We start from the raw sequence: 67937 nt of genomic DNA, 5'->3' as shown, positions 1-67937 counted from the left end.
TCCCACAGTTTCAGTAACTATTCGATAAATAAAAGTGAAGAGTTAGAACAAACTTTAGTTGTCTTATCATTTTACTACACTTAAAATGTATCAAACACAAGTGATCAAAATAAATACGACTAGGTCAATAAATAGCCTCATATGAGATGGCCACTGACGCTAACATATTTCAATATTGTTCGGTGTCTTCCCTAATTTTTAAAGAAACTTATTTATTTTAACCAGTTTCGACAATATATGAATTAAATGCACAACCGATTTTACTTAACACCCATGTTCCTTGTGTTCACTTCTCTTAAACTTTCACACGCAAATTGTCAACACAAATATGACAATGTCTAGCTTAAGCTGATCACGCTGAAATATTTTTTAAGTGTTTCATTCTTATTAATTTATTTCTCTGTAATTATTGAACACTTCACTGACAATAGTTTACGATATACAGTGCAACATAAAAGGTCTGTATTAAGCCACGCGGTCCACACCTGTCAAAATGCAAACCTCACACTCCAACGTTCAAAAGAAATTAACATAAGATTGAAAAATGTTCTCCAAGAGCAGCTGGACAAAATTTCAGTCAGTCACGAGTTGAGGCATGAAGAACCATGCTTAGCCCTCGGAGAGCACCCCCCAACCAGCTGCCCCTCCCGCCCTACCCTGTAACTATGGCACTGGGCACAGGTGAAGTATATACATCATTAATAAGTTAAATAAAATACATAGACCAATAAATACTGTAAATAACAATACTAGAACTAGTTTAATTGATAACGAAATAATAGTCTTGGCTTAAAATTGCCGGCAAACCAAACAGAGTTACAGCAAGTTGGAGAGGTGCTCACCTCCCTTACCTTGATATTCAGTGACTTGCAGTTACCCATTCAAACCTGACTCGTGATGGGAGTGTGTGGAAAAATGTCGTGACCAAGATTCAGTATCTCTACGGCAGGTAATCGAACCCGGGACCTCTGACATCCAAAGTCTTTTATTTATCAACACAGTCAGGATTTTCTCTTTAAGAACTCATAAGAACATAAGAACATAAGAAAATGAGGAGTCTGCAATAGGCCGGTTGGCCTGTGTATGGCAGCTCCTGTCGAGAGTTACTACCACTCTCTATCATCCATGAATCTATTTAGCCTCCTTTTGAAACTTTCCAGAGTTCCAGCACTTACTACAAAGTTGCTAAGCTTGTTCCACTCGTCCACCCCCCTATTTGTGAATCAGTTTCTTCCTATCTCCGGCTAAACCTAAACTTATCCAACTTAAATCCGTTGCTCACATGACATTAAATTTATCATTAACAGAGAACATGCATAAATTTACGGACTCTTTAATATACAATTTTAAGACCCCTTAAAATGCATCATAGAAACGGATATTGTGAACTTGTCTATTCTTATCATAGTGAATTCTTGAATCCCTAAATATGAACAATTTCTTAAGAGCTTTAACAAGAAAACACAAATTGTCTTTAAACTATTTGAATTAAAGTGACAGAAAAGGTTAAAGTTCTCTAACGCTAAGTGTTTGCGAGTTAAGATGTTAATTATGTTGTTTGTGAGTCTCACGGAGTACAGAAGATGATAATTAATGAGACTTTAATGATTGAGGTTTGACGGTAACTGATAGCCGGAGCGGGGCATAATGAAGGCAGCAGAGTGATGGATTAGGAATTTGCGTGCTGCCTTCCTTCCTACACTGATAAGGTCTTATAGTACACGTCCAGGAGACAAGTCTTATTTACAAGGTTACGTATGACATGGCTAGGTTATATTGAATAGTTTCACAACCGTGTATATTATAGGGTGTTGTGATGGTGGTAAGGGGGAGGGAGTGGAGTGGTTGAATCAGGAGGGAGAGTGTGTGTGTGTGTTTTAGTGTATACACTTGTTGTTTGTGTTTGTAAGTATGCGTGTGAGTTTGTGTATAAATTTGTGCTTGAATCCATTTGCTCACTCTCCTCTACTGTATATATAAGCCTTGTTATGTATTTCTCCTTAGTCTGTACTTACCCCTGAAGATATGAATTACACGAAAGCGCTTGGGAAGAAGTACATAACAAGGTATTTATATACAGAGGAGGGTGAGATCAAGTCCACAATGGTCAGGTATTAGGTAATGACCCTACTAATCTTCAAAAAGCACCGCAGCAGTCGGTAGTCAGGTCAGAGGGTAAGATGACAGAACCTTCTCACCTGGTTACAAATCTTCTTAATTACGAAATTATCCAGTTTGTACATACCATTACTCAAATTCATGTTGACGGATGAGGTATGTTTAATAAGACTGGATTCTATAATGTTCCTACTGTCAATTGAATTACAAGGTAATATTGAGGAGGCATTATCCCAGTCAATAAAATGCAATTCTTTTCCTTGTGGTTATCAGCATATACCTGGATCACGCGCACCGACAGTGATTTACTTGCACGCACACACACACACATATATATATATATATATATATATATATATATATATATATATATATATATATATATATATATATATATATATATATATATATATATATATATATATATATATATATATATATATATATATATATTTTTTTTTTTTTTTTTTTTGCAGAAGTGAGAAGAAATTACACGCGCACACACACACCTACATAGACACCTACCCATGCTCCACCGACCCAAGGATAAAATACTGTTTATAGTCCTTGCACACACACACACACTCACACACACTCACACGATAAACTGACAAACAGCTAAGGCAGATGGACAGTTAACTAGATTATCAAGGTCGTTCACACACTCGACACACCTTGACTTATCAGGTGACGACGTCGATGGCACCAGTTTTAATGACCTCTTTAACATATGCCATTATCCCGGGACCATCAGGCGGCTGTGAAAGAGCGCCAATGTCAACAATAAGAGCGAACAACCATCAGGCGCTACTTAGCATATTACTGGCGAAAGTATAAATAATGATTACTTGACCTGGTACTGATTTTTAGGACACAGGTATTGATGTTAACCTTTTAAAGCTGATTGTATATTCAGTAGACAAGAAAATAAAATTGTCTAACAAATTGGAGTTTCCAGTTGCATGTGAATTGTTCGTATTGATTTAAAGCCGTGACGCCCGGGTGCTTCACTCCCAGACAACACACCGACCAAATGCCGAGTTAATCCAAACTCTACGTGACGTAAATCGGTAGAAGCTTTTCGACTTCTTCTTATATGAATATGAACAAAGAACAAAACTGAGGGAGGGGGGTGAAAAGGGGGAGAGAGGAAGGGAGGAGGAAGGAGGAGAAAGAAGGGGGGAAAGGGAGGAGGAAGGACGGGAGGGAAGAGTAGGTGGAAGGAAAAGGAAGGGGTAAGGAGGAGGGAGGAGCAGTGTTGCCAAATGAAATTTTCAAATAGCGCGCAAGATTCATTCATAAAACACCGACAAGGGCGCTAAACCTAAATAAGAAAAAATGAAAACGACGCTAAAATATCAGGTTTTACGGTTTACTACTGTACATACAAATTATTATTTTAATATATTGTTAATACTCACCAATATAATGATTATTCTAGACCTGCTCAGTTCCCAGTCAAAACGCGCTTTGCAAATTTCACTCAAATGATCCACAGCTTTTACTGCACAATGTTCCGCTTTGTAAGATGAAACACCTTCCTCTGTTTCTCTAACGTCATCATCTTGGTTTTTCAAACTGCAATTTGCTTTGTCGTTGACAGCTGAATGTCTCTTCAGCTTTTTTGTATTTATCTGTAGGTCTATTTCTGTGCCGTTCTGTCACTCAATTTGGCCGCCAGTGAACACTTACAATGTTTCAGGACCTGGGTGACCCGCCGCACCGGTCGGATCTCATCTTGTCATGAACAGGTCCAATACGGGTAACTAGACCGTTTACTCTCCCGTATAGATCCTGTCCACTAGTCGAAATTATGAAGGCGGGAATCATTGTTTGTCACAATTTTATTAGTTTTCTTATCTTTTATTCCATAAATATGCTTATTCAGTTTAAATAAGTTAAATAGTTAAAACAGTTTTCGGTGACTAAAATCACCAAATTTGCTGCTAAATAATCTTGTTGATTTGACTTTGATCTTTGATCGATTTAAACCAAAATTTATTGAGGCCTAACTGTTAACTAGCCCGACCAGCTGAGGAAATTTCATAAAAAAAGAAAATATGGACACTACAGTGCCAGAGGACAGATGACTCGTTACTCTTGTTTACATTTTCAGTGACCTTCACCTGTGATCAATACCATAACCACAGTGTCCCTGTACCCAGCTGTCACTTAACATGATCAGCTACGAATGTTACGTGAATATCGGTTCATAAATGTGGGAACTAGGAAAGTAAGAACGAAACAAACAAATAAACAAATTCACTTTAACGGAGCCGAGTGATACATTTGGGTAAAACCTGCACATAATAATATGGTAACCTTGGCAAAACGTAAAGACCTCACATGAAACTTCCTTGTAACACAAATTCTCTCTTCTATTAACATTCTGTCCTATGATTGATAGATTGATTTTATTTTTTTTCAGTGAGATAAATGTTCATACGTGTCCGATAACTCAACATGAAGCCATCATACGTCACAACGTGTTATCACAGATCAACACATATTAGGCCCCGTTCATAGTGCATAATACCTCAGTATATCACAGCCTCGATGAAAGACCTCAATATGCCGGTGGGTCAACAATATATAATTTTTATGACCTGCTCTCGATCAAGAATAGGACCATTTATATTTTCGGGGACATGATAAAGTATGTCCATTTCTAAAGCCTTCTATATTTACCAAAGTTTGAGATAATTTGATGAATATTCAAGTTGGGAGCTGTTGTGGGGGACATAAAAGGGGATATTATACTTAACAAAATGACTTGCTTGCTCACTATCAATGGCTGGGTATTGATGTCTATGAAAAGTGTTTGTGGGGTGCTGCCGCGTGCGTGAGACATGTCTATATTCTCAACTCCCAGGCAGTGAGTTTACGCCCAGGGTTATAACAGCGCGGGGCAGACCAAGGAGGTCGGGGCCTCATGGATATTTAAAATAAGGAGGTCGCTAGTATACAGTGTGGGTTAGGTGTTGATAGCTTAGCGATCGTTGTTGACACTGACACCATAACCACCACGACTACTTCCTAACGTCCATGTTGTCACTGACACCACCATCGACAAGAGGATCAATATTGCGATGGTCACAGTGAAATTATGTTAATCAGTTACTGCCAACAGCGAGGAGCATCGCTGCCATTTCTGTCACCAAAGACAAGTTTCATCTTGTTTCCGCTACAACCACCACCACTTGTCGTATGTTGAGGTCACAACCACCACCACTTATCATGTTGGAGTTACAACCACCACCACTTATCATGTTGAAGTCACAACCACCACCACTTATCATGTTGCAGTCACAACCACCACCACTTATCATGTTGCAGTCACAACCACCACCACTTATCATGTTGGAGTCACAACCACCACCATTTATCAGATGTTGACATCACAACCACCACCACTATGATATATTGTTAATTATAATCAGACAAGACATTTAGACAATATGCTTCGTATGGATATGTTGATATTAGTTTCTAAATATATTCTCGATTCTCCCTCAACTCTCCACCAGCTTGGCATCGTGTGCACTATATCGATCATGTCCATAAAGACTTAAATTTCAAAATAATTATACACTTTTACCGTCAAACGAGCGGCGGACAGAAATAGCTGGGTAGGCAATATACTCCATTCGTGCTAAGATTAGACATTGTTCACTGATTGTTTCGTTAGTTTCGCCGAATTGCTGAAGGCGCGAAGACGTAATGCCAACTTACAGTCTCTTGAGAGGTGTTTGAAGTCTTTTTTTTTACGCTCCCGCAATAGATTTATTTTTTTTGCACCAAATCAAATGTTTTCAGGAAAATATTGAAGAAAATAAACTATTATTATTATTAAGCTCGCGATCCTTTAATACACTATTTCATTACTAATACAACTTGTGGATTTCTTCCGCTTCCTTTCAGACAAAACCGAATGCAAAATTCTGAAGGTTTCATCACGTCAGCACACATCTGCCAGGCATTGTGAAACCCAAGTTGTTTATCGTTATTATTATTAATCAACCAAAAAACACCTTTAATTCACTTACTCCAAGATGGCGTGGATGTCCTTCATTCCTCCAACTGGACTTCCTGGATCTAGGTAAGATGGCCTTCGTAAGTTAAGAATATCGGTGATGAGAACTGCCGACTTTTCACCACACACCCAGCAGCAACACTCGGGACGTCTCCATGTTTCCATTCACCACAAGAAGCAGGCGAGTTCGGAGGTGCACAAAACAGGTCACTGATGCACAGAACACTCCTTCCAGTCCACTGAATGTTAAAGGAGATGTCCGTAAAGTCTGTTCCGACCAGCGGTAACGAGGTAACTGAAATCATAACCGAGTTCTCACACTGAAGCTTGTTCGAGCGGGTTCGAAACTTTGATCTACGAACATCTCAGACGCCGAGAACTGGCAAATAGTTAGCAGTCGAGCATTTCGTGAGTGGAAAATATTAAATGATAGGACAAAAATTTTAAACTCTTATTCGTAGCCATTAAATATTTGGGTTTTGCGTATTAACATATTAATACAACAAATAAACACAATGGAAGAAAGTTTGATTAGGATATCTCGTTTAAAGACGACCAAAGTTTGTCCCCTGCGGTGATACTGAGTCACAGGAATGAGTTTCCGAACTTGCTGACCCCGACTGTCGTCTAGTGCGGGTGTGCTGTTTTATCTCATTTGGGGTCGATACTGATTCAGTTTTGGAGTCCTAGAGATGGTACGAACTTTTGTTCGCAACTGTACATTATGTTGTACAGTCAGGGTCAAAAGTTCGTGTGAATTAGTGAAAATGTGTCACGGGAATGAGTCTTCAAACTTACATACCCTGACTCTCGTCCGGTGTGGATGCACTCATTTGGGGTCAAACTGCTTCATATGAACTTTTGACCCTAACTGTACCAGGTGCTTCAGGAGGAAAGACCAAACAGGTGTGTGTGTGTGTGTATGTGTGACATGCTGGAGGTGTCAGGACATTTTGTTATAATATCCTGTAAGTGTTGCCTCACAGAGAAACTTTGCAAATAATTAGGAGATGCGATCCGGGTAAAAAATAATCTTTATTCTATACTTTCCTCACTCGTATTATTGCAATATGTAACAATAGGCTTAAACATTATTGATACAGTATTGATATATATAGTTATCAGCAGCATTTTGGCCAGGCACATACTAGGTAAAACCATATTACAAACGACACTAAAATATAAAGAATAGTGTAACCCATTATCAAAAGTTTACTCATTGTTGACAGTCATTTGTTTAAACACCTGACAAAATTAGTGACGAAGCAGAATGAAGTTCCAGTTACATAGAGTTTTGTAAGATGAAATATGGGGGTGAGGCAGTGCATGATGAATCGGTGGCTATAAGGATATGTAAGATGCTTATTAACACAAACTTGGACACTAAATATGCAGCTATGGACCTGAATATACACAAATAGATGATTTTTGTATAAATCCGTATATACTAAAACACACACACACACACACACACACACACACACACACACACATAAAAAAAAGAAATATTGAAATACAGTGTTCACAAACGAAACTCATTAAACTTGGTATATGTCCAATGTTATTCCGAAGAACATTATAATGGGTAATATGAATAATATCGACTATATATCATGAATGATAATAGTCACTAACAAGGTTATAATAATGATAATGGAGGAAGAGACGGTGTTAGCAGCAGGTGACGGTGTTAGCAGTAGGTGACGGTGTTAGCAGCAGGTGACGGTGTTAGCAGTAGGTGACGGTGTTAGCAGCAGGTGACGGTGTTAGCAGCAGGTGACGGTGTTAGCAGCAGGTGACGGTGTTAGCAGCAGGTGACGGTGTTAGCAGTAGGTGACGGTGTTAGCAGCAGGTGACAGCAGGTGACGGTGTAGCAGCAGTGACGGTGTTAGGTGTTAGCAGCGAGCAGGCGGTGTTAGCGGTGACGGTGTTAGCAGCAGGTGACGGTGTTAGCAGTGTGCGTGACGGTGTTAGCAGCAGCAGTGACGGTGTAGCAGGTGACGGTGTTAGCAGTGACGGTGTTAGCAGCAGGTGACGGTGTTAGCAGCAGGTGTTAGCAGCAGGTGACGGTGTTAGCAGCAGGTGACGGTGTTAGCAGGTGACGGTGTTAGCAGCAGGTGACAGTGTGCAGCAGGTGACGGTGTAGCAGCAGGTGACGGTGTTGCAGTGACGGTGTTAGCAGTGGTTAGCAGCAGGTGACAGGTGACGGTGTTAGCAGCAGGTGACGGTGTTAGCAGTAGAGTGTGTTAGCAGCAGGTGACGTGTTAGCAGCAGGTGACGGTGTTAGCAGCAGGTGACGGTGTTAGCAGTAGGTGACGGTGTTAGCAGCAGCACGGTGTGATGGGTAGCAGCAGCAGCACGGTGTTAGCAGCAGGTGACGGTGTTAGCAGCAGCAGTGTTGTAGGTAGCAGCGGTGTTAGCAGTCCGACTGTTAGCAGCAGGTGAGCAGGGGTGTTGTTAGTAGGTGTGTGACAGTGTGTAACGGTGTTAGCAGGTGTTAGCGGCAAGCAGCAGGTGACGGTGTTAGCAGTGGGTGACGTGTGCAGCAGGTGACGGTGTTAGCAGGGTGTGACGGTAAATGGTACCAGGTTAGCAGGGTGACAGTGTTAGCAGTAGGTGACGGTGTTAGCAGTGGTTGTTAGCAGGTGACGGTGACGTGTGACAGCGGGTGACGGTGTTAGCAGCAGGTGACGGTGTTAGATAGGTGACGGTGTTAGCAGTGGTGCAGTGTTAGCAGCAGGTGACGGTGTTGTGTAGCAGTGACGGTGTTAGCAGCAGGTGACGGTGTTAGGTGTTGACAGTAGGTGACGGTGTTAGCAGGTGACGGTGTTAGCAGCAGGTGACGGTGTTAAGCAGCAGTGACGGTGTTAGCAGTGGGTGACAGTGTTAGCGTAGGTGACGGTGTTAGCGTGGGTTAGCAGCAGGTGACAGTGTTAGCAGCAGGTGACAGAGCAGTTAGAGGTGAGGTGTTAGCGTGACGGTGTAGCAGCAGGTGACGGTGTTAGCAGCAGGGTGACGGTGTTAGCATGAGTGACGTGACAGCAGGTGACGGTGTAGCAGCAGGTGACGGTGTTAGTGACGTGTAGCAACAACACGGTGTTTAGAGCAGGTGACGTGTTAGCAGGTGACGTGTTAGCAGCAGGTGAGCAGGTGACAGGTAGCAGCAGGTGACAGCAGTGTGACGGTGTTAGCAGCAGGCGACGGTTAGCAGCAGGTGACGGTGTTAGCAGCAGGTGACGGTAGCGATGCGTGTTAGCAGCAGACAGTGTTAGCAGGCAGGTGACGGTGTTAGCAGCAGGTGATGACGGTGTGTAGCAGCAGGTGACGGTGACGGTGTTAGCAGAGTAGGTGACAGGTGTTAGCAGCAGGTGACGGTGATACAGTAAAGTGACGGTGTTAGCAGCAGGTGACGGCAGCGCAGTAGCGGAAGCAATCAGGTGACAGGCGGAGCAGTAGTGACGATAGCAGCAGCAAGTGACGATGGCAGCAGTATGTGACGGCGGCAGCAGTAGGACGGCATCAGCAGTAGGTGACGGCAGCATCAGGTAGCCATCAGGTACGGTGTTAGCAGCAGGTGACGGTGGCAGCAGTAGACTGCAGCAGCAGGTGACGGTAGCAGCAGCAACAGCAGGTGACGGTGGCAGCAGTGGGTGACAGCAACGGCATCAGGTGACGGTGTTAGCAGCAGGTGACGGTGTTAGCAGAGTGACGGTGTTAGCAGCAGGTGACGGCAGCAGCAACGGCAGGTGACGGTAGCAGCAACAGCAGGTGACAGGTGGCAGCAGTAGGTGACGGCGGCAGCAGCGGTGACGATGGCAGCAGCAGGTGACGGTGGCAGCAGTAGGAGACGATGGCAGCAGCAGGTGACAATGGCAGCAGCAGGTGACGGTGGCAGCAGTAGGAGGACGATGGCAGCAGCAGGTGACACTGGCAGCAGTGGTGACGGCGTCAGCAATGGGTGACGGCAGCAGCAGTAGGACACGGTAGCAGCAGTGAGTGACGGCAGCAGCAGGACACAGTAGCAGCGCAGCACGGTAGCAGCGCAGACAGTGGGGTGACAGCAGTGGTGAGACGGTACGCAGCAGCGCAAGTGGACGGCGGCAGCAGCAGGTGACGGTGGCAGTCGTAGGAGACGGTAGCAGCAGCAGCAGGAGGAGGGGGAGACGGTAGCAGTGGCAGGAGGAGGAGGAGGAGAAGACGGTGGCAGCAGAAGGATGATACGATGACAGCAGGAGGAGACAGCAGCAGCAGGAGACGGTGGCAGCAGGAGGAGGAGGCGTGGCAGCAGCAGGAGACGGCAGCAGCAGGAGACAGTAGCAGCAGGAAAGGGAGACGGTGGCAGCAGCAGCAGCAGGAGACAATGACAGCAGCAGCAGCAGGAGACAATGGCAGCAGCAGGAGCAGGAGGCCATGGCAGCAGGAAGAGAAGACAGTGACAGGAGGAGACAGCACTTAGTGTTTGAAGGTCATAAATAATCTTACCCAATCTTGTGTTATGTGAGTTACAGCACACATATATCACACTGACAGAGGCAGGTTGTCTATATATATATATATAATACCTGTGTCATAGTGTTGCAGCATGAAGTGGTTGACACAGTGGAGTCAGAGCCAGGTGGCGGGCAGCTGTAGTCGTTGAGGCCAGGTAGAGGTGCAGCGATGGGCGCGACCCATAGGTAGATACCAACAGTGTGGTAGTAGTACTGACACTCTGCAATATTATTAATTTTATTATTATTATTATTATTATTATTATTATTGTTATTATTATTATTATGTAGTCCTAGTGGTAGGTCTTGATAGTGGGCAGCGTTAGTAGTTGTACTATTAGTAGTAGAAGTAGCAGACATTGGCAGTAGTAGTAGTTGTAGACTGTAGGCAGTGGTAGTAGTATTGTGGTCTTGACATGGGTAGAGACAGCAACAAGACAAGACGAGTGGGGGCGGTAAGACAAGACGCGGGCCGCAGGAGGACCAGGCCAGGCGGTGAGCTGTTTATCTGCAATAATGAGGGCGGCGCCGAGGGCTAGTGCGGCCCCTCCATCACTCACGGGCCGTTACCGACGCCGCCCCACGCCCCCGGGCCGCCCCGCCGGACCAGGACCACCCGGACCACAACCCACCCTAATTTGACACCCGAGTGGCCCGCCCTGTTAGAATATCTCCATTAACCACGTCACTTCACTCCCTGATTGAGCTATTCATGGTCCCCTTTGATATGCCGGTCTCTCCTCCCCATTGGCGAATTGATAATTCCTGGCCCATTCACCAGGGTGGGCCCTGTGTGACTCCTCCTCCTGCTAATATGTTGACGAATGGCACGGCAGTAAGGGCGGGGTCTCTCTGAGTCCCGCCCAATCACGTGTGTCGCTCGCCGTGTGTGGCTGGCGGGCGGCGCCTGTAGTCACTGGCGGGCGGCAAACATCAAAGGCGGCCATTAGGCGTGTGAAGGCGCTGCTCTATCATTAACCAGTCGACCAGTTGGCACATCTTCATCGGCCGCGCTGGACTCGAGTGATTACTCTCCGCCTGATGCGATCAGCATCAGTCTGTCGGTGACCAGCGCATAGACAGGAGGCAGTGCTCTCTGTGAGAAACTTTGTGGCGAACCTTGTTGTGAGCGGACCGCTGCCTAGCGTGGTCCTGGAGACGGTGAGCGTGTTCAGTGAGAGGCCGGAGTGATGGAGATCCGGGTGGAGTGTGTGGCCAGGATGGAGGACAGTGACTCGCCCGCGTCTCCCCGGGAGGAGCGGCCGCCCAGCCCATGTGACAGTGAGATCAGTGTCGGGTGTGAGGGCGAGGCGCGTCAGGACCAGCCCTCGCCCATGGACATGACCACCCACGCCGACACTTCCACGGAGGACGAGGAGACAGAGCCACAGTCGCCCTCCACGTCGCGAGGGGCGCCGTCCCCGACACTATCCTCAGGCTCCCTACAGACAGAGTCATTTACCTACCTCTCAGACGATGATTATTTTAGACCACTGAAGAGATTAGCCATGTCGAGCACGTCACCGCCACCTCTCCAGCAGCAGCAGGAGCCCCTCTCCCCACAGCAGGACCCAGAACCCAAGCCCTCCCCGCCCTCACCTGACCCACAGTTGGAAGAGCCACAAGAGCCAGCGCCACTGTTGGGCAGAGGGGAGATGGCAGGAATGGACCAGAAGCAAGCTGCGGGTCTGAGGTCCTTCTCCATCCTCGACATCCTCTCCTACAAACCCTCCCGGCGGAAGTCCTCGGTACCTGTGAAGATCGTGCGGCCCTGGGACACGCGGGAGGAGGGGGCCACCGACCCCCCCGCTAAGTCTGCCGGCCAGAGCGACAAGAAGAGCGGCAGCAACGACAAAGGGAGTGCTCTTGACGCCCTCTTCAAGATGACCAACAAGACACTCGACAACCTCAATAAAGACGAAAAGACTGGTGAGTGACTTACTTTAGCCCAGTACAATACATTGGTTATTATCATTGAGGATAATGTTATTGTTTATGTTGTAGCCGTCAATAAATAGTTGTTTTTAATTTTTAATCATACAAAGTTGTTTACAAAAGGTCTGCAGACCACATACAACGCATACACTACTGCAGGCGCTACTGAAGAACAACACGGATAGACACGTTTGTTAGTATTAGACAAATATCACGCCTTCACCACCCCTTGGTAAACACTACAGTTAGCACAGTTAAGAAAACGAAACCCGTGTTTACATGAGTGAGTCAAATGCAACTAAGAAATACAAGTTTGTTTACATGTCAGGGATGATCACTGAGTATCCACACGACACCATCATGTTTAGAGAAATCTGGTGAGAGTTTATTTACCTTGGAGTGGCATGATATAGAGACAATGTTAGTGTCGCCTCTGGAAGCTCTGACCTCACTGATATTGGGTATTTTGTCAACTCCTTAAAGATCATCCTTAATTATAACTCTGGTGTTTATTATATAATATTACTCGAGATCTTAGTAGATATTTTCTTTTGTTGAGAAACGTATATTGCGTTTAACATTATTATTAGTGGGCCATGAGTGCTCATTTAGGGTTTAATGCTATATTATATTAATAAATATCGAGTGACAACATCTGTCGAATTACTGATATATTATTTCTAGAATTAAATAGGGTGCTGTGTATATATATAATCACCTCGAGAGTTGTTAATGCCACTTCTCCTTCCTGAATCACATATTACAGGAGGAACACTACACTGTTTCGTGTGCCATTATATACTAGCGTGTGAGCCAGCGATAAAAGTCAGCAGCGTCTGCCTACAAGCATAAATACATATAAATCCATTGTATCTGATGATAAAGTGAGGTTGATACTAACATTACTGTGGTAATAAACTGATATTATTTAACACAATAATGGAGGTGTTTATATATACTTCTGCTCCTCGAGAACTTATAAGTGAATTACATTTCCGTATTTTTTTATATTACCATTATTAGTGCGATGTATATTATGACGTCAGTATTTTAGCATCATTATGAATGTCGCTGTTGATAATATTATTTATTATTATAATAATTATAATTTTTAACAGTAGGAATAGCAGTGCTATTAATATTATTATCATTGTTGTTACTAGAAGAATATTACTATTCATAAAAGTGGTAACAAGAGCAATAATATGACTCGAAAAACAGTTATAAGAACATACAAACTACGTTATAAAATAATGAAAATACAATAGTGTAAAATACATGTCAGTATTACCACACGCCGTCGCCCGCAGTAAGGGCTGAGGAAGACCGCGCCAGTACCCGGGTCCTCCTTACTGCCGGTACTTCCCCTTCCTGTGAGTTTATTTCACCTACAGTACACCAACCAACTCACTTGATATAATTATCGAGGTTACTATTGCTGATATTAATATCTATAAATCTATATTATCATTTTCTTTCCAGGTGATAATAATATGTTTTTAATGGGCTAATAACGCGTGTTATTGTTTCTAGTCAAAATTGTTTTTTATTTCTGGTGCTTTTTTTGGGGGGGAGGGGGGGGGGAAGATATTCATCATATCTGTTGAATGTATCTCAATTACTCTTAATTTTGATGGTATTACTGATACTCTGAGGTGCAAGGATTACAAAGATTTACTATCATATAAATGTAATTACTGTAATGATGATAATAGCAGCGAGACTGAGGAGGATATATACATAATAGTAACAATGATCGGTACTGTTGTTATTCCTATTGAAATAGTAACGTTTAATATTTTTACTGCTGCTATGAATATTTATTATTAATACCACTCGTATTATCATTATTATTATTATTACTCTTATTATTATTATTACTCTTATTATTATTATTACTCTTATTATTATTTTAATTATTATTATTATTATTATTATTATTATTATTATTATTATTTTGATTATTATTATTATTATTATTATTATTATTGTTTATTATTTTTATTGCTATTATTTTTTATTATTATTATAATTATCATGATTATTATATTTATTTTAATTGTAAATTATTATAATTATTATTATTTTTTTATTTTGCACACAATAATAATATTTTATAAGCATATACACAAATAAGATACTATATGCTTAACATACAATGCGTCTGTCAACAATTTAAATACACTAACGAGAAATTTCACAGCGAAAGAATACAGCAAAAGACTTCATCCAACTATCTGACTTATGTCCGTCTGTCTGTCTGTACGTGATACCTTTTTGTCGGCGTAAAAACTTAAAAACAAATATAATTGGACTTGAACTGGTGAGATAGGCAGCACATTACCACCAAGACTTACCGTGTGTTTGTATCTCAGCGAATTAAGAAGTATAGAGTGAGTTTGGTCACTGTATACTGTATACATTTCTTACGATAACCGGGATGTACTGTTTCATTATTTATTTATTTTTTGATCTCACACGATAAATTGAGAATGGTAATAGTTATAATATTAATGAAAATACTCTCACTACATATAATAATAATAATAATAATAATAATAATAATAATAATAATAATAATAATATTGACAATAATAATAATAGTAATAATAATAATGATACAAATAATAATAAGAATAATAATAATAATAATAATAATACAAATAATTATAATAATAATAATAATAATAATAATAATAATAATAATAATAATAATAATAAATGTATCAAGAAAGTACAAATAATAAAACTCATCACACCTACACAGTAAATATTTTATAATTTACATCTAGTAACAAACAAAACTTATTGTACTGTATTTTTACTCCTTCAAGACGGGTTCTCATTTGACCGTCATCCTCTCCAGATTCCAGAACCGCTACACCACCAGGCCGTCACGGCACCTTTGACTATGTTAAACTGTGACCCGTCAACTTATTCGTAAATTCCATTAAGTAAATCATCTCACTGAGTCATTGTGTATAATTTGACGCCCTTTTAATTATTCCACTTCATAGAAACTTAAGAAGACGAAGGAATGGTGTTAATGGAGAACAGGGAAAGACAATAATTACTTCTATGTTTCTACCGTGAGGCTCGAACTCGTGAACTCAAGCTTTGAGATGAATTATTCTACCACTAGGGCAAATATACATATATTATTGGCAATTAATTATTTGATACAATTTTCTAAAAAAAAAAAAATAGAATCCAGGATATTTTTTTCCTCTCGGATTAAGGAGCTTATCTCTGGACGTCTTAATTTAACTTGTTTATGATAAAGACAATGTTATACAGACCAACGACCTGCAGGAGTCATTGGTTTTCATCTCCAATTATTTTGACGTCCTACGAATCCTTCTGGTCCAGACGACTGTTCCAAGAAGGCCTTTTTCTCCCTCTACTTCTTCTCTTTTTTAATCACTTTCTTCCTTCTCTCTTCTTATCATTTCTTTATCTCTCCCCTCTCTCCACATCATTCCCTGTCTCTTCTTATCGTTTCCTTTCCTTTCCCCTTGCATCACTTCCTCTTCATTATTATTTCCTTCTCCTCTTTTATCACTTCCTTCCCTCTTAATATTTCCTCCCCTCTCATTACTCCATTCCCTCTCCCCTCTCATCACTTCCACTCCTCTTCCCTCCCTAATTACTTCCATCCCTCTCTCCTCTCATCACTTCCTCTCCTCTCCCCCTCCCATCATTTCCTCCTCTTTCCCCTTTCATTGCTCCCTCCCCTTCCTTCTCTCTCTCTCTCTTTCCATTTTACGTTTTTCTTATAAATTTCCTCTTTTTCCTATTATTTCTTCCATCATTGTTCTGGCTTGTCTTCTCTCTCTCTCTCTCTCTCTCTCTCTCTCTCTCTCTCTCTCTCTCTCTCTCTCTCTCCTTATCTCTACCGTCTGTGCCTTCTACTCTCTCACTTTTCCTCTCTCTATTCTCTCCCTCTCCTCTGTTCTATACCCCATCTCTCTTTCCTTTCCATTCCCCCACTCCCCTCCTCCCCATCACCTCCTCCCCATCACACATCCCTTCACCACATCTTCCCCATACTCCTTCCCTATTGTCACAACTCATCCCATCACCATACCTCCTTCCCATCACTCCCTCCCCATCTCCCCACCTCCCAATCACCACACCTCTCCATCACCCTCCTCCCCATCACACATCCCCTTCACCACATCTTCCCCATCACCACAACTCCTTCCTATTGCCACAACTCCATCCCATCACCATACCTCCTTCCCATCACTCCTCCCCATCACCACACCTCCTCCTCCTCATCACCACACCTCCTCCTCATCACCTCACCCCTTCCTCATTATTTATTCCCCTTCATTCATTATTTACATACATTACACATCTTCCATTACATCTCATCACATTCCCATCACACCATATCACAATAAAAATCCACAATACTTAACCATTATTTCAACATTCCATTTTCCATCATCACACCGTCATTATGTTTTCCTTAAGCGTCACTACTACACACTCCAGTACTTCCTCATTATCATTCTCCCCATTCTCCTATCATTCCTTAAGCACACAAACCACCATTGCGTCCCCATCACCAGCAGGCTCTCCCAACACAACCCATTATTTTCCCCATCATTCCACCACACTAGCAGGTCGCCCCCATTGCCTCCTCATTACTGCTTCCCATCACGCCCCATCAGCAGGTCATCTCGGGGAGGCCTAAGAGGATATGTATCATGTCAGCTGCTGCTGCTAGAGGTGTAGGCTGCTTTAGATGTAGGCTATTGTCGATGTAGGCTGCTGCAGGTGTAGGCTACTGTTCTGTAGGTGTATAGGCTACTGTAGATGTAAACTAATAGAGGTGCAGTCTATAGCAGATATAGTCTGTTGTTGGTGGAGGCTACAATCATTATACTCTATAGAAAATAGCCTTAACTTATGAAGATCCATAAATAGTTTATTTTCGAAATTTTAACCTAACCGAACATTGTCTTGCCATGGAGTCAGTTTGTAAACAATATCTTAACTGAATAGTAAATTTGACCATAGATGAACTAATTGCCATTTAGTTATAACAATAAAAACAAAATGTTATCCACATATAACAAAAACATCGCTTATGTTTGAAGGATTAAATGGGCGAGTGTTTATATAACCAACATCGTCTAGTACAGTATATCATTAGCTATGGCCTCTCTCTCTCTCTCTCTCTCTCTCTCTCTCTCTCTCTCTCTCTCTCTCTCTCTCTCTCTCTCTCTCTCTCTCTCTCTCTCTCTATTTGACTCAATGATTTGTAATATAAGATTGGTATAAGATTACAGCAATCAACATCCAGTAACCTTAATACAACGATAATTAAGCGTATAAGCAGAGAATAATTGACTACCTCTTGTCTATGGAAGAAGCTACTGTTTGTTGATAAAGAAAATAAGAAACAGATAACGCAGTAGGATATGACAGAGGCAAAATACGAACTACTTTATAAATAGACTTAATATATACAGTACCAGTACCTCAGTTGTCGGAGCGAGAAGTCGGGGGTCTCTCGATTCCTATCCAAAGTGGAGGGTTGGGTTTCCTCTTTGTAAACTAACTCTCGTACTCTCAGTGATAAATAAATACAGTCAGATGTGCTTGTCGATGGTAGAGCAACACATAGGCCACTCTGGACTATAGCAGGAAAAGACTTGTTAGTTTATTATATATCATAATTATTTTCCTCATCAACTAAGTAAAGACACAAAAAGTTCTCTCTCTCATAATTTTTATTTGTTGATGGTCTGGTGTGATCACTAGTCTCTGACGAGCTTATAAGGACATCTTCCTTTAAATTAACCTACGCCTATGTACAGTATACAGTATATATTTAGATTCTCCTCGAATAAAGTTTCACGTATTGGGCACTTTTGGTTTTTCAAGATTTCATTTAATTTTTATATAATGGTGTATATATCTCGGGGATTTTAGACTCTCAGTAGAGACTTATTTTCATTTTTACGTCAGTTCAGTTTCCTCTTGTTAAATCAGAAGCAAGTGGCGTTGTTGTCTTCATGTGTGCTTCAGGTCATAATTCGGTTTATATGAAGGTAACAAGATACTTTACATATATATATATATATATAAGATACAGGGAGAAATACATGCTTAGTACAAACAAAGTCATTATAAACACAATTTGGGGAGCGAATTAAATTTACCTTCATATATATAGAGATGGTATTCATGTCTTGTCTGGACGAGTGTCAGGCCTGTGTGTGTGTGTGTGTGTGTGTGTGTGTGCGTGTGTGCGTGTGTGTGTGTGTGTGTGTGTGTGTGTATGATATGATGAAGTTGAAGCTTTGAAGCCAAAGTGTTCCTACTTCCTGCCAGGCTACTTGGTATAAATAAATATCCCTTGAGTTTGTGTCCTACATAACTTTGTTGGCAAATTATACCTCCGAGTTATCAGTAATTGCTGACTGATAAGATAATCTTGGGAAGGTTTCTGCACGAGGATGTACTTGCAGGTCAGTTTATTTCATGAAGTGTCAAGACTAGGGGAGGGGCGGCGTCCAACTGAATTTTTAAAGAATGCTTAAGTCTGACCTAAAAATAATACTTATATTCACTGCAGAAAGAAAGATATAAGTGAGACGTGAAGTGGGGAGCTAAGCAGTACTTTTTTCAACCTGTTTATGATCAGTTGACATGTCACTTTAATTCACATTGTCATATATTATTTAAGCGATGATCGTTATATCCACATCTTCATGACTAACTTAAATAGCGTCTTAAGTAAAACACAGAACAGGACACTTATAATTTGTCAACTTACGTGGAAGTACATACAAGAAAATCATGACGCCTCAACCAATCAGCAACCGATCTGACATCACGTTAAAAATTTATTCGTTGATGACAAAATGGACAGATTTACAGGTAAATTGTACAAAGTGACTCTTATCATTCAATCCCGCTTGTCGAGAACTATAAGTGAATAAAAAAAATAATACCTCGGTGACATGCAAGGACGGTGTAGCTCTGCCCTTTTGGAGATCTTTTTCGGCTAAAATTAATACTATGGAATATTACCGACGCTGTGCCGATTTCCTGAGTTATCTGTACCTTGGCAATTTATATCATCAGACAAGAAACAAACGAATAACGGCATAGAAGATTTACTCAGTCTCTTTGATGCGTCCAGATAAAATTTTAATCAAAATTTATCGTTAAAAAATAAGGTTCTAGCGACATCAATGTGAAGAAGATAATCACTGGGAAATATTATAGGCGTAAATCATTTGGACGTTAGATTATGTTTTTATGGAATTTCTAAAGTAAACATCAGCCTCTGGTGTGTGAAGATATACAGTACAGTACGTCATCTCAAGCCACAATAACTCGCTAGAAACTACCTCCCCATCTACAATATTCCAGGAACAAAAGCAATGCGAAGCAAATATAATTCTCGCGGAAATATCACCCAGCAAAAACAATTTCCCTGGAAATAAAAGTGACATAAAGCGTAGCTAATATCTGGCTATCGTGCAGAATTAGTCGTGACAATGACAGACTCTACTAAACCTCGTAACTAAAGTTCTCTGTAATTTGTAAACTTGTAAATCACATTTCCAGGTAGTGATGTCGTAAACAGGTGTTCCAGGTAGCGGAGGACGGTAGTGCCTCGCTTTATGGAAATGTTCTTGTAAATTGACAATGTTTACACCTGGTCACACGGTGTTGCTATTGAACAGCTCGATATACTGGCTCCTGCACTCTCATTACTCCGTATACCTCGTCTTGGTGTTACTCTTACGGCGCGCGACGTGTAGCCTGGGTGTTATTGCTGCGTCCATTTTCTTCTAGGAACACCGCACATCAACTGTTACAGATTCAGCGCTCCATATTTTTGGTAAAGAACAAGTAATATATATATATATATATATATATATATATATATATATATATATATATATATATATATATATATATATATATATATATATATATATATATACACCTGTGTGTGTGCATGTGTTATTGTGCTTGTTATTGAGTTTTATAATGATCATATTAATTATTTTCGAGTGTTTAGCGGTGTTCTACTTCGCTATATAACTAACTAAAATAGAAACTAATTTCAAAACAATACAATACGATCAAATAAATTGAGGCACAAAATACTACAAAAAACTCCTCATAACGTTAGTGAAGACAATACAGAACACGTCACTGAAGACTGGACGTGTGGCTACTACACGTCGACCTGTGGGGCTCCTGTTGATGATTCCAGTCTACGACACCATACACTCACACGTCTCTCGCTTACTCTCTCTCTTCTTCTGTTCTCCTCTCCCTATTCACTTTATTCAATTTTGTTTGCGCCTTCTCCTCCCCCTCTCCGTCTGGCCTCTCTTTCTCTTCCCTTCTCTTCCTCCTGTATTTATCCTTTATCTTTTCCTCTCCCCTTGATCTCTCACCTCCCCTATGCTCTCCCCTCTTCCTTTCCCCTCCGCGGAGCAGCCCTCCCTCGGCCACCACCCCATCTTTGACGATCACTATAACTTTTAAGTTCTCTCCCCCTGGGACTATCACCTTTCTCCCCTTGTACTTTCACCTCCTTCTCCTCCCTGACCATGATACTTTCCCATCTACCCTTCCACCAATTGCCGTCACCCCCTCCTCCTCCTCCTGTATGACAACGATGCTTTCCCACCTTCCCTTCCACGAATAAACATCACTACCTCATTCCTCCTTAATGCTTTCCCGCCTTCAGTTCCACATATATCTGTCACCCCTTCCTCTTTTTTCACTTCTCTGCCGACGATGTTTTCCTTTCCACAGTTAGCCGCCCCCTTTCCCTCCCGTCTGGACGACCACCAACAAACCAAATCCCCACTACCAGCCATACCATTCCCCCCACACCACCGCCTCTCCCCCACCACCCTTCTCAATCGCCTCTGACCACCCTGCCAGAAAGCTGATCCGTCGACGCCATGAGTGTGATAGTTAAGTCGTTAAAGCGTAGCGGCAATTAGCATAGGTAACCACCCAGGAGTCTCACATGCTTCGGCCCGGCGGACATGCGAAGTGCGGAGGCCGCATTTCCCTTGACTGTGTCCCCCTGTGCGTGTCCAGTGTGTGTCCGGTGGTGGTCTGGGGGACACAGAAATATGTCATCAGCGCAGAACAATCTATCATGTAGTTCGGGCAGTGTGTACAAGAAGCTTATGACAACACGTAAGGAGCTTTTAGATGTGGCACAAAGGGAAGGGAGGGCGACGGAGGTCCTCAGGGGCGTGGAGATTTTTTTATATCGTCTCTTTCGTGATCTGTTGATTGATTCTTTTTTCTCTCTCTCCCTCAACGCTGTGATCGAGTCTGATAACGGGCCTGGCGGAGGTTCCAAGTGATTTTCAATTTTCGACAGGTCAATCACTGAGATCAGAAAATGTAAACTAGAAAAGATTGATACATCTGGACGATCCCACATAGATTACCAGGATATATTACGTAGTGACCGCTATAATATATCGCTATATTATACGTTGGCAGCGTTATTGTGACGGATTCCTTCTGAGAAGGTGGTCGTAGAGCGGCTGATAATGGCAGAAACAACAAGGTGCAGCGACCTTCATCATGCCGGCCACCATACCTACGAGTACGTCTATGAGGGAAGAAAGCCGTCATATATTTGTCCCATGAAGAATGGCTCCCGCCTCTAAGATCAATGACTCGTAATCTTGACAACTTTTAACTCTTTTTACAATTTGTAATACTTGTGATTTGTAATGTCATATAAGATGAAAAACTGCGACTAAGTAGGTGAAAAAATATTAGGTGTAAGTGAAGAAAGAGATAAAACTTAAGGAATTGTCTTGATCTATAGATGATATAATCCAACTGGTTATTTGTTTGCTGACCTGTAATTCAAACATGGAAAAAATATGTAAAAAATTCGAAGTCTCTTTTGCATAACCTATCGTTGTAGAGGCAAGGATAAATATATTATGTATGAGTCTTAAATACTAATGATATAATAGAAATATTAATGATATTAATAGAAATAATGATAATATGATATAAATAATAGAGCAGTAATTCTAGTATTAACGAGAGCACCTCCTCACTATTGAACAATAAACAGCCGTCTTCTGGTCCCACTGACTCGACCATAAAACTTAAGTAACCACAAATGTTCCTGGTGTTGGAAAACAGACGACCTACTACTATAGCGATAATAATAATAATAATGATAATGATGATAATAATAATAATAATAATAATAATAATAATAATAATAATAATAATAATAATAAAAAAAATAATAATAATGATAATAATAATAATAATAATAATAATAATGATAATCTTACAGTGAGACCAATTATCAGTCACATTACTCACCTTAATAGGAGTAGAACTTAATACACGTAGTTATTAGTACAAGAGAGAGTATAATTAATGACTACCGCATTACTTACCTTGTTACCTTGGTCACAGCCATATGTCACTCAACAATTCGAATAGAAACTTATACAAAGTAACTTCACTGAGATAAATTGATTTCACGGTTGATCTTCACATTTTTCACAGACATTCACAAAAATCAAATTCAGTTCTGGCACATGATTTCTACTCACGAATTTCCAGTTAACTAACAAGGTAGAGATTTACTGCCAGTATAAGGTAAATATAACAGTCATCAGCGTCGGATATCATTGTAAAATCTACCAGTTTCCGGTCCTCGTAGTCCACCTCTATAATTCGGCGCTGGCTGTATAATCTAATAAAATTACCTGCCGTGTACTGTACCTGCCTGACGGAACAAACTATTGTGGTGGTTGACACACTTTTGTGATACTGTGCCGCTCTTGTATGGCCACTTTTGTGCAATTTTCGGTATTTATATATATATATATATATATATATATATATATATATATATATATATATATATATATATATATATATATATATTGCTTGGTTATATCAATATATGTTGTGGTTCGCACGACAATATTATATACAAACCGTACAGATAAATAAATAAATATACATGAAAACAATTTGCAGAAGGTAGATGAGAGAGACGTGGCTGTACCAAGAATAAGTCACTTGGGCGTCACCAAAAACAAGTCGTTCTCTATGAGCAATATATTACGTGTGACAGCTGCAAACACGATAATCCTTTTCGGACAATTTAGCAAAGTTAAAGTCAGTTAGACCCCTTTCTCTTTATAGGTTTTCTCTGAAAGCATCTTAGAATGTCACCAAACCTAAGGCGTTTAGTGAGTTTTACTGAGATGGATCAAGATATATAGTGAGTTAGACGGCTAAACGCTACAGGTGAGTCATCGCGGCAGGTGAGGCAGGGCGCAGCTGAGGTAGGCTATACCCCTTCAGCTATCACTGTTCTTAATCTACGACCACTATTCTTTTCTCCAATATTTCCTCTTCTTAATCAACTGATGTCCGTTGTCTTCTGTTCTCACTTAATATCATCTTCTTTGATCTGGACTAATGAACAACACCTTTCCACTCTCAGGTGAATAAATAAATCCTTTCCTGACTTTTCATGTTATCAAAGGACATAATTATTTCATTACCTCGTGCTCTCAGATAACAGTTCTCCGTTGCCCTATCTTCATAAGCAACCTTTACCTATGTTCTTCGTCCATATCTGACTGTTTTCCGTTATGTCAGTACAAGAGATCACTTCGTTTAGTCCTTTATGTTAATTATATATCGGCCACCTGGAGTAAACAATACAACATTACTACATAAACAAAATTAATGATTATATTTAAAATTCTCAAACACCATAAAAGTTACAGATATAAAAAAAAAATAATAATAATTACACTTGACAAACCACAATATGATCAAGTTTCATTGATCGTATGACAGGTTTTAATAATCTGACGTGTGGGAGGATATACTGTAACTTTGGTGATATGTTTTGCCACAGTAACCATGGGGATAACTTCTGAATTTAGGTAGTTGTTTCTCGTGCGATTTAATAATGGGCTGGAGTGTGTGTCAGATATGACATTTAAAGCGTTTGATCTTTTACTAATAAGTCTATTAGTATCACAGAGCGAAGGCCCCCCTCTCTCTCTCTTTCTCTCATGGCGACTATACAAGGGGTCGGGTGTTTGGTTATACGTAGCGGTACCAAGAGGATAAGGCATTGTAGGATCTTATGACTACCTTCACGTTGGCTAGATTACGTCGGCTACTTACAGGGAGTCTATGACGCTAAGGTAAATGGAAGCGACAGATCGTCAACGCTGTGATTCATTTCGAGTTATGTACAAGGAATTCTGCTAACCCAAGCGAGAATTAATCCTATTGAGTGTGCCTATAACAGAGACTAGTCATTTTACTTTGCCTATGAGGGTGTAATAGACAGTGCACTGGTATAGGGGAATATGAACGTTAGTGGGTGTGGCAGTTAATAATGTACAGGTGTGTTGGGCTTAGCTATAGTTCTTTCTGTCTCTTTGATTGACGACCACTGAGGCTTCTTGAGTGAGTGTGTGTGTGTGTGTTTTGTAAGGAAAGGCGTGATGTGGAAAGAACCAAGTGGTTATGGTATGGATAGTGTAAAATGGACAAGGTGTGGATAGAGGTTAGGGGTAGGAAGGCTAACATGTGGGTGGCGGTGAGCTTTTATGTGGTGGTTGGTAGTGTGGGCGTGGCGTAGGTAGGGGGCGGAGTAGGCGTGGCATGCGTGTGAAGAACGGACGGGCGAATAGACTGTCCCCACGGGCGTGTCATTGACTCACATGCAATTCGGCAGTTAGGGCAATGACAAGCTGGGATAATTACACGTCCAGGCTGCGCCACCCACCCCAATGGCGCCCACAACATTACGTGACCCGGCGACCATTCTCCTCCCCACCTTCTATATCGCTTTTCATTCACCCCGTGATAGAAATCCCATTTACGGAACAACAATATATTAATGAGTTTTATGAAGGCATAAGTTTTTTATCAGGTAATGAATATAATAGTTGCTGTATATGTATGTGTGTGTGTGTGTGTGTGTGTGTGTTTACTATATATGTATTATTTACCTTTCTCGGAGAAGGAATGGGGTAGGGAAGGGAGTAAGGAGGGGGGTAGGAAACGGGGTAGGGAGGGAGGGAGGGTAAAGAGGATTGTGTCACGAAAACAAACATGGTTGAGACCTGACATGACAGCTGGGCATAACGAGGTGACGAAAGAGTTATGGACGTCCGGTTTGTCACTTCGCTCTCTGAAGTGTCAAGTCATCACCGGGATATCATGTCACAGGGGAAAGTCTCATGTCATGTCACCGGTGGATTTTCATGTCAAGGCTGGTCAGGATTTTCACGCTGCGGCCGGATTATCATGTCACAGCAGGATTTTTATGTCGGGGTGTCATGTCATTGTTACCCCGAGTTTTCATGTTACAGTCCGACACTCACGCTCGCACCAAGCCATCTTTGGTCTGTCATGTCACCATTAAACTCATATCATCTCTACCATGACGTGTTCTCGTTCAACCAAGAGAGACAACATGTCTTTGATATTTTAGAATTAAGTAGCTAGTTATTGGATGGGTTCAGCGAATTTCAAGAAGGAGTTATTGTCGTCACTACCATCACCACCGTCACTCATATCACCACCGTTACCGATGTCACCACCGTCACCCATGTCACCACCGTCACCTATGTCACCACCGTCACTTATGTCACCACCGTCACTTATGTCACCACCGTCACCCATTTCACCACCGTCACCCATGTCACCACCGTTACCGATGTCACCACCGTCACTCATTTCACCACCATCACCCATGTCACCACCGTCACCCATGTCACCACCATCACCCATGTCACCACCGTTACCTAAGTCACCACAATCACCCATATCACCACTTTCACAATCTGGTAACACCTTCACCACTATCAAGCTGCATAGAGAGAGAGAGAGAGAGAGAGATCCATCTCTTTAATATTACCATAGTGTGTTTCGTGTCACCCTCAGGTCAGGAAAAACTTAGAGGGTAGCGATATTTTGAAGCGTCGGTATAGTGTGGTGATGCAAAGTCAGGTAGGGAGGTGCGGCGTCGGTGGTAGGGAGGTGCGGCGTCGGTGTTACGGCGTCGGTGGTAGGGAGGTACGGCGTCGGTGGTAGGGAGGTACGGCGTCGGTGGTAGGGAGGTACGGCGTCGGTGGTAGGGAGGTACGGCGTCGGTGGTAGGGAGGTGCGGCGTCGGTGGTAGGGAGGTGCGGCGTCCCTTTCACCGTTTCATTACCAGTTTTGCCAGACGAATTTCATTTAATTTTCTTTTCCATGTCATATTTGTTTTCCTATCTCTAATTTTAGTTCGTTTATCTCTCTTTTCTTTCGTATTTATTTTATCTAATTGATTTTATTTTTCTGTTTTTTACTCTTTTATTCATTTACCTCAGTCACTCTTTTTTTATTTTTTTTCTATTTCTTTATCTATTTTTTTAATATTTCTTTCATTATCTTTTTTATTGTCTTTCCGTCATTTATTGCCTCTTTTATTACAATCCACCAACACGAGAAAATTACCACCAATGAAAATGAACTTCACAATCACCTCCCCCATATACGGACCCACAATCACCTCCCCCATATACGGACCCACAATCACCTGCCCCATATACGGACCCACAATCACCTTCCCCATATACGGACCCACACTCTCCTCCCCTCCCTCCTATACGAACCACCTCATCCCACACACACACACACACACACACACACACACACACACACACACAGAAATACTTTGTTCTGTTACATATATTTTCTTTATGAGTTACAATAATTTTGTTTCTTTGTCGTCGTCTCGGTTATGTTATCATCTATCTTTCTTAATCTGTTTATTCTTTTCTGACGTTATATTTCATGTTGTTTCTGTTCTCTCTCTCTCTCTCTCTCTCTCTCTCTCTCTCTCTCTCTCTCTCTCTCTCTCTCTCTCCTATTACAGTCTACTTAATTATCTCATCAATTATCTTTCCTAACCTCTATAACCCTCTCATTTTCATCGCAATTCTTCTCCTTTTCTCTTCTCCTCCCTTATCAACCTGCCACCTTCCTAATTACTCTTCGGAGGGAGAGGGAGGGAGGGAGAGAGGGAGGGAGGGAGAGAGGGAGGATAAATGCCAAGAATCAATAAGACTTCTTGTATGCGACAATGCATAATTAATAATGATAGTCGGAGGGAGGGAGGCAGGGAGAGAGAGAGAGAAGGAGGGAGGGACTGGACAGCGGGGAAAGGGAGTGTGAAAGACGGGAGGAAGGGAGAGTAGGTAGGTAAGAGTTTGGAGGAACGGGAATCTTTGAGTGGAAAGAAAAATCCGGAAGTGCGGGAAAGGAAGGAGGAGAAATTGGAATTGAAAGGTAGGGAAGAGTAGAAGAGTTAACTTTAGAGGGACTGTGTGAGAGAGAGAGGGAGGAAAGGGCGTCTGAAGGGAAGGCAGGAGAGAGAGAGAGAGAGGAGGAACGGAAGGGAAGGGAAGGGAAGGGAAGGGCGTCCATCCATCCATCGGCTACAGAAACGTCAATAAACACTTACGTTTATAATCATACTTTTCGGACAAGTTTCAATTAGTATCGACGGAGTTTGTGTCTGATCGCCGCTAATGGGCACCCACGGCTGATTTAATGACCACATTTATTATAATTACCCAGAAGCCATTACACTTAGTTATTCAATAAATTTTTATGATACATTTGGCTACAGCGTATAAAGACTGCAAACCTATTACCCAGATGTGTACACAGATGGCAATAATACCCAGAATGATGATAAGAATGATAAATAATAATGCTGTTATTTTTATTATTATTATTATTATTATTATTATTATTATTATTATTATCATTATCATTATCATTATTATTATTTGTAGTAGTAGTAGTAGCAGTAGTATCATTATTAACATATTACCGTAACATAATAAGAGTAGCAACAATATTAATGGTACCGTAAATAACAGGTAAACAAATTAATGACTGTAGCCATTTTTTACCCGGGTGTGTTTGACAGACAGACGCTACATGACATCGTAATCCCAGCGTCCGACACTTCATGGATGACAATCACAATCCTGGTGACTGACACTTTGAGACTGAGGCATCCTAGTCCCGGCGTTTGACACTTCGAGACTGACACATCATAGTCCTGGCGTTTGACACTACATGACAACACAACCCCAGCGTCTGACAAATTATGACCAACACAACAACCTGGAAACTACCAAATTCTTAAGTGAAGAATACCTCAGACAGTAATACACAGGTGGGTATCGCTCGTTTAAACTACAGTAATCTGACACCGAGGAAGTGTGTCACGGAAGGGCGGGCGGATAAAACATTAACTTCCGTATATTCGGTCACCCTGGTGATAAGGACGCATAGCAGTCGAGTTTGGAACACATTTTTGTGAGACATTTCAGTGTATGATATTATATTCCTCTAACTTGACAATAATTTAAGTTTATTCGCTGATACAACCTTACGACACTTCAAGACAGTTTATCACCAAATGGTACCGGCACACGTGACTCAAGCGGTGGTGTGAGCTGACTACATAACACACCACTTCATTACAGTATCATCACGATGTATTATATTACGATTCACTCAGTGCTTTAGGCTTATAACACAACAGCTCACAGTTCTGTAATCTTGTGGTGCATGAACTTGCTTCACTACTCTGTGCTTAAGATGCTGTACACGATATCAGTGACATGGCCTCATGATCGAACCAGCCACACTGACGCTGATGAATGACAGCACATCATTCCTCTGCTCTACTGAACGTGCTGTATGATATAACGTTTCTACGTTCTACAATTCCTCACGATAATGGTGTAAAGAAGCAACATAACATATACGTAATACAAGAAGTATATATGATGTTGAAATAAGGATATATGTTTATATATACAGCATATATATTTTTTTAATCACAACTAAAGACTGTAGAGGGGAGGTGTAAGGAAGTCCTCTCGTCGATAGATTGTAGTTTAATATAGGCATAAGAACCTTTCATTGTCGTAACACCTCAGCGCTGGTTGTACAGAATATACGAATGTTTAGCATCATCCCACAACATCAAAATGTACATCAAACTTTGTCTTGTGACTCTTGTTGTTAAGACACGGTACAAGGATATCAACAACAAAAAACTCTTCGGCGATGTGGTCGGCTTACGAAGTTTTTATCATGTGTCAAACATCATCGTTACCAAAGCATTAATTTCCACACACACAAAAAAAAATAGAGTTGGGGGGCGGGATAAGACTTGAACTGGCACCAGTCACATGGTATAAAAACCTGACTGTATTTTCTCTTGTGGCTTTTAATCAGAATTATCTTGGTACAGGTGGCTGGTGAAGAAGAGTCAGCAATACTATTACTTTGTCGTAGCTTAACTCCCATTCTATTAACTTTCTATACAGCCAATATTTTCTTTTCTCCAACAGATGCCGTCAACCTCTTCAACAGTCGACAGCCGCCCAAGAAGAAGCGGAAGAGCAGGACGGCCTTCACCAACCACCAGATCTTCGAGTTAGAGAAGCGCTTCCTCTACCAGAAGTACCTCTCCCCCGCCGACAGAGACGAACTTGCACAGACGTTAGGCCTCAGTAACGCGCAGGTGAGTGTTGTGTGCAACTTTTGAGTGTTGGAAAAAAATGGTGACGCTTCTGTAGAGTATGTAGGAAAACTTCTGAAGTGAAATAATTTTGGGGTAAATTTGCGCTTTGTAGATAGCTTACAGATTCCGCGTGACTATTAGATTCATTATAGGGAGTGATTATGAAAGATTAATATGTTAGAAATGAAAGTAAGATTATGAGTGCCTAGTAGGGTTGCTAGTGTCTACAGGAGAACAAAAGGAAATATTTATACCGTGAATATAGTTGTGAGATATTTGACGTCTTGTGTGTATTAACAGCCACTGACAGGACCAAATGTAATCTACAGCACAAATATTTCCTTAATTTCGGGAATGTGAGGCTTGCAGCTATCTCTTTCAGGAGTCTCCAACCAGACACTAATACTCGAGCGGCATTTTCTGCACGTGTGCCTAGAGATTGAGTAGAATATTTTCTTGTAAATCTTTCAATACTTTCGATACCAAGAAGCACGGGTTCAGCACGGGTGGTAGGTAATATTATGATGGGCTGAAACAAACTCGAGGCATAATAAACTAATACTTATTTTGTTTAAAAACATTCTGGTCTTTAATAGTATGATCCCTGGTCTCTTTTTCAATGATCAGAAGTTTTCCAAGAAATATTTTATTGGTATCGACTGAAACCAACTGATTTTGAAATTCCATTTAAATATATTTCTCACAAATATGATGAAGACAATAAACAAATTCACTAAACATTCTTAATTTTTCTCAAGTCTTCGGACACCCAATATTCAACACACTCTTCTCAACTGATCATCTCTTCCCGCAGGTGATTACGTGGTTCCAGAACCGACGAGCGAAGCTGAAGCGGGACATGGAGGAGCTGAAGAGGGACGTGGAATGCACCAAGGTGATCGCTACCAATAAAACGCTGCTGGAGGCCTCCGTCAACGTGGCAGCGCTCCTGAAGGTGAAGGAACTGCCCAGGATACCCATGACCTCGCTCTCCCAGCACTAGTGTCACGCCTTCACCTGCTTATGGCCCTTACACAGGTGAAGGAATGTTGGCAGCAACGCCTGCCTGCCTGCCTCTTACGACACGCTGAGATGAAAAGTTGATACGATCATCTGCATGTCGTGTCCTGTCCGAGGAATGTCAGATGAGAGGCTGCAGAGGAAGTTTGCCTCTCATTTCCTGTCCGAGGAAGATCAGATAGGAGGTTGATAGAGGCGTCTGCCTGTAGTGTCTTATTTTAAGACACTGTAAGGGAGGTCTGAGATATTAATATTCAGACCATATGATATTGAAGGGACGATTGCTTACCAAGTCCCTTCCTTAAAAACGAATATGAGAAACTTTGTGAGGGTAGCACTCATTATCTCCCGTCCAGTGACAGTGAGGTCTCGAGACCAGTGAACAGTGAGGGGGGATAAAGGAAGTGTAACGATCATCAGTGTGAATTTCGTCCCTGTTTATAAAGTTTTCAAAGTGGCTCAAATGCCCGCTTAAATTATAGTACTTATTCTCTTATCACCCCTGACCCATCATTCTCATTTTCAAAAAAACTTTGATCATCTGATGATCATCATCATAACTACTATCATCAGTCAAGAACTCATCGTCACTATCAACATCACCATCATCACCATCATCAGCGCCCAACACCAGGGACAGCAGCTGCTCCACCGTGTGTTTCCTCCAGGCACAAAAAACATGACGCCGAGAGCAGTAAATAGTGTGGAACAATGACAGTGAAGCAGCAGCTTGAAAATACTCAGTAGTGAAGGTGTATTTATCTCCTCTCAGTTGTGCTCTGTTACATAAGAGACTCAGTCGGAGGAGGAGTTAAATCAGCGTAATAATCGTCTTCACAGTTATTGTTATTAACATAAGCTTCAGATGACGAGAAAAAAAACACGGGAAAAATCACAGCACCGCTAACAGTAAAACCGCTAAGATAATGAAGGACTAATAGTTGTTATTGGATGTAGACGATACAAGATGGCGACGGAGACTGTAAACATTGACGTGATTTATCATTGCATTATAATCGCTTAAAATGGTTCTATGATTTTGGTTGCAGTATAACTTTGCCTTGTAATGATTCAACTGTTCTATAGTCCAGAAATTCCTTTGTAATAAAATTAATAACTTTTTCTGATAAATTTTGGTATGTTGTCCACAGTGAATCATTCATATTTTCTTTAGTAGTTGTAAACAACGTAAATCTTCGATAGACATAACTTCAGCTCAGTGTATTAAACTCTTATGTAAATCGACAACTGTGACAACATAGACGATATCGTAAGCCGGCTTATATAACCAGTATTGTTTCTTACTTAACTAACGTTAAAACCAAACACAGTGCAACATGATCCTAACAAGTAGTAATGATCACCAAAAATGTTACTTTCAAATTTTTTAGAACAAATAAACATTTATGTTTAATGTCTTTAAGAAATAAGAGAAATAAAATAAAAAGAAAACTCGAACTATAGGTGATTTTAACAGTGAAATGGAAAATATTTGTAGAGAAGAAGAAAAAGAAAACAATGACGGAGATATCTTCTGCCGGCACTTGGTGAGAGACAGGACAAGCAATAGGCAGACTCAATACAAATTCTAATGCCAACATAATTTAGTCTGACGAAATCCACGGGCAGCAGTCCTCTCGCAGGTTAGAAATCTAGGGAGCAGCTGCCACCAGTCATCCTTCTTTGGGCAGCTCTTCAAGGCATCATTCACGGTGTTCCTGCGTCGGTACTTTCGACTCAGTAGTATTTCCTCTGCGGGAGTGTTCCGTTTGTGCAACACATTACTTTTGTATCAGTATTCTTTCTGCAGCGAAACTTCTCCTGCCGCAGTGCTCCTTCTGCTTTAGTAGTGCCGCTCCCTGCAGTGGTATCACCTTCTGCAGCTGTACTTATTGCGCAACAGAACATCTTCTACAGTATCGTATCATATCATCTTCATCAGTACCACTTCTGCAATAGTACAGTATTTCTCAGCGGGAGTACTCTCGTGTAGCAGTACCTCACCCCATCATCACAGTAACTCTGCAGGAGACTCCCCCCCTCCCTTCTCCCCCCCAAACATATGTTTATAATTCATCCTGTTCTGTACATAGTGACCTACCAGGAGTCCGGTGTTTATATTCGTGCAGTGATATCTCTGTGTAACTTTATATAATGACTGTGTAATATACATTATACATATATATACATTAGTTTAGACTTCTGAATATTGAAAAACAGGAAAAAATGTTATTTAATGGATTGTGTCCCAGTCGTTAGATTATTAAAGAAAGCTCGAACGCTTCAGTTACAGTGATTGTTATTGTCTCTGTGAGGCAGGCTATTGGTTTCGTTCTTTGTGACGTCACACTGTATCTGAACGCTGATTGGCTACTGAAGTATTATTTCAGGGAATATGCAAACATTTCAGGCAAAAATAATTCATGAAAATGATGTAATGGAATTTATAAAATAGATATACAAAAATTAATGAACTCGTTTTGAAATACAGTCACTTACCATGACCACTCGTGTGTTTGAGTGACTAAAGGAGTAAGTTATTCTTTATATCATAATTATGTCAGTCTTTCAGGCCTCAGATGCCGTGCTGTTCAATACATCATTTATACAAGATTATTAAACCTACTTAAATCGCATGGTATAGCCTATAAATCTCTGTTATAGGCGGCCATGTATGGATCTCAGATTTTTCTTAAAGTGTTTTAAGTGTTGGCTTTAATGTACAAATTGTAAAGGTGTTTTTTAAAGCACAAATTGTTGTAAATATTGTATGTTATGTGAATATGTGTAATTTAATGTAGAAAATAAAATCTCTAGACCCGACTAAATGTTTCACTAATTATATTTAAATATTACATGACAAAGAAATATACAGTATAATTATACATACGGAATTTTCTATCAACAGTCCTCAGTACTCGACCACAAGGGAGGAATCATATGGTTGAAACTTTCGTGAGAAATTACTTTAAATATTTATTATTCATCTCAACAACATGAGCAAGACAAAAAGAATCAACACACACACAGACACAGACACACACACTGCTTGGATAATTATGACATATGCACATCTACTGTACTTCTTTTCATGAGTTACAATAGTTACGTCACCGTGTTTCCGTCACTCTCCGGCGTGAGTGGCTTTGTGTTCCTCCACTGGAACTCCACCGACCTATACTGTCAGTTTGGTTACTGATTCAACCTATATTTCTGGAACTATTTTACTCTTCTCCTCTAGCCTTACCTAACACTCATATACCATTACTTACCTGTCTTATATCCCGGGTCACACCTGTCCAAACCGTCACATAAGACTGACAAAGGGACCTCCTCACAAATTAACTAAAGTATCAAAATATCAAACATGGATAAAGTATATAATTGTATAGTTTAAGGTTCAGCCAAGATCACCGAGAGTATAAAATTATGTAAGTTAGTGAACTGCATACTGAAGTTGATGTCAACGGCTCGACTCATTGTTTCACGTGCTGAGATTATACCGTGCTCAAAATATTCTGGCGTGCGCAATTCGATCAAAATCTTAACCAAATCTAACTAGACCTAACCGAAATTGACCAAACCAAACCTACTTTTTTTAATCCGATTTTTTTGTTTTTTTTTATTCCGAGGAGTAATCTTCAAGCTCGGTACAATCTCAGCACGCCAAACCCGTACCGATGACCTATAATATAACCTAAATTTACATAACTTAATATGACTAAACGAATTTTTGTTTTCTTTATTTTCATTCTCAATATCTCACGAGAAATCAAGTCTGTATCCCCGCCCACGAGCGCTGCGAGCATCAGAGGAGCCTTGACGCGGCTCCTCCACCAGCGGCCGACGCCCTCATTAGGAAATTATACCGTATACTGTACTGGTTTATTTCGTTAATGAGATGATGATGTCTGTTAATTGATCTAGTTTATCGTAATATATACTTTAATTTAATTGTTAAAATATCCTCAGAGATTAAGAACAAGTAAAGATTTTAATACAATTTCATCTTTTCTCCCCTCACCATCTATAGATACGGGTCATCGTCAATAGCCACTACCTGCCGTAAAGAAGTACAGATACATCTTTTTATTTTAAGAATATTTGTTAACACTCCGAAAAAAATGGACAGTCGAATAGTTAGAAAGATTAATGAGATGTATAAGATGTTTGAAGTTCCGCCTCAGTGGACTTTACAGCAATAAATAAGAGTAAATGATCGAAATCCATGGAGTTGAGACATGAGCGAGTTTCTTTTGTTATTTTTGTTATACACGGTTTCGTTACGTTTTTCAGATATGATCAAGTACTGTACTATGCAGGGGACAGACTTGGCTATAAAGACGCTTAGAAATGACAATGGATTCCTGTATTACTTGAGACTGGTGGAAATAGTGAAGGATGAGTATCACGGCTATTGACTAGTTGGAGTAATTCACTTTATTTATTAAAGGACTGGACCTCAATGTTTGGATGACTCAATCACATTCAAAAGCAACATACACATTTTTCTTTCAAGGGTATTATGTAACTAATACAAGCTACCAGTGTTGCCTTCTAGAAGTAAAAATAAAAAGTGTCTATATGGAAAATATGGTTCAGAATTCTCTAACTGGCCCAATAAATAAGGAGAAGTGCATGATAGGAGTAACACCTACGGAGAGCAAAATAAATGAATGCTTGATTCTTAAATAAAGAACAAGACGCAAGAGTGAAGGCAAATGGACTGAAATATAAGTAGGTAAGTTAAGTTAGAAGATAAAAGATCATTAAAGTAAGGAAATTTAAGACTGAATTCCACAACCGAACAAGAGAACAAATAAGACAAGAGTTGACGAAACGAGGAACCTTGGAGGCGGTAAGCGAGCTGATGGGAAAAACGCGGTGTTAGTCTAGCAGTGCACTGATATACAGTAGACTAATTTAATGAAAAATATTATAAACTAGAGAGATGTATCTCTTGCATCTTAGATGATGATGAGTACTGTATTTGCTAACCCAGAACGCGCTTAAAGACCTTAATTGTTAAAGTAGAACATCTTCAATTGGGACATGAATTACCCCAACTATTGACCTTCTGCGCCTACAGCTATATTCTATGGTCAATATTATAAAACTTATTAAACTGTACACAGATAACCCAAGAGTTCACTTAAACACAATCAGTTATTTAATTATCCTACGACTTGAGAGGTGTCAGGGTACCACTACCGCGGGACACCTCCAACACGGGTCCTTCAATGCGAGACTAAACAACAAACTCAGAAAGACTCACAGCATAACTGTTTTTTTTTTTTCGTATTGAAGTATTCATCTTTGCATCACTGTTGGCGTTTTTACAAGACTCTTCTCCTTTCCTTATATCAGTGGCCTCATACAGCTACATTGGACGTTGCTGTTATTATTATTATCATTATTATTATTTTTATCATTATTATTATTGTCATTATTATTATTATAGTTATTGATATTATTATTGTTGTTGATGAGGATGGTGGTAGTCAGATAAGAGTATTAGTTCCATCATATTATTAACGATGATGCTAATTATCAATATATATGATCTCTACAAGACTATATTCACGATAAGAATTGTTTTAGTTCTTTATATTATTAATGTCGTTATTAAGGATGTTAAAATATTAATTATTAATAATAATATTACTTATGCCATCACTTTCCCTTTCTTCAATATTAATAAATTATTATCATTATTATTAATTGATAAATTGTACGAGATTTTCCCGTCCTTGCCCCAACACCTTTTCTGTAATTAACACATCGCTGGGACGGAACAGCTGCGACTATTTAAACAAAGAATATATTATGGGCACTAATTACAAGTTTACGGCCCTGTACGGTCTCATGTAAGCTGTAGTAACGACATGGTAAGACAGATGTTTCCTGGGACATGAGAACACCTGCTTCGGTACATCTGTGAAGGTCCTGGTGTTGATAGTGGTGAACAGGACACGTGTATGGAAAGACCCCTCCCCCTCCCCCTCCCCCTCCCCCAACCTCCCTCTCTCCACCCATCACCATCAGTACAGGGTGTCTGAGAGGCCGTGTAGCAGGCCCCCAAATATGAATGAATATTAAATTTACTCTTTCCTGTTGTCTAATGTGTATTTGTATGCCATCTTTCTTGATTTATTTCAAATCCTTCACCTAAAAAAAAATGTATATATTAATATTCCTATGATGTGCAACTTATGTAGTATATAGTGATGGGTTAACTGCTGCTCTGTTATTTACGTTCCGATAATAATAATAATAATAATAATAATAATAATAATAATAATAATAATAATAATAATAATAATAGTATTAATAATAATAATAATAATAAGCCGTGAACTCTCGGTTACTTCCACCATATAGGTACACAAACTTGTTTTAAAGAGTTCCCCAGTTAGTACTGTATATTGTCGAGTCTCCGAGGTATTCACTAAAGGTGTTGGTGAAGGGGCGATACACCCTCGCCCACTAGTTGTACAGGTAGTATATGTAGGGCACTTACCGTTTAAGTAATTAAATGATTGTGTTTGTACATAGTACTGTCCTGCATCCAACGGTTCTTTAACAGCATATATATATTTTTCTTATTTCCTATTTCATTTTTTTTAACTATTTGAGTTATTATTATTATTATTAAACTGTAAATAATACAGAAGTGGTCATGCAAGATGACTCCCCATCATCTAGCATGAGGCAGTCCGTGCACTAGGCCCTTTAACTCTCTCTTTTCCCATCGCCGAGACCTCATCAGATAGTATGTGACAAACTGCTGCACCACCGCAACCTTCTACCACCCGAGGTTCCTCCCCTGAGAATTGCTGTTCTAATCCACAACTGCATTAAACCCACACGACACCCAGACCACGACACCCAAACCACGACACCCAGACCGCGACTCCCAGACCGCGACACCCAGACCGCGACACCCAAACCACGACACCCAAACCACGACACCCAAACCACGACACCCAGACCGCGACTCCCAGACCGCGACACCCAGACCACGACACCCAGACCGCGACACCCAGACCGACAAAACCACGACACAGACCCGACCACGACACCCACGACACCCCACCGACACCCAGACCGCGACACCCAAACCACGACACCCCAGACCCGCCCGACACCCAGACCGCGACACCCAAACCACGACACCCAGACCACGACACCCAAACCACGACACCCAGACCACGACACCCAAACCGACACCCAAACCACGACACCCAGACCGCGACACCCAAACCACGACACCCAGACCGCGACACCCAAACCACGACACCCAGACCGCGACACCCAAACCCGACACCCAGACCGCGACTCCCAGACCGCGACACCCAGACCGCGACACCCAAACCACGACACCCAAACCACGACACCCAAACCACGACACCCAGACCGCGACACCCAAACCACGACACCCAGACCACGACTCCCAGACCGCGACACCCAAACCACGACACCCAGACCACGACACCCAGACCGCGACACCCAGACCGTGACACCCAGACCAAGACAAAAACAGCCACTCTCCAACCACTGTGAAATTCATCAGTGATTCATAAATGTCTTGTATTATTCAACTGTTTTTCTGTTTATATTAAATTTGCACTAAAAGCCTATATCAACCCTTCTCCTTATTCCGCTGTGTGTTATATACAGGTAGGCCTACGTATCAACTTTGTTCTTTGTCTTATTTTCAGCTTTTTGTTGCTTCATTTGTAAGACTCCATTATTATTATTATTATTATTATTATTATTATTATTATTATTATTATTTATATTATTATTATCATTATTATTATCACTATTATTATCATTATTGTTATCATTATTATTATTATTATTATTATTATTAATATTATTATTATTATTACTATTATTATTATTATTATCACTATTATTATCATTATTGTTATTATTATTATTATTATTATTATTATTATTATCATTATCATTATTATCATTATTATCATTATTTATATTATTATTATCATTATTATTATCACTATTATTATCATTATTGTTATCATTATTATTATTATTATTATTATTAATATTATTATTATTATTAATATTATTATTATTATTATCACTATTATTATCATTATTGTTATTATTATTATTATCATTATTGTTATCATTATTATTATTATTATTATTATTATTAATATTATTATCATTATTATTATTATCATTATTATTATCACTATTATTATCATTATTGCTATCATTATTATTATTATTATTATTATTATTATTATTATTATTATTATTATCATTATTATTATTATTATTATCAATTAACATTATCATTATCATTAATAATAATAATAATAATAATAATAATAATAATAATAATAATATTATTATTATTATTATTATCATTATTATTATCAATATTATTATTATTATTATTATTATTTTTATTATTATTATTACTATTACTATTATCATCATCATCATCATCATCATCATTATTATTATTATTATTATTATTATTATTATTATTATTACTATTACCATTATCATGATTATTATCATTATCATTTTTATTATTATTATCATCATTATTATTATAATTATTACAACAACCATAACCTGAAGATATGCAAAAGACTTAAGAGGTAAATATATCCCCATGAAGGGAGGGTCATTTAACAAGAAATTTCATTATAGTTACAGTATAAAAGAGAAACTGGCAAGGAGTGAACACAGGTTATATACGAGGTGTTGATGATTTTAACAGTGGCGGGAATGGGGCTGTTCTTAAAGCAGTTGTACCTGTGTGTGTGTGTGTGTGTGTGTGTGAATCTTTGCATGTTCTTCCTTGCAAAGGACGATCATGGAATTTAATGTAAAGTTTAAGAAACAAGTATCGTCGCATCTCGATCCAATGAACATTGAAACCTGGAGGATTATACTGAAACCGTAACCGTGACTACATCTAGATAGAAGCTTCGAGTTGTTGAACGAATGATGGTTCGAACAGTGGACTTACTGTATGCTTGTGGAATAAGGACATATTTACTGATTATTGCACTAAATAGGGACAATCAACTAATATTGTATTGTTAATAATCTTCTGATTGGCTCTAGGCGGCCGTGTTGTTCATCATATTGGGTATAAGTGAATAGTTTCATAGAGAGCCCAAATAACTTAACCTAACTTTAATGATTTTTACTTAACTCTTATTAATTTATATTTTTTCGTTTTAAACACAGGATGATCATCATGGGTGATATATTTTGATATATTCTAAATAAAATGTAAATGTCAACATAAGTTTTGGAGAAAATCATATAAAATCTAAACTTATTTAAAACCAAATAACAAAGAATAAGAAAACAACCAAAGAAAATGGAAATACAATACATATGTTACGCTAAATAAGGATAACTGCCGATTAGCGATAACATCTATGCATTTTTTCGTTTTAGCAAACTCTTGACACTATACCCGTTCATACAGATAATAGAAATACATATAAAGAATAGTTGCATACAAAACCAAACCTAACCTAACCTAACCTAACCTAACCTAACCTTACTTAATCTAACCTAACATAAGCAAACTTATCTAATCTACTTTAAATATAAGTTTGGTATCTTAAGTATATAAACGACACCTTAAGTAAAACAGATTAAATATTACTGTATATAAATTAATTTTCACTGAGTTACAGCTATAGAAATAAAAGTTATATCTAAGCGGTAGAAACTTCAGTCATTTTTAAGGCTTAATCGGCGAAGAAGTAAAGTAAGAAGGACAGGTTTATACAGCATTAGTGGTAAAGATTTTTACTTCATATATTCAGGTGGTGAGAAGCTTGAGAGAGGTGTTGGTGTTCTTGTAAACCAGAAGTTAAGGGATATTGGGCAGTGTCATAGATTCGTTAGTCAAGTTTAATGCTAAACCCACGGACTTGGTAATTATACAGGTTTATGCACCAATAAATTATAGTGAAGATTTAAGATTTCAAGAAAGTAAAAGAGATATTAGAATTCTAAAAAAACCCAGAAATCTTTACTGGCAACAGGAGGCTGAAGTGTTAATAAATAATGAACTTACAAATTGGTTCACGGTTAGACAGGGAGTAAGACAAGGCTGTGTTCTATCTCCAACGTCGTATAATATACAGTATATTCAGAATTATTAATGAAATAAATTATAAGTGACGATGCAGGAGTAAAAGTTAATAGTAAAATCATATAAAATATACGCTTTGGTGACGGCACTGCTCCTATCACGGATGGTGAAGTGGCGTTACTAAAACTGGTTAACAGATTAAATAAAAAATGAAGAATATGGGTTAAGAGTTAATGCTGTAAAGACGAAAATAATAGTTTTTTCAAATTGGAATCAAATATTAAAATATAAACTATGGAAGGCAACAGGGAACTTAAACACGTGGATATTTTTGTGTATTTGGGAAGTAACATTAGCTGTGATGGCAGATGTGTGAAAGAAGTCTAAACAAGAATAAATCAATCAAAAACGGCATTTAATAATCAAAAAGAACTAATGAAAAGAGACATTAACTTCAATTTGAGAAGAAGGCTGCTGAAAGGCTTTATATGGCAAGGACTGTTGGATGGGTCAGAAGCGTGGACACTTTCAATGGTATTATGGTCGAATGTTAAGAATAAGGATAAAAAATGATGAAGTACTAACACCAGCTAAAACTTCAAGAGAAATACTTGAAATGTACAGAAAAAGAAAAATGAGATACTTTGGTCATATAATTAGGAACGAGGGGATAATGACAGACATATTAATGGCCAAAGTTGAGGGAAGGAAGGCCAGGGGACGGTAGAGACCAGGGTGGAGGAATGAAATTAAAAATTGGGTCCCCAGAGAGATAACAAAACCTTGGGATTGGTAAAAACAGCCCGAGATTGTTTAGAGTGGAGGGCTGTGGTCGCCAACCCTCAGATATGAGGAGGGTACTTTAATTGACTGAGTGATATATAGATATACACTAAATAGGAATAATTGCCTAATGTCGATAAATTCTATGTACTTTTTTTTTTACTTGTGACTGGCTGTGATATTATGTATACATGCGTAGAAAACCTAAACTACAACTTCTTCACCTAACCTTAACTAATATTAGGCTCCCTAACTCTTATTAAATATGTTTTGTTTGTGTTATAATTACAGGTTGATCATCATGGGTAATATGATATTATGATAGAATCTGAAAAATGAAAAAGTCAACATTAGTTTGGGAGAACACCAATTGAATCTCAAGCTACTCAACACCAACATTAAAGGGTTAAACTATACAGATGAGATGAAAACAAGTAATAGTATATTGTTACTGCAGTATATATTAATAACTTATATTTAATTAAACACCTATAACAAATTTATTATATAGAATAATTACCGGAGAAGCTGCGACACTAAGTAATTATGCTAGTCAATGGTGTAACTGGCTACCCTCACACAGACGAGTGTCGGATGGCTCAACATTTCCGCAGTGTTCATCAAAACTTGGTAACATTGTTGTTTCTTAGACAGTACAACGCCTGGCAACAATTATACCTGTACTTATCATAACCAAAACCCGACAAATTTCAATTGATTGTTTGATAAAATTACTATAATATACTCAATGAATACCTGGCAGTATTAACTTCTAAGTGGTCACACGTGAGAGTGACAGGAAAGGCGATAAAGATTCATCTTATAGACGCTGGCAGCTTTATACATTCCCCATATAAAAGTGATGCAGATTATACACGCACAAGAGAGAGGGGAGGAGGGAGTGTAATCAACAAGATACACTGGAGGGAGGGAGAAAGAGAGGAGAGTGACATTCATCTGTCAGGAGTTTGAATAATGTCTTAATGATATCCGCCATACCTGGAGCTCTGCGGGACCTGACAGATAACCCTCCCTGCCGTGAAGAAGAACCTGCTGTAGTACTCCTTCAGACAAGACTATATGAAGCAGGTAAAGACCGGAGAGTCCTATCGTGTCGTAACCTAACCTAACCTAACCTACAGTAACCTAACCTAACCTAACCTAACCTAAAATAGCCCAAAAATTGTTGTGTTGGTATTTACTGTCAGGAAGAGAGCGATTAAGGAAAAGGTTTAGATGTAAGGAAGAATAGAGGTCAAGAACATTCTGAAAGGTGAAGGTAAAGTTGTTTTCTTACCTATAACTTCACCATTTTTTTCACCATCACCATATCACTACCACCGACCGCACTATCACCAATCTAGCTATCACCACAGCAAGAATACCGTATTACCATTACCAGCATCACGATCACCATAATAACTTTCACCATCATCATCATCATTATCCTCACCATCATTAGTATCATCACTACCATCATTATCACCATCATCAGTATCACCATCCCCTACCATCATTATCACCAAGGCCATCACCATCATCAACAACATCACCCTCATCACCAACACCACCATCATCACCCTCACCATCATCACCATCAACACCAACAACATCATCATCACTATCACCATCTCTTACGTATCTTCCCTCACCCTCTATGCTTACGTCACCCAGCACACCAGTACATCTCCCTCAAGTTGTTCCTTCATACCCCCAACACCACTCGTCCATACCACTTCCCTTTCCTATTTCGCCATCAATTCCCTTCCCCTCCATTTCCTCCCCGCGGCTAAGGAACATCAGCTGGAGGCTCCACAACAAACCTCATTTGCCTCATCAGTGAGTGTGAAAAGTTGAGGAAATTTATGGCGAATATAAATCACACGACACCGGCCAGTGATGCTATACACACACACGCACACACACACACGCACACACGCATGCACGCAAACACGCACGCACGCACGCACGCACGCAAACACGCACAACAAAATTCCCCGGCTTTAGTTTTCCTCCTCCTTCATTCTCTCCCTTCACCTCTCACCCTCTCTCTCTCCTTTTATCCTCCATCTCTCTTTTCTCCTTCCCTCTCTCTCCACTCACCCTCCCTCTCTCCCTCGCCTCCCCCCTCTCTCCACCCACCCTCCCTCTCTCCCTCGCCTTCCCCCTCTCCCTTCACCCTCACTCTCCCTCACCCTCCTTCTCTCCCTTACTCTCCCCCTTTCCCTCACCACCCCCCTCACCCTCCCTCTCTCCTTCATCCAGGAGTCGTATGACACACGGTGAAGCTACTACGCCCGGGACGACGTTCCGCGGGACGTGGATGACCTGCCGACGGACTGCAGGTATTATCCTATTACTGCGTTACTTCCGGTCACCTCAGTCATTACCCGCACACCTAGGAGGGGGGTGAGTATTGTGATCGTGCTCTGTGTGTGTGTGTGTGTGTGTGTGTTTGCATTCCTTACTCTGTCAAGGATAGTTTCGTGGGAGACTTCTCTATTTTAACACAAGTCCTCTTAATGGGATAGGAACTGCATTGGACTTTATTAAGTTAACAGGAGGATTACTAGGAGAGGAAACCTTGGGGTATTTTTGTCGCTTCTTCAGACTGTCACTGTTGGGAAGAAGAGAGACAGACAGCTCATTCTAGGGAAATAATATTCGGGTGCTTATGGAGATTGAAGGGAAACAATAAGACCAACTTAGAGATATATTTCAGTATAGTGTGTGAGGGAAAGTGTATTTTAAGACACAGATCTCAGTTTAGGTTGTGCGGTGGGACGAAATCTAAATTAGAGAGTGTTGGAGGGGGTTTCCGTTGACGGATTACTTAATACAGCTTAGTTAGAGGGAGGGAGACAGCTCGTTCACGGATCATGAGTGTGTTGGTTGAAGGTCAGAGCGTAGAGCGTGTGCGTGTCACTCACAGTCCACTGAACTGAAAAATTAAATGAATAATTTGATGGGAAAATATGACAGGTGAGAGTATAGCTCTCTCTCTCTCTCTCTCTCTCTCTCTCTCTCTCTCTCTCTCGGTACAGTTAATGATTTTGTCTGATTTTTGTTCTGTCGACGTCTGCCAGTTTGTTTATTACCTACATAAGTATCTGTCTGCCTGCCTCCCTAGCAATTAATTTATCTATATATCTCTACATTTACATAATTGTTAATAAAGCTGGATATTTGTCCATAGCTTGTTCATAAAAGATCTGAACGACTTGATTCTATAATATTTTCCATATTAATTAAGCTAAACTTATGTGTAAGCAATAGAGCAACTATTAAAAATTTTCATACATGTTTAATACACTTCAACATGTGCGTCACTGGTCGCCCGTACAACACCCAGTCGATATTCAATTTCTCGTCATGTGCGTTCGAGCAGACCAGCATCAACCATCGTCATCGCATCCCTGACCCTGATCCGTAGTTCATAGATGTTGGTAACCTTGGTCTTGTACACAACATTTCTAACAAAACCCCAGAGGAAGAACTCCAATGGCGTAATGTCCGGTTATCTTGAAGGCCAAGGGATAGGACCATCACAACCACTCCAGTGATTCGGAAAATTTTCATTGAAGGTCCTCACGCACAACCAGAGCCCACTGTGGGAGGTGAAAACCGAATAAAAATAAACTTTCATAGTTGCTCAATCGTTGACACATGGTTCTCGCTTTATATCCTAATTAGTATGGGAAACATTAAATTATCAATTCTTTCAGATCCTTTATGAATACCATCTATTTGAAGGACATTCAAGGACATCCTGCCTCGTGATGCAGTCAAAGTCCATAACTATCATTGTCATGTGAGGTGATATACGTGTTGTAATAACCATGTGGCCAGGCCGTGAGTAATATGTTTGTGAGCGAAAGGTACAGTACCTGCACTGTTCCGTTAACTAAGTCCACTGTGTTTGCCTTTCTCCTCGGCTGCTAGTCTTATCACCTCAGGCCAACGTTAATAATTTACTGTATATATGATAACAATACTACGCTCAACTTGTTCATTGACGAAAATTTGGTATAACTTACTTATATAATCACAGCTGTTGCACCTGAGAGAATCCCAAACAAGAATATGTGATCTTATTCCAACAATTAAAAAGCTGGGAAAGAAAATAAATTAGATGGCAAAAAAATAAGATTTAACAGGCTCATACACTCCCAGTAAGAGCAAGAGAACTAGCTGTGGACTTCACGATATAGCAAGACTCTGTTTCTGTGACCAATATCCTCAATACGGCTCCAGGGATGGAGGAAAAAAATAATAAATGACAAAATTAACCTTTATTTTAAAACAAAATAAGTCACGGAAAATATTCCTTTGTGACAGTTGGTGTAGTTTCGCGAAAAAGTACTCAAGCAAAATTTAGAGAAATTATAAGGACTGGGGTATCTTTAGAAATCTAAATCAATATATAACGCACTAAAACAAAAGGAATATGACTTTTACCCAAATGGAGAAGTATTTGACCAATATATGTTAACAGTGTTGACTCATTATGATTGGTACTAAAACAGCAGTGTGTAGACCATCTTGTAAGGCAAGCAAATCAGCAGTTATAGCTCAGAGGTAAGACTGTGTGAAAGATCAGCCGCGGAAGGATAAATAATATAAGGCCTTCATTCAGAAGTGTCCAGTACGTATGTCGATATGTACGTATGGATGGGAGATGGACGATGTTTATATACGACACTTTTATTCAGTCATCAATTTTGGACACAGTTCCCTGTCGTCCGCACTGAAAATAATTCTGTTATGCTTAAATGTATTTCCTCGCGGCCTGACTCCTATTGATGGAACATTTCCAAACATTGAGACAGTTTACCATAAACAGGCAGCCATAAATTTTCAACTTACGCCTTTTCAAGGTATTTCCTAAAGACAAGATTAAGAACCTAATGTTCCGCCTCATATTTTGGTTGGCAAATATCACCAACGCTTAAATATTATAATGATGTCCTCACAAATCACCCGAGGGGTTGTATAATGCTAAATGATTAGATGAAATTATAGCTCAATACACACTAACACTGCTACTGCTGCTGAATAACCATAATGCTTCAGTGTTGGGGCGTAGATAATGATATTCATTACTTATGTTACATTCACCGGAGATGTCTTATGTTATTTAGTGTGTATGTTTGTGTTGCCTTGACAATATTCTAAAGGGGGGTGAAAGCTATGAAGGATCTTAGTGAGACAGGATTACATTCATGTTTTATGGTGATGCTGGTAATGTTTGTGTTCCTTAAGACACTGCATCTGTCGCTAAACTCTTCTGTACTTTACGAATATTATCTGAAGATCACGAAAACAAGAGAAACAACTAAACATGATAAAAGTGTCCGGAACAAATGAGAAAGTTTAAGAATATATTGTGTCCATAAAGGAGTTGTCTCTTTACAAAGCAGTTTTTCATCCACCAAATACATCGACCAGAGTAAACATCTTATCACTTGTGACGAGCTAAGGTGAGGATCAGGTTATTCTGAATATATCTAATACTGACAAAGACAAAAACTGTATACAACAAATATACATAAAAATAATGTATTCAATGTTGTGGGTCTTTGTTCTCCGAATGAGAGTGCTTAATGTGACACAATACGACACCTCCTAAGGCTAACTCTTTCTCTACAATATGCAACATACTTCATATCCACGAGAGGAACAATGACATTTTGAACATATTTATTACTAGTAAGAGAGAACAGTCTATGTGTTTTACCATACTATGAGATATTCGACTTAATAGAGTAGTTTGTCGTGTCTTTTAGTGTTTAATTGAACTGTTTCTCACTATTCTCTACTGTCATTCTTTTACCGTTAAGGAATATTTTTTTTTTTACCAAACACGTTGGCAAGGTTACTTTTCAGGTATGTCACGCACCTTCCTCAATACTAATCGTGACCCACTGACTCGCTAACTGACCAAGTTCCTGAGAGAACTTTTTAACCAGGCCATGCTGATGCAACTTAATACATGTGTTGCTCAAGAGTGTTACCATTCACAGGTACGACGTCTAGGAGCGTTGGTAACAGGAGTATACGTGTTATTGTACAAATTGGTTTATTTTTAGTGAGACTTTAGAGAAGGATAACAATATTAATCCCAGGTATTAGGAATCTTCCATTAAGGGACAGATTACGAAAAAAGGTTTTACCATTTTGTTCAGAGACGTTGAGTGAGGGGCGATACGATCCAAGTGTACAAATGGAAGATGGGGTTAATTATAGGTGATATAAATAATGTCGTGAAGAAGAAACTCGTAACATTAGATTTATGAAGGAAATAAGCAGACAAACATTAGTTCGGAAACAGTTGTAGACGAGTAGAACAAGTTACCAAATAACTTCACTGACGCAATCAAGTTCGGAAGCTTCAAATACAGACTAAAAAATTACACGAATGATAATAATAGGGTTTAAATAGATACTCGCATGAACCATTAGACATAGTATAATTTCCTTTATGTTTGTGTTCTTATGTTCTAGCCAGAAAAACTTGTCCCCTAAACCATCATCTCGGACACAGGTTACCCAGGCTAGTCACCACCTCCTTTGGCTACACTTTCGTATCGAAGAGATTTTTAAACCATTACAACAGTACATAGTAAGAAACGATTATTCCTTGAGGATATTAATGATGCTATAGGTGACATTTTAACACCAGAGGGGATAAATATAATCTATTTTGTTATGATATCAATGGTTCCGTCGACCATAAGTATCATCCCATGTTGATCTCAGCCCATGATAACTCCAACTGCCTTTCTAACCTTCCCTCCTTCTCTTCTTCCTTCGTTCCTTCCCCTCTTTCGTATCTCTCTCTTCCTTCTTTCACCCCACTTCTTTTCTCTTTTTCCATCTTCTTTCTATCATATCTTCCCCCTCCTTCACTCTCCCTGCCATACTCCTCCCTCCCCTTCCCTTATCTTCTTCACTACCTCTCTCCCAACTCTTCCTCCTACATCCTCACGTTCTCTTCCCCCAATTTCTTTGTCATCTTTTTTCTCGTCACCCTATACTTCCTCTACTCTCTTCTAGTTCCTCCTCTCCCCACCATCGTCTTCCATCCCTCCCTACCGTCTCCTCTTTTACCACCTGTTCCTCCTCCCCATCACCCCACTACATCTCCCCTACTCTCCCTCCCTCCCCTCCTCTCGCCTCACAGGTTCCAGCTCACACGACACAGGCAAATTGTGTTCACGGGTACAACAGGGCGGGGGAGCTCCACCTGGCTCTAACCGTGTACACCGACCGACGGCGCGGAGCACACTAGCGAGGAAGAGCCTTATTTGCTGAGTGAATTAGAGATCATCAGCGTCACAACACGAGCGAGCAGCGGAGGGTCCTGGTGGATGGCTCCTCGCTCGGACCCGATTCTGTAAAGCCCAGGTTTTTGTTGGGTTTTCTCCGAGGCAAGGTCTGTGTGTGTGTCCTGCCACGTCGTTATATTACGTGAGAGGTTTGTTGTCGCGTTTGTATGAGTGTGTGCGTCTGCCCACTGCTTAATTATGTGAAGAAAAAAAATATTGACTTTTCTGGTGAAATTAAAGACCAAATTTTATTACTGTACAAAAAAGAAAATTCCGATTGAATTTGTTCGTTGTTTTTGTTAAGAATTGAGAAGTAAATTCTGGCCAAATTTGTAATAATACTTTTTGTTATTAGTGACCTTCTCTGGTTAACAATGTGAGTAATTTTCATCGTTTTCTAAACAATCAGAGGAGGTTGATCTTGAGGACACTTTTTGCAGCTACTAAAAAAAAATCGTTCACTATCTTTAATTGACTTTACGAACAAATTTTTTGTTGGGGTTGTGTGTGTGTGATTATTACAGATTACGAACGAGAGAGAGAGAGAGAGAGAGAGAGAGAGAGAGAGAGAGAGAGAGAGAGAGAGCATTACATTCATTCTACTGTATATAACTCCATACATGCATACCTTGCTCAGTACTTTTAGTTTCTGTTATCCAAAGTCTCGTTAATGAGGATAAGGGGAAAGCAATTTTCTCTGTGAAGGCGAATCATTAGAAAGTGATTAGTGAGCAAACATTGACGCTCCTCATAGTAGTTATAGAGCGAATGAGACCCTAATCTACCTGTCACACGAGCGGCCCTGGTCTTTACAAAGATAATCATTGGCTGCTCTAAGTCAGCCATAAATTTCATCAATTGGGGATCTAAGGCAGCAATCATAGCGTATGAGCTTTTAACTATGAATATTATGATGCATGGCGCTGTGTTTATAAGTAATCAAGAGGATGATTTAGCGTGTGGAGTGAAAACAAACGGCAGCATATACGTGTCCGTTCACTAATGGTAGAGGATGAATAAAGGATGACCCAGGGTGAATCTGCTTAAAATTTATGACATGAATACCAGCTCCTCATGATGCCTCGTGAATTAAGTTGTACACAAGACACTAGACGGGAACCATTACTTGAGACATAAAGAATTCACCCTTGCTATTAGTCTAAGTTATACTAGTGATCTTTGAGGGGCTTATGTGAGGGAGTAAAGTATTCTTAACTCCTTATTAGTGGAGAGGAAGTTTTAGTCTCTACTGTGTGTTCCTCGACTGGATGAAATAGTCAACAAGGAGGACTTAAAGAATGAAGGTTATCTGTGGTTAAGTGAGAATGAAAAGCTTAAACAACTAAAAAACATACATTTAGATTATTTACTTTTACAGTGACGTCAGCATGTAGCCAGAGTTTATATGCAACTTCCGTGAGTGAAAACGAATGACGGACGGTAAGCGGTGAGTTGAAGGCTATACGATTCTGGCTACCTAGGCCTGGGAGAAAGAGAGAGTCGGGGCGGTAGGTGTGGTGAGAGCCTGTCACTGGCATAGGCATTATGGACGACTGGATGCTTGAATTGAAGTCGAAATAACGCAATAAGAAAATTCTGCCTGACCTAGAGTACCCCGACCCTTGTATATCCAGAAACCTGGATGGTTATGTCTTCTTTACCTCTGTGGCATGTCTCGAAGTTGATGTTACCGAGTGTGAACGAATGACAACTCTCATTATTCTCAATATCCCACATATTAAAAGCTGAATGCAGCATGTAGGTGGTAATATGAGAGAGAGAGAGAGAGAGAGAGAGAGAGAGAGAGAGAGAGAGAGAGAGAGAGAGAGAGAGACTCACACGACAAGTTTTTACTCAAGTTTTTCGTCACCTGCAGACGTGGGGGTGACAAGGAAAACTGGTGGCATATAATCAGTGTGTGTTGGATCGTCGCTGTCAAATGAAACAAATAAAAAAAGCTTATTGTATCTTAAGCAGCGGTTATGAGTTTAACGAGGACACTCACAGGTACTCGTCTGCCCAAACGGCTTCACAAAGATTCGTGCGTCTTCAAAACACCAAGTATTATGACGTCACCTACGAAGAGAAACACACGACGTCGAATTTCTGGTACAACCTCACACAAGAAACTAAATCTTATGCACAATAAAACCACGACTTTTCACCCCCCAAAATAAAGTGTTCGCTACAACACCCAAGAATGCTCCTCCTGGATCAAAATCTTGTTTGCCTGTATGTTTGTCGCCACTAGCTAACTGTTTTGACGGTCTAGGTGTTGTGATTTTCGATGAGTACCACCAGGAGTACAGTACCCCAGTTGGCAGTGTACCCCAGCTGACGGTGTATCTAAGCCGATTGTGTACCCCAGTTGACAGTGCACCCCAGTCAACTGTGTATCTCAGCTGGCGGTGCACCCCAGTCGACGGTTTACCCCAGCCGACGGAATACCTCAGAAACGGGTTCGTCTAGCACTTGGGGAGGTAACATCTGAATCTTGAGATGTAATGTCATGAACTCAATGACCGAATACCTGTAGGTTACTTGAGGCAGGAAATACTTGAGTAAGGGAGAGTTGTGCCGCCTCACTGTGCCAGGAATACTCGTAGATGATTAGAAAGGTGGTGGGTGTCGGTGAGAGGCACTGGTAATGTCGGAACTTGATAAGGTAGAAATAGTACAAGGCTAGATATCTAATTGAGGGGTTAAGGAAGGAAATGTAATATTTGGATCATTGTTTGGGTATGGTGCTCCCGAGATAAGGGCGAAACGAAGGATATAGATGAAGGAACGGCTTTACCAAGGAGAAATCATTACTTTTCTTTGGTGGGTGGGAGCGTAGAAGCTACCATTGGTCCGTGCTAACAGAAGTTTCAGTCTCTATCTATGTGCTCGCCGATGACATACCGTTCAAATATTGAATACACTGTGTTATAACTGAATTGGGGTTTCATGACTATAAGTACTGTATATAAATCACCCTTGTCAGGCTGTGTGAAAACTTTATTGAATATTTAAACTTGCCAAATAAAAGTGGAAAATTGTTGATGATTTTACTTCCATCGATCAGAGAACCTCATGATCTAGCTCATGTTGTTACTCTAAGGTTCTTTTTCGTGTGGACAAGGAGACAGGGTGAGTAAGTCATGTCGCTGGGATGCCAGGTGACAACATCTAGTGTGTAGTGGTGACAACATCTAGTGTCTTATGGTGACAACATCCAGTGTCTTGTGGTGACAACATTTACTGTGTTGCGGTAATAACATCTAGTGTGTAGTGGTGACAACAACTAGTGTGTACATAGTGTTATAGTGTACATGTAGTACTTGTGTTGTAGTGAACATGATGTCCTAGTTTTGTAGAGAGGAGTTACTTCTCTGGTGTAATGAATATGTAGTACTACCGTTTTAATGAACATGTAATAGTAAAACTAATACTTGTTCACTAAAACACACTGCTTGTGTGTGTGTATAGGCTGGTGACTTGTGTACAGTATATAACATGTACAGGTATGTCTATGACTGGAGGTGTGCTGGGGCGTCCTGCAGTAGAGCTTTCTGATTAAAAAAATAAAGACAACCAAACAATTTTTGGTGGTGGCAACGCATTTAAATAATTTGCTTCCGCCTCCACCCCTCCCCCCCACAAAAAACACCCACCCTCACAGAGTAATTGAAAAAATCAAGGATTACTACCCACCCTGGGCTCATCTCTACTACCCCCCAACAGTAGCAGGGATGAGGGAGGGAGGGGGAGAAATTCAGTGTGAAAGGATGCTCATCATCAGTGAAGTACATCAGCGTCTACGGGTTGAAGGAGGAGTTTTCTCGACGAATCAGATGGGAGTGTCAAGCACGACTCTGCCTACAGTCGGCGAGGGACGGGTAAAGATTCAGTAAAATTCAACCACGGAACTTTATACTGAGTTTTATGTAGGGGGGTAGAGCAAAAAAGAGAGAATATTTCATTATATAGTGTTTTCGTCCTAAATTCTTATATTTCGAGTTGTTTTGACTTTTCGATTTCACTTAAGAAAATATTGTACACATTTGTTTTCACGAAGTGGGCAAGGACTTTAAAATAAAGTATAGGGAAATTGTGGGGTAAAAACACATAAAACCTAACCTACACTAATCTATCCTTACCTTTGTCTTGGCGATACTGGCAGTCTGCACCACACTTTGGACACTATATAAGTTTGCAGAACAACATACTCCTCGAAAATATCAATATCAGCCGCGTTATTTACGAAAGCACGCTTAATGGTTTGCAATTCTGAGAAAGAGCTTCCTTCACACAGAGAAGTCATCCTGCGACTGGCAAATTCCAACTCAAAATATGGGGCATGAATGGGTGTATAATGTGACAATGAGGCTTCTGTTGATTGGCTGGACATAATGACGTGAATAAGAAGTTAACAAAGTATCTCACGAATTTGTTAGCGCGAACTTAAAATCCTCCACATTGTATTTTAAGTGAAATAGAAAAAAAATATAAAAATAACTGGTAAATATAAATGTGTAAGAAAAACGCGATAGAGTAAAGTATTCTCATTAATTTTGTTTGCTCTTTCTCCCCTTGTAAGAAATTAATATAATATAGAGTTACGTGTTTGTACTCTACTGAATACTAACCTATGCAGTCCAGTTTGTTTTATATATATATATATATATATATATATATATATATATATATATATATATATATATATATATATATATATATATATATATATATTAAAAATAAAGGAAAATAAAACTGTAGTAGGCCTATTGGCCCATTCTGGGCAGCTCTGTTTATACGCAGCTCATATCACTCATATATGTCTGTCCAATCTACAGTATATTTGAAGTTCTCCAGCGAGTTTGAGCTAATGATGGTGTTTTGGTAACTTGATCCAATCATCTAAATTTGTCTAATTTGAAACCATTGCTACGTGTTCGCTCTTCATGAGATTATTTAAATGTCTTATTTAAAGCACCTTTATTTAAACCGACTTCCATTTATATAATTCGATCATATCACCCCTCACCCTGGGTCTCTCAATAGAATACAAATTCAGTTTTCTTCTCTTACTAAAGGTCCTTCTTGTAGATAAAATGAACCCTGTTAATACATTAATGTAGCCTTATTTCCGATAACACTCGCATGTTGTCGAAATTGTACAGTAGGTCCCCCTTACTTATCAAAATCCCTAAATCTTTCTCACAATCAGATTTATCTATACCAACGTTGTTCAGCTGATAGCTGGTTCCCCTGCTTCCATTTTCTAACCTTAGAATTTTAAATATTTCCACGTTTAATTGTATCAGCCATACTCAAAGTTTGTGTTTGGTCTCCCTATAATTTCTCGGCTTCCCTATCATATCTAACTATTTGTCCGCCCTCTTTTTGCGTCGACAGTAAATTTATTTATTTTGCTCCTAACGCCTATGTCTATGTCGTTAATGTATATAATAACTAGTACCAGTTCAAACACTGAGCCTCGGGGTACGCCATTTTTGACGTTACCCCAGTCGGATATTGTGCCATTAATGCTGACTCTCTATTTCCTGTCCGTTAACCATGACCGAATCCAATTAGAATTTCCCCTCCAATACCATGAGCCTCCACTTTCTGTATTAGTCTTTCATGAGGGAACCCATCAAGTGCTTTGCAAAAGTCAGGTATACCACATTATATTATAGCCGTATCCATCGCCCAGCGATTAGAAAAAATTGTGAGAGACGAAGGCCCTGTAGTAAAGCCATGCTGAAAGTCATTAATCAACTTGTGTTTTTAGAGGGTATAACTATTGCTCGCAATAATTTTCCACAATTAATATTAAACTGATTGCACGGTAGTTAGAGGATGTTAATCTATCTTCTTTTTGAATTTTTTTATTACACTTACTATCCACAAGAATTCTGGTACATTGCCCAATTTTAATAACATATAAACTAAGTTCGTCAAACGCCTGCTAAGTCCTTCCTTACATCCTTCAATAAATTAACAAATATTTCATCAGGCCTGGTGACTTACTAGGCAGGTACAAGGCGTCTAATTACCTCTACCCTTTAATCTTACTACTGTCCTGTACTGTACTGTACTGTACTGTACTGTACTGTACATGCAAACGAGAAAAATCACAGTTCAGGATAATCATTGTGAGGATAACGAGGAGAGTAATTGCTGAAGACAGTCTCATATATATATATATATATATATATATATATATATATATATATATATATATATATATATATATATATATATATATATATATATATATATATATATATATATGGCAGCGAGTAACACAGCTGAAGAGAACCAATTGTCTATAAGGTTTAGTTTAGGATGATTAATGTATTAAGAGTGTCTACGATGGTTTAGATTATGATTGATGGGATTGTCAAGGAAAGTCTTATAGTTGTATGAGAATGATGAAAGTTATAAGACTTATAACTAAAAGTGGGAGAAAACATAAGAAGGGAAGTCACAGCTGAGGATGTTATAGTTGAAGATTACTGCAGTTAAGGGAAATTGTGACAGGGTAGTCATGACTGAGGATAGACACAAATGAGGATATCCATCAATGAGACAATTCACGCATGAGCATAATCATAGCTGAGGGCAATAATGGCTTAAGACATTTCTGGCCTTAGGTAATTTTAGCTTAATGTAATTCTAGTTTAAGATACCTCGTCCTGGTAGCCTTGATAGCTGCGGAGATTCTAGCTGATAACACATTTATATTTACTCTCCGATGGACTGGATGAGGTGCCCATTTAGTGAGTCCTCTGAAGAAACATATAACTGATATAATCAGCTTACATTAAAGCTGGCCTCTCTTAGCACACTGTAAAAAGGAAACATAGGAATGTAGTGGGTAAATTAATAAGTGGGTTTAAGATCTCCTTTTCAAGAATTCTAAGTTGTGTGTAAATGGGAAAGACGGGAGAGAGTAGAGATTACACGGCCACATGATAATGGCTGACGGGACTTGTGATTAGGATTGAAAGGAGGAAGAAGAGGGATGCATTAGATTACCATGGAAACTGAGGTAAAAAAGTGAAAGAAGAGAGAAAAATTATCCGATATAACGAAGAGGTAATATAAGGAGAAAACGCGAGAGTAGGGCTGAGGTACCACCATACGGAAGAACAGTGTGTTGTGTGATGAGAACCGTGGCTGTTGTAAACGATAAGAAAATGTGTACAGGTAAAGACTGGACGAACATCAACGAAAGGAAAACTAGTTAGTGCAGGAAAACACTGTTGTCATACAAAAAAAACAACTTTTTATTTTAGAAATTCGAAAGAGCAACAAATGTGGACGATAATAAAAACTTAAAATTCTGGAATTTACAGAGAAATGATTAAAAATCTCAGGAGACCAAAGAATGCTGAGTTGTTGCTCAGGAGGGAGGTAGGGGGAGGTAGAGGGTCAAGGTTAAAAATAATCACTACTGGCGACAACAAAATATGAGGTCACAGCTACCACAGACGGACATAACACAGGAAGCTTGGGATATCCTGGTCGTCGCACCAGTCAAGTAATTACATTTTGCTTCATTTCTTCCAATTCTGATAGGATGTCCCTTTTAGATGGAGAATATTGTTTGCTGCCACATACAAGACGCGAGTCATTTGTAGAAATTAACTAGATTAGAATCTGAAACCTGATATACTTCTAAGTGAGTTGCCTCAGGTAAGTATATATCAGGTGCGTTGGGCTGGACGTGTTCTGGTCTCACTCCCGCTAAACACTTCACATTTTGCTCCTCCCATAGTCATCTTGTTCCTGCCTGGATAATCCCACTTAACCTAACTCATGGACAACACCTTCAAATTCATTAGTATGATAAATTTCAATGCTTTATGCATATCTTAAAGACTTTGATAATGTATAAAGTGGCATATCATTGTAACTCTCACCTGCTCACGTTCATAAAACTCACATTTTACATCCGTTCTTATGGTGAGATCATATATTGAGTCAAAATGGGAACGCAACAAACAGGCCATAAATAAGAGAACCTGGAGCAGAAATATAGTAATTAGTAGGTGTCAGAGAAAGCGATAAATGACTCTTCGATTGCCACTAATTAAGGATAATCTCACTCCTGTAAACACGAATAAAACAGCACTTGGCGAGGCTCGATTGCTCGGAAATCTGTGTGTAAGAGGCAGGAGTGACTTCGGTAATGACGGGTAGGGCGGCGGAGGGTGACAGATGGTTATGCTTACCACCGGATAATCCTCTTCTTTTAAGGAAACATAAGGTAGACACTTTATGACACTTAATTTAGAGTTAAGTACCGGGAACATAAGTGGAGGCGAGACGTTTTAATGATGTGAGTGTGGCGGATAATGACAGCCGCCTTAAACGAGTGGTACTGCATCTTCCTGTAGTCACACGAGTAGGAATCATTCCCTTCATCTAATTGATGTTTTGGCAAAAGACTTCCTTTCTCGGTGATAAACGATTCTTGCAGTATTAAGTACAGCGCGAATACACCATGATAGTCGAGTCTGTGTACTGGATACACATTCAATCTCCCGAGAAGAGATCAATCTCTTCAGAAAATCGTCAACTCCTCTGAGAAAACAATACAGTATAGATAAACACAACTTATCAAGGCATTATCGACCTAACAAAGTGCCGCTAAGATAAGAAACGGACGTAATCGATGACGTAACAGAGCAAACTACACCAGATATTTACTCCATCCCAGAAAGTCCACAAAAAAAGAAGAAAAAACCAGCGATATATATCTTGTGTCTGATTTATGCTTCCTTCGGCTGACGGTGGTGTGGCTGGAGGCGTAGCAGGTAAGACCAGTTGTGTTGGGTGGTGATGCTTGTGTTTACGTGGCTGGGGAGGTGCTACCTACCTACCTACCTACCTACCTACCTACCTGCCTCACCATCCTACACCGCAAAATTGTGAGTCCTTGTAGCCAGCAGCATTGGTGATGATTTAACAGCTGTCTGTCTGTCTGTCTGTCTTCCTCAGTATGCTGGTGATTTATTTGTTTCTTTTTTGTTTGTGTCTCTACTTCTGTCTCTATCCTGTGTTTGATATCTCTTAGCTATTTTTGCCTGTCCGTCTGTTTGTTTATCTCTATCTGCCTGTGGTGTAATGGTCAGCATCCTCGCTTCGCAAGCGAGCGGACCCGGGTTTGATCCCCGGGCAGGGTGAAACTATGGGCAAGTTTCCTTACACCATTTGCCTCTGTCTACCCAGCAGTAATCGGGACCTGGATGCTAATCGATTTGCGGATCGTATTCCAGGGTAATGGTTAGCCAGTGCAGTTGGCGAGTTGTCCGGTCTTCTCGGACTATTCCTTGACACTGGGGTCATGCAACTCATTAACTCAGCGTGTGGTTGTTGTGTTGGCAACAGCTTCTACACCTTAAACAAATTCACGCCTAGGTGACCCTAGGGCCGGCATCCTCGTTACACGAGGGGCAGCCATTATTATTATTATCTGCCTTTCTGTCAACCTGCGTATGTTTGTTTATATCTGTCTGTCCATAGAACCATACCAGCACAATCACTGCAAAGATCAACCTAACCACACCAATACAACCATACAGCACCCGTCCACAGCATCACAGCATTACATCTGCCCAGGGTATTAATTTACATATCATTTAACGCGAGTGAGCACACGTCGCCTTTAGCCCCTGATTATCAATACTGTTGACACAAACCATCACAAATTCACACGTTATCGATTATATTATTTGTAAAGATGAAGAAACTTACTTTGGTTAACAGCTAATATTACGTTACGAAAGACATGCAGAACGACAAAGGGGAATACAGTGGTAAGATGTTCAGAATAACTAACAGTTAACGTATTAATTTCCTGGGAGGACGAGGGTGTAGAATACTTGAGAATGACTAAATGAATCGGTGACTCTTGACCAATTGACCAAGGCAGGAGGTAAGGAGGTGGTGGTAGTGGCGGGGAGTGGAGTGGAGTGGGTTGGCCATGAACTATACCAGGTTACAAGTGTATCAATCGTGGACGAAGGAGAAAGTGTTATTTTACAACAGTACAAAATAACGCATGATCAGATAACAATGGTCGCTGTAGGCCACTCACCAGCTGTCACCGTCTCCTACATTTCTTGTGAGTTCAGAGTTCAGAAATGCCAAGACGTCGTCACTGGACCTCTTTATTGTCTCTTTAGGTCAGTCGTCCACAAACGTTAATTAGGAAATTGGTTTATTAGCAGGTGTTCGGCAGGTGTTCGGCAGGTGTTCGTCTCAGGTAGTGTTACGAGTTAGTATTAGGATCAGTTCTATCTATCCATTTATCTGTCCATCCATCCATTTATCCATTAATTCATCCATCCACTCATGCTTCTAGCCATCCTTATATCCATCCATCCACTCATCTATCTATCCATCTATCCACCCATCCATCTATCCATATGTCCATCTATTCAATGGACATCCTTTTATCCATCCGTGCAGTCAATCAGCTATCCATCTATGCCTTTATCCCTGTATGTATCCATTCATGCATCTATCCATCCAACCATTTACCCATCCATCAATTCATTCTTCTATCTATCCATGTATGCAGTCATCAATCCATCTATTTATCTACATATGTATTGACCTAGATATTAGATAGATGATAGACAGAGTTATTTGTATGTAACTTATCACTTCAGATTAGTTATGAAATATTAGCATCAGAGTTATATGGATAATATGAGATGGATAAAGAAAAGGTGGTGGTGGTGGTGATAATAACTGCATCATACACAACACCATCACAACACCACCACAATACCGCCATAACAATTACTACAACACCACCACAACTTCACCACACTTATCAAATGACCACTACAATCATTATCATTAAAGCACCATCACAAACACTACAACTCCACCACAAACACCGCAACTCCACCACAAATATCACAACACATCCACCATCATAAACATTACAACACCACAGCACAACTACTGTACAATCATCATAACACCACACAACCCCACCACAACACAACCATAATCACCACAACTCCACAAAACTTCCACAACCACCACAATTCACCACTACCACAACCACCACAATTCACCACTACATCACAACGTTTAATGGACATAATTATACGATTACTATGTTGTGTAAATTTGTATTAGTGATTAATTCACAATTAATTATTTTACCGCAAAAGTCAATTGATCATATTGTTGTGCAACGAGACAGGAACTGAAGGCTGGATTTGACTTACCACGATTACTGTTAGAAAAATAACGTTATGTAATTTAATGTGATGTAATTTCACCTTAAATGTTACTGGAAGTTAGTTTCAGTCTTCTTTTGTATTGAAGTTAAAATAATGGGTGTCTTTTTTTTTATTTGTATATTATTGGAGTTCATCTATATCAGTCATTCAGTCCTCTCGCATGTGTTTTGTAACTGCATTTGAGCTTTATTAATGAGGTGACTGTATTCACCGATTCAACTGAAAATGGGACATGTTTTGCATCACAAATTTCCAGTTTTTATACCCAACACAAGATAAAGGAACCACCAAACTCACTTGGTACAGCAATACACATCTGATTGATAAATCTATCATAAATTATCAACTAGAATTTATTAATTTTTTTAAGCTTAACGCTGCTACAAAAGTTTAAATGACAAACAGGAAAAATCATTTGTAAATCATTAAGACAACTTATGCAAGATGTGATGCCAAAGTTAACCTCAGTGACCAAGGAAAATCTAGATTTCATAAACCTGGCGGCTGTTCACAATGTTAGGACCGTCTGCGACAGGTCACACTCGGTCACTAACAAGTGTCAGCGGCAGGAGCGGCACCATGCCATAACCTTTTAACTCTGTATATTTAAAAATCTTCTTTATACTGTTTACATTTTTAGCTCGATGTGAATGTCTCTAAATGCCTCTGTTCCTCTTTAAGGTGTGTTGTGATCAACGCAACTTTGACAGCTGTACTCTCTAATATCACTACAGCATTTTCAATATATCGCACTGCTGTTCCTCCATTAACAATGCAAATATGCGTTGGGTTTCAGCTTTACAATCTATCCCTCAAGAGGTTACCCTGGGTAGGGGTTAGATTAGGTTATTGAGTGTTTGGATAAAGCTTAAAGTTGTATATTATCCCCTTGAGTCCTGAAAATATTATTGTGATCATCCTGGGGCAGCATCCTAGTATCAAGATGCCTCAGTGATGGATGTTGCTATCATAAATTTGAAATAATCACATTGATTTTTTTTTTACAAAAGTCAGCTCCCATTTCTCCTCTTTCATTTCTATCATTCAGCCTTATATATATATATATATATATATATATATATATATATATATATATAATAATAATAATAAAACTGTTCTATAACTATATCTTCACTATCATTTGTTGGTGCATAAACCAGAGTAATTGCTTCGTTGATGTGTTTTGTGTTAAACTTAACTAAAGGAACGCTCTGACACTGCTCAATATCTCATGACACAACTCTCAATTTCTTCAGTACCGGAACACTAACACCTTATGTTCTCACCACATGAATATATAAAGTGACATTATTCTCCACTAGTACTAGTTGAACCTGTCCCTCTGTAACCTCTACATCTCGCTGCACACGTTTGTATACTTTCCACCTAGTATACTTTTTGGTTTATGCGTATTTATCCTGAGGCATTATTAATTAATGACTAAGGCTTTGTTATACTCAGGCAGAACTGGTTAGACCTCGGTGGTAGACTGGACACAAGTACGGAAGACAAAGGTGTTGGAACTTGAGGTGACGATGATCCCACACAATCGACCGGAAATCGTTGATATTGTCTGTCCATGTTTGCCCATGATTAATATCACTTTAACACGGAAATGTCAAGAATATCGTACTGTCGTGTGACCCGGTAATCTTATGTCTAAAAGGTCATTGCCACTATTTCCATGCCACATACAAGGTGATATAAGTCATGCCAAGTTTATTAAAAAGCTGAGATCAAATATGGGATGGAAACAAGGACAACATGTGTTGGTGGCAATGACGAAGACTTCCTCATGTCACCTCACTTATTGTATGACAGTATTTCCATCCGTTACATCATCTCACAACGAGGTGACCATCTGTCTATTAGATGCTGAAAAATAGGAAGGATTCTTAACTGTGTTGTTTCCATACAGACTCTCTAATACACCTTCGTTTTTTTTTTTTGTACTAAAAGTCTGGGACGTTCGTAAGCTCAAAAGGTACAGTACTTAAAGATACTAATAAGGGGCAGGTCGGGGTTGAGGGTGGAAGCGGTTCATGCGATTATTTATTTTTTTGTGGACAGCAGCAACCATTAATGTGCTGAGCATCTATATACTGCAGATTGTATCGAGACGAGGTGTGAGGAGGACCCACTTATAACATAACGCTTCTGGGGCATAATGCTGGTTATTGACATTGTCTTATATATACTATGAACTAAAGGTGCTTAGCAATACTCTTCACCGCCATCACAACACCAACACTTGCCCCTTAAAAAAATAACAAGAACAAAAACACAACAATATATTTTCACTTTACAGCAATATCACCAAATCACAATTGACCTCCATTTCCATCATCTGCGACGCTCCCTACATTACAACACTACACTGTAATAATAACTACCTGTATTCTCACACCTGTGTACATCAGACATATTGGTCCCACCTTCACTTGTCTTTTTACTTCTTCCCTCCCTCCCCCCCTTCCCACCATGCACAATAGCGGGGAACCCCACTACCTGCAGCTAGCATCATTACCTGCATTAAAGCCTGTATTGCATGTCCACCTGGGCTGTGTTCCACTTGACTGACTCCCATGAAAGCCTCCCTCCCTCCCTCCCTCCCTCACCTTCTCCCTCATTAACACTCCACTTCGACTCCTCATATTTTTTTCTCGTTCACTGACTTCTTTCTCTCTTTCCCTCTCTATCCCCATCCTCTTATCACTACCCCTTACAATTTTCTTCCCCTCCCGCTTCCCTTTTCGTGACTCTTCACTTTTATTTCCTCCCCTTCGTCTCCTTATTCATCCCTTCTCTCCTATTATAGTTCTCCATCCGTTCCTTTCGCTCTCACAGTCACTTCCAAGACATTAGTGAAACATTTCGTTTCTCCGATTCTCCTCCCTCCACTACCACTCCTACTCCCCCACACTACCACTCACCCACACTACCACTCGCTATCACCCCCACACTACCCTCCCCCACACTCCCTCTCCCCCACACCACTAACCACATACCACTCACCCACACTACCCTCCCACTACCACTCCTCTCCCCCACACTACCACTCACCCACACTACCACTCAACCCACACCACCCCCCACACACCACCACTCCCCCCACACTACCACTCCATCTCCCCCACTGCCCACTAACCCACACCTACCACTCACCCACACTACCACTCCCCACACACTACCACTCCCTCTCCCCCACACTACCATTCACCCACTACCACTCACCCACACTACCACTCACCCACACCACCACTCCCCCACACTATCCCCCCTAATCCACTACCACTCCACCCACACTACCATTCCCCACACTACCACTCCCTCTCACCCACACTACCACTCCCCCCCACACTACCACTTACCCACACTACCACTCACCCACACCACCACCACCCACACCACCACCCCCCACACCACCACACCCACACTCCCACTCACCCACACTACCACTCCACCCACACCACCACTCACCCACACTACCACTCACCCACATTACCACTCACCCACACTACCAATCACCCACACTTCCACCTCACCCACACCACCACTAACCCACACCTCCTCACCCACACTCCCCTCACCCACACACTACCAACACACCCACACTACCACTCACCCACACCACCACTCACCCACACCACCAACCCACACTCACCACCAACCCACACCACACTCACCCACACCACCACCACCACACCACCACCACCCACACTACCACCACCCACACACTACCACCACCCACACCACCACTCACCCACACTACCACCACCCATTCACCACCCACACTACCACTCACCCACACTACCACCACCCACACCACCACTCACCCACACTCCACCACCACCCACACTACCACTCACACTACCACCACCCACACCACCACACTCACCCACACCACCACTCACCCACATACCACCACCCACACTACCACTCACCCACACTACCAATCACCCACACCACCACTACCACACTACCACCACCCACACCACACTCACCCACACTACCAATCACCCACACTACCACTCAAACCACTACCCACCACCACTCACCCACACTACCACTTTGACTCTTGGTTTAGAGTTACAGGTCTTAATTAGAAATAAGTAAGAAAATTATTAACTTGTCAGGAGATAAACGATATCTTACGACCTGTCTCACCTGATGGTAACCTTAACTCGTCACTCGCTGTCAATTTATTTATTTAAAAATTATAAAAAATTCCACAATGTTGCCGATTTTAGATTAAACATTTATCATCAACATTAAGTCATTTTTTTTTATGTAGAAATTAAGGGAAAGCGAATACCTGGATAAATAACCCAACAACCTTTAATTAGTGAAATCGATTGAAATGCTGAAAATTACCGGGTGTTATTCTGTTATTGATGCCATATTAACATATCTATAATGAACAGTCACTGGACCTTCTTAGAATCAGTTCACTTTGTGGGGAATTATTGTTATTGAGTGCACTGTGTCATGGCACCCCTGCCCCCTTCCTCCCCGCTCCCTCCTTCTCCCCACACCCTGATAGTCACCCCCACTGTGTCATGGCACCCTGCCCCTCCCTCCTCCCTCTCCCCCACACCCTGATAGTCACCCCCACTGTGTCATGGCATCCCGCCCACCTCCCTCCCTCTCCCCACACCTGATAGTCACCACGCCCTCCCTCCCTCTCCCCACACCCTGATAGTCACCCCCACTGTGGCATGGCACCCCCTCCCACCCTCCCTCCCCCCACGCTGTGACAGTCACCTCGATGATATGATTGAATTCGAAGATCATTTTTAGTAAGTGATTGACATTGAAATTCGCTGGATGATTGATTCAAATACAGCTATATAATTATGCAGTGGGTACACACACACACACACACGTTTACATACATGTAAAATATACACACATCCGCAAATCATTTTCATATTGTTTTCCTACTTATATTTTCGAATTATCGAAAAATTTTAATAGCATTAATAATTTTTCCACAGTATACAAAAGAGAAAAACGGGGGGGACACCTTGCATGAGGTACAGCTGATAGATAGATATTTTAAAGTGGATGCCAGTGAAAATAAATGTGTCTTTATAGAAACATATGATAAATAGTAACTATTCAGCCAGACTATAACATGGCGAATTTCGGCTTTTGTTTCACCCTGAAGTGTGTGTGAAAAAGAGAACCAGTATTTGCCCTGTGTGACACCAACTCACACAGACCTCCTGGGAAGTGAAGTGATGAAGTTATAAACCAGGATCCACGTGGGTACCAGAGCACCAGAACCACCCCCCGGGCTTATCATCTGCAGTCACAAAAATGTTGGATGTTGCAGTACTGCAGTATGATATGCCCGGACTGTTGTAATACTCGCCCTCTCGCTCGCCACATCACACCTCCCATGACAAGACTAATACACCACGTTGCCAACACACACACAGTCTTCCTCCTCCAGATTATCATGAAAGAACTCGTCTCTGTTAGGGAGTGATGGTGCGGGTACAACCATTACATAAAGCAAAAGTTCCTCTTCGTCAACCACAAACCGAAAGATATATCCACTCATAATGACAGACTGTGTTTGATAGACATGACATTTCAGTGGTGTTTGTATCGGGTCCAATGTCACTATCAACTACTATTTTACTCTGTCAGTTAGTCACAGCAGAGAGCAGCCAGTGAGGGTGACGGCTGGCGGGTATTTGTTACTAATGGTCAGCTCGATTTTGATGAATGACTGAGAGTATCACCACAACACAACCCACGTGTAGGACCTAGTAAGAGGAGGGAGGGAGGGAGGGAGGGAGGGAGGGAGGGCAAAGGAATTAGGAGGAGAGAGGAAGAAAGAGGGAGGAGGAGGAGGTATAAGAGGTGGTAAAGGAGGAGGAAGGCTACTGAGGGAGAGGGAGGACGACGTGGAAGAGGTGGGAAAGAGAAACGGAGAAGGAGGGAGAAAAAGGTGAAATAGGAAGCAAGAAGAAGGAGTGGGTAGAATAATGGAGAGAAAGGAGAGTAGATGGAATAAAAGGGGTTTATAGAAAGAGGAGGGACAAAGAAAGACAATAATGGAAAGAACAATGGAAGAAAAAGAAAGGGAAGAGGAACCAGGGGTAGAATGAGAAAGGAGGAAAAGAAGAGGAAGGGTAGTAGAGGAAGGGAAGGAGGGAATGGAGGGAGGGAAGGAGGGAGGGAAGGGAAAAGGAGGGAGGGAGAGAGGGAGGGAGGGAGGTTGTCCAGTCTCCCGGATGTAGGTATTAACACCCACCCTAATCCTTCACACTTCCGATGCATATTAGAGCCAATTACCGTCGAGTGCAATTCCCTAATTATGATGTGTGCGGGGGAGTCCATCTTCCACCCCGGCCTTCGTAAATGATGGTCGGCCGGGCGGGGACGTGTGTGTGTGGAGGGTTAGTCTTGACAACCTCTTTACATTCCTTCCTGGAGGCTTCACCAGGGAATGCTTTATTTTAGACGATTAAAACCATAATGGTTTAGGTTAGGTTAGTTTTCATTTTATGAATGATAAATTACAGTATATATATATATATATATATATATATATATATATATATATATATATATATATATATATATATATATATATATATATATATATATATATATATAGTATATATATATATATAACCAATGATCGATCTCAGAGAGTAAGCATGGCGGTCAAAGATAGCCCCTCCGAAGACGAAAAAATGTAAAAAAAAAAAAAAAAATCATGTAAACTTATTCATTCTGTGCTTTCTTCAGTTTCTTGGGGTCAAACAGCTTTTTATCTTATATGGAGAAATTTCCTGAAGTTGGTGGTAATGCCGTAGCACTCTCGTCAAGTAATACTGAATCTTTTCCCAAAGTTGCTTGTAACAGGACCAGGTGCCAGCTATTACCGTTATCTTATACAACTAGCAGGGAGGAAGCAAGGAAAATATTACTTTGAACTTTTTGAGAAAACTACAAAAAGATAACTAATTTTACTCGGAACGAATCAGCAATTATTACTCCTAACAAGTGTATTCAGTTTAATGATTATTTACATTCGCCAAAACCACAAAGACCACGGCCATCTACCATTTCCAATGCATATTAAATCATTCATCGCTCACGTAACTTATCACGTAACTACGGTGACGCCACTTTTAATGTATTATTTGGCTAACGTCAGACGATTTTATTCAGCTCAGAGGGGACCCCATACACAAGTGGTTAAAAATTTA

At 40.3% G+C, this 67937-nt stretch overlaps 1 protein-coding gene across 1 annotated transcript; it reads left to right on the top strand.

The window, feature by feature from the left end:
* The first annotated feature begins 11641 nt into the window (after positions 1-11641).
* On the top strand, positions 11642-34041 carry LOC121876283 (homeobox protein Nkx-3.1-like). Its single transcript, XM_042381322.1, has 3 exons — positions 11642-12570; positions 30033-30205; positions 31020-34041. The coding sequence occupies exons 1-3, from the start codon at positions 11832-11834 to the stop codon at positions 31206-31208; spliced, it is 1101 nt and encodes a 366-aa protein (XP_042237256.1). The 5' UTR covers positions 11642-11831; the 3' UTR covers positions 31209-34041.
* Positions 34042-67937: the final 33896 nt, after the last annotated feature.

Source organism: Homarus americanus, unplaced genomic scaffold, assembly GCF_018991925.1.
Source record: "Homarus americanus isolate GMGI-L3 unplaced genomic scaffold, GMGI_Hamer_2.0 scaffold34921, whole genome shotgun sequence".
Classification (NCBI taxonomy): Eukaryota; Metazoa; Arthropoda; class Malacostraca; order Decapoda; family Nephropidae; genus Homarus; species Homarus americanus.
This window is presented reverse-complemented; position numbering and strand designations above follow the sequence as displayed.

Coding starts and splice junctions, on each gene's coding strand:
- LOC121876283 (XM_042381322.1), top strand. CDS start 11,832: ATGGAGATCCGGGTGGAGTGTGTGGCCAGGATGGAGGACAGTGACTCG. Junction 12,571..30,032: donor CAATAAAGACGAAAAGACTG/GTGAGTGACTTA, acceptor TTTCTCCAACAG/ATGCCGTCAACCTCTTCAAC. Junction 30,206..31,019: donor TAGGCCTCAGTAACGCGCAG/GTGAGTGTTGTG, acceptor CTCTTCCCGCAG/GTGATTACGTGGTTCCAGAA.